General features: G+C 36.4%; 2 protein-coding genes and 1 long non-coding RNA gene across 3 annotated transcripts; all 3 read right to left on the minus strand.

Annotated features, from left to right (window-relative positions):
• Positions 1 to 25174: 25174 nt before the first annotated feature.
• Positions 25175 to 26584, minus strand: LOC113311343 (aspartic proteinase nepenthesin-2-like). The gene has a single exon (XM_026560181.1). It carries the CDS (start codon positions 26582 to 26584, stop codon positions 25175 to 25177), a length of 1410 nt encoding a protein of 469 aa, XP_026415966.1.
• Positions 26585 to 30420: 3836 nt separating this feature from the next.
• LOC113313797 lies at positions 30421 to 30970 on the minus strand. Its single transcript, XR_003342051.1, has 2 exons — positions 30913 to 30970; positions 30421 to 30457 (listed from the first exon to the last, which is right to left on the minus strand). It is a non-coding gene; the product is annotated as an uncharacterized LOC113313797 (long non-coding RNA).
• A 40-nt stretch (positions 30971 to 31010) lies between these two features.
• LOC113311344 (20 kDa chaperonin, chloroplastic-like) lies at positions 31011 to 56061 on the minus strand. The gene is made up of 7 exons (XM_026560184.1): positions 55929 to 56061; positions 55065 to 55317; positions 33234 to 33313; positions 31974 to 32155; positions 31729 to 31884; positions 31331 to 31408; positions 31011 to 31028 (listed from the first exon to the last, which is right to left on the minus strand). The coding sequence occupies exons 1-7, from the start codon at positions 56059 to 56061 to the stop codon at positions 31011 to 31013; spliced, it is 900 nt and encodes a 299-aa protein (XP_026415969.1).
• Between the last annotated feature and the right edge of the window lie 16028 nt (positions 56062 to 72089).

The raw sequence follows: 72089 nt of genomic DNA on the forward strand, positions 1-72089 counted from the left end.
GTCTAGATTATGTGGTAGATAATTGGGATAATTTTTCATAATGTAGGTTCTCGCAAGCCCGAGTTCTTGTTATAAGACTGTTTGGGCCAGTTACTTCCCCTTTTTCTTTGAACCCAGTTTTAGGGCATACCAAAAAATTTCAAGGCATATAAAATAGTTTCTCCATCCTAGGTCACTTTATAAGGGGCGTCTATTGGGTAGTTCAATTACCTATATACCTTTGAACCTAAAATTAAGATATGTTTCTATCCTAAACATCTCTCCTTCTTCCTCCATCCGAACCACCTCCCTTCTCTCTCAGAATTTTTTTTCATCGCCGTAATTAATTATCGATTCATGAAAATTTAATCGTCGATTAAATTGAACTATATAATTGAATCTGATATTCAACCATTTGAAGCTCCAACTCCTGAAATGAGGATAAGAAGGTATTTCCTACAAACCCAATCTCTTATTTGTTGTTTTTCATCGATTGAATGGGTTAAATTACTAAAAATTTAAGGTTTTTGACGGTTATAGTAGCGGGTTCGGCTGATAATTGAGTTGAGTTTTGAGCCGAACTGTTCTTGAAATTTCACCCTGAAAATATCTATGAACAGTTCGGCTAAACAATAAATATCAGTTTTTAGCCGAACCCCAAAATGTGTATTAGATTAACTTTTAAAAAAAAATCCAATAGGTGTTCGACTAATATTATATTCAATGTACAAGCCGAACCTAAAAGATGTATGGTTTGGCTGATTCGATATGAACTAAATGAGACGAACCACAACTTTATTTTTAACTATACATGTGTATTTGTAGCATTGGTTTCCTTATCGACGTATTCGTTATCGAGATTTGACTCACTTCCTAGGGCTTTGAATGTCTTCTTATATAAAGATCTCAAAGTTAGGATTTCTAATTCTTCTGAGATCGTATTTTCTTAAGATAAAAGTCAATTTAGTGTTCAAATATGTCCCATAACAGTGCCAGGTTCGTCTAATACCTTGCCAACCTTTCCCGGCCGAACATGAGAAGTGAAATTCACCCCAGGTGGTTGGCAGGTTCGGATGACTCGATTAGATCATTTTCAAGCCTAACATCTCTCTGTAAACACTTCGAAAATATTGATTTGCAGGCTCTAGGTTCTTCTAGCTCGTGCTGATGAGTTATCAGCCGAACCTTCTCTCTGCAGACTCAAGTCTTTCGATCTTGTTTTGGCCATAACTTTTTCGTCCGATGTCGGAATGACCTCATTCTTTTTGCGTAGTGTTTGTCTTTTCATTCTCTTGAAGTTGAAGATACGATGTCCTTGATTTTAATGAGTTAAATTTGGACCTTGATATTCTCTATCAGTAGAATTCACTTTCTTAACACTTTTAGTAATTTCCACTTTTTTTGTTTGATTCATCCTATGAAAAGGATGCACAATAGAAAACATATGTAAAAAAAAGCCTAACCCCTAAATGTGTATGAATTTAAGTGTTTTATGGAAAATCAGTAACATGTTCGTCTGATATGATTTTTTGAATATGAGCCGAAGTTGGAAAAATGTATGGTTCGGCTGATATGATATTTAGAGTGAAAACCGAACCTAACTATCAAGAGAAGGTTCGTCTTGTAATGAAAATTTCTTATTAGCCGAACATTTAGCTAGTAAGTAGGTCAGAAGCTACAAACTGTAAGTATGGACAATAACTATTGTATTTCGATTAAGCCGAAATGTTCATCTTCTGTAGTATACAAGTTAGGTTCGGCTGATAATTTCAAGCCGAACCTATCTCTGGTTCGTCGATCTTGGGTGAAAAAAATCAATTTTTTGATGATTTCAACCTACACAAATGATATTAAACATAATCTGGAAGTATACTTGTGTGATGTTAGCATTGGGTTTCTCATCGTTGTATTCATCTTCTGGATTTGGCTCATAAAAATACAAGTTTTTCCTCACTTCCCCTTCTTCTTCTTCTCCAAAAACCTAAAAAAAAATTCTTCCCAAAAAATTACCATCAACACAAACTTTTATAACTTATTTATATTAATCATTAATCATTTACAGTAAATACTAATCAAAAATATTCATTATTATTAACACTAATACATAAAGGGTAAATTTGCCATTACCAAAAATATTTGGTTAAGGGGCTATTGGATTTACTATTTCCAACCCATTTTTGTCTTTATGCAGTATGCGATGAAATTTTCTTGTATGCCCTAGAACATGATTTTTTTCTTTTCTTTGGGTTTGTTTTCTTGTATGAGCACTTTTCTGCTTACTTCTGGTAGGCTCTTTTCTAATATATTTTTACCTTTGCCGATCAAAAAGAAAAAAAAAAAAAAAACAAACCATGGTAAGAACAATTTTTTAGAGCAAAATAGATTTTAGACTACAAAGAATACCAGAGTCTTTAAAGGTAAATTTGAAGTCGGTTAGCACATTTGGAAATTTCTTTTCAGGGTAACGATGCAAATCTTAGATTACTTAATACTACCTCCGTTCATAGAAAAAACTTACTATCACTTTTTCATTTTAACCTAAAAATAGGCCAAACGGAAAAAACAATAGTAACTCTTTTCTAGGAAGGAAGAGAATATATTTGGACCACTACACATATATAAATATCAACACACAATGTCGTCAAAGTGTAGATTTTTGTAATTTAAAACTTAAGAGTTAGTTTTCAGACACGAAATAAATTTGCATCAATAAATAATTTTGGATCACATGACAGACTTTAAGGTGTGAAAGAAAATGAGTCATGAAGACATATTGCAATCACAAGATATGTTATGACAGATTTTGTGATAAATTTTAGACCGTGAAATACATTTCTTTCTCTCTTTCAATTGAAAACAAAATTACTGATATCTTGATTTTTATGATTTTTTAGCTGAACATTGTCCCCATATATGACGGGATGGAGTACAGGGATAACCCGAAGATAACTTTGCCGAAAACTACAAACTGCATCTTTCTTCCATCCAAAAGTACAACGAAAAGGACAAAGAGCTACACATAGAATGTGCATTAATGTATACACATAGGGGTCCCCAGCCTTATGCGTCGTCTATGCATTACATACAACTCAAAGACAATCGTTCATTTCCCTATCTCACATTGGAATGGCCAGTAGCCCGGCAGTCGGATAGAGTATGTAAGGAGCAAGCAAAACGAAGTAGCATACGACAATGCAAGCAAAACAAAACTTAAAACAGACAACGTATACAGCTAGCAAAAAACATCTTTTGCTGCTCAAATCTAAGCCCACAAAATCAAAAAATATGGAGCGAGGCATTGGAATTAGTCTTTTACAGTAATATGTCCACAAGATTTCTTATGATAAAGATCGAAATGTGTTACACGAGCATAGGGGATCTCTTTGGTGTGATTTTATGAGCCTGATACAGATGATGATTCAGTGGTGATTCTGTAACAAGGAAGTCAGCCATGACAAAGTAAATATTGAATCTTGTGGTGATTCTAGTGAAGAGTCGGACTATGAAACAAATAACGAAGGTATGGAAGTTAAGAAGATGAAAACTCTAGAAGAAATACCTAGAAGGAGACCTATGACTCAGGAGCAAAAGGTTGACAATCTTATGAATGTTAGTGCTTTGTTAGGTGTTGGAGGAAAGAAAGCCGACATGAAAAATGCTCAGTGGCATAGTAGAAAGGCAATCCAAGATAATCCTTGAAAAAAACTCGCTAAACTCAATTGGCCTGGGGTTTCAAATAATGATATGCTTGGTAGAGAGAAAAGAATCCCTGTTAGGAAGAAATAGACTGCCGCCTTTGTTTTTATGTCTTTTATTTTAAGCTCTTTGAAGCTGAGAGCGAGAGCCGTATGCTTTGTTAGTTGTTGTTAAGGCTTGTAGGCCTTACTTAGTTTAGCTCCTTTTTGCAGCACTTGATTAGTGCTTTCTTCTGAAATTCTCTTTTTTCTTTCCTTTTCAATAAAATTTAAACCTTTTAAGTCAAAAAAAAAAAAGAGAGAGCCTGATGCCAGCACAAGATGCGTTGTATGTTTTTCCTTTTGTTCTTCCTATCATAAGGCAGGGGACCAGAGATATACTACTGTGATTTGGGCATGAACAAGATATGGTACGTGGATGGACTGTAACTTACAGACCCGTAAGTCATTTTCCGAGCAAAGAAGATAAGAATATGCTCTCATACGAAAGATATTTTCCAGAATCACATCAACAAACTAAAGAGAAAACGGTCGATGAGACAAAGGAAGGAAAATAGCATTCTGCCTCCTCTAAGTTCGGCCAAACATATACAAGAAAAGTATCATCCCAGAAAACAAATAGGTCCATCCCCCACCACACCAGTATCGGCTACAGTTATTTCAATATAAGGCTGAAAAGGAAAAGAAGTCCCCAACCTACAAAGCTTAGGACTGCCGACATCTGATAACCACGCCAAAAAGGAGTGACCACCGGTCCATAACCTCCCGTTGTAGCTAAGAAACTGCAGCTAAAGTTAATATTACAGATTTACGTAAAAATATGGCGTAACTTTTTTTTGGAGCCTGGAAAGATGACATTTCTTTCTCTAAACGTGATGCATGTGTGGATTGATAATTCACCAGTGTCTGATCTGGTTTGTGATATAATTCCGGCATCTTATCTACAGTCAAAAACTCTGGACATATTTCTAATGATGATAGCCAACGAGTGTAAGAAAAATAATCTTTAAACAGTAATAATGGCAGGCCAAGTTTTGAATGTAATTGCTAGGTTTCCACTTTTGGGCCAGGTAAAATTTATGTGCTTGCTCTGAAATCACTAATAATACCATATTGGAACTATCATTAATTAGAAATAGGGAATTTGAAATATCACGGTAGGTAGACAGATCATTTATGAATATGCAACACATTACAAATAGATTTTCGAGATTACTAAGACTACACATTAATTACCGTACTGTCATGCAGTACAACTAGTGGATGGCATGATGAAATAATCTCTCAGCAGACTGACAGTGATGACATGGTGTGTTGTGGTGCCCTATACCTAGTCGTACTCTCCTCTATATAAACAATAAATGCAGCTCTTTCTTTTCCAAAACACACACCATTTCAGAACCAAGTTACCACATCTGATCAACATTGTGTGCAGAACCATGTCACTCATTCACTGGTCTGCCACACCCATTTCATCTCCAATTACTTTTAACAATCCTCTTCGATATTCAATTACTAATACCTGTCCATTGATTCATCTTCGAAAACGTAACCGCTGCATCTCTTGTGATCATAGCAAGAAAAGTAATAACCAAGCTGGTGACAAAAAAAACCATGGTCTCGTTGATAGAAGAAATATCCTCCTAGGTTTAGGAGGATTATATGGCACTGCTACTTCCGCTAACAACACCGCAATTGGTGACCCGCTGGCTCCTCCAGATTTAAGAAAACCTCATGACGCACAGGATTCAGAAATAGAAGGAGAAGGTCGATATGTAAAGTGCAATCCATCTCCATCTGTAATTAAAGCCTATGAAGACGACAAAATCATCGAATTTGAACCCCATCGGTATGACAAAGTTCGAATCCGAAAACCAGCCCACCAATATAAGGATATCAAGAATTTTGAAAATGCTGTCAAAAAGATGAAAGATCTACCAGATGAGCATCCATGGAGCTACAAGAGCCAAGCTACCATTCACTGTACCTACTGTAATGGCGCATATTATCAGCCGGGAACAAATGTCAATCTTCAAGTTCATGGAAGTTGGTTTTTCCTTTCATGGCATCGTTACTATCTCTACTTTTGGGAGAGAATTCTGGGGCGCCTCATCGGGGATGAAAATTTCACTGTCCCTTATTGGAACTGGGATGCGGAGGAAGGAATGTACGTACCCGAAATGTACTTGGAAGAAAGTTCACCTCTTTGGGATGAAAAACGTGACAAAAATCATTCCAACAAGAAGATAAAGGCATTGTTGGGTTACAAGTATGCTTGTGGGGATGTAAATCCCGAAGGCCCTGATAAGGTTCAAGAAGTGATAACTGATAATTGGAGTGTGTTGAAAGATGTTGTTTTTGGTAGCACGGCATTAACAGATCCAGGACGTTTTATGGGGGGGGGGGGGGGGGGGGGGGGGGAACTTAGGGCTCGGGAGGAGGCAAAAGGAGAAAAAGGAGAAGGTGAATGTGAGAAATTACATGACATTATGCATATGTGGGTTGGACCTACCAAAATACCTAACCATGATATGGGAAACTTCCACACTGCTGCCAACGATACTTTGTGCTTCGCTCACCATGCTAACGTGGATCGTATGTGGGATATATATAGAGATCTCATACCTAAAAGTAGGGGTGCACATACCCTATCCATATCCGCCAATCCTACCCTACCCGCCAGTGTTTTAACCGTATCCTATCCTACCCACTATTTGGCGGGTAGGGTAACGGGTAAAGATTTTCTTAACCGCCGTTAGATGGGTAGGGTGACGGGTAAAGCTCGAAATTATCCTATCCTACCCGCCTATCCGCCTATTTATCTAACAACCGTTAGTAGCCGTTGAAACTAGTAACTAGTAACCAGAAATCTGCCAGTTCCATGGCTATGTCGACGGCGACAAAATCCATAGCCGGCAGCAAGAGAAAAATGCTCTATTATGACTTGAGCTGAAAAACTCGACCTGTTATTCTGGTTGTAAGAAACCTAATTTCTGGCCGGACAGAAGATGGACGTTCAAACGAAGAGAACAGAAGCAGTGGTGATGAGAAAGTTCAGGGTACATGGTTGAATTCTAGTGGAGGTGTTTAGAGACTGAATTTGAAAGGAGTTGTGGCCGAAACTTAGACGGAAAGACGGAAGTGGAGATGGAGACTTCAAGCTAATGCTCTTCAGATGTTATGATGTTCCTGCGATTCAAGGCCGTGTAACAACGGAAGAAGATGGGTGTATCTCAACAGTATGTAGAAGGTGGTGGTCTTGGGACCTTGGTGCTGTAACGAGATGAGATCGAGCTTACTCAAACTGAAGATGATTGAACAGCTGGGTCTGCAGATATAAAGAGAAGAACAAGAAGGTTTTCTGCATTGAACACAAGCTGGGGATTTCTTGTTGTGATCGAATTAATGTACTGCAGCTGAACCGAAGCTGGGGATTTCTTGTTGGAAGGAGTTGAAGCTAGCCGGAGCAGAGGCTATGGTCGGGTTAGGCAGGAGTGGTCGGACTTCAGGAGAGCCTGAATTTGCAAACTAGAGTTGGTGTTCGGACTGGCCTGGCAACTTTGCTAGGTATTAATCGTTGGACTTCTTGTGATCGCAGGACTTGATATAAAAACTCGATAGAAGTTTCAGAAAGAGGAGGCCGGACGTGGATTCTTTGGAGGAGGATCGGCCAGAGAGCCGTGAGCAGAGACAGAGAACAAGAGGCCGGAGTTGAACTTGTTCAGAGTCTGAACTTCAGACTTCAGAAAGTCATGGAAAAAAAAAACTGTTATACCCGCCACCCTACCCTACCCGACCCGCCAGAGAATGAGTTGGGTAGGATCTTACCCGTTTAATGGCGGGTAGGGTGGCGGGTAAAATTTTTCTTAACCGCCAGTAAACGGGTAGGGTGGCGGGTATAGACCATATCCTACCCACCCTACCCGTTGTGCAGCCCTACCTAGAAGAGAATATGAATTTGATGATGAAGACTGGCTTAATTCATCTTTCATATTTGCTGATGTCGGCACTGATGGGAATCCTCAAATCGTTAAGGTGCGACTTTCTAAACGTTAATTTAGAGTGACAACAGTATTCTTTTATTTTAAGTTGTGCCGTTTTAAATCAATGTTGATTACAACATTATACATGTAACTATATGTGTACAGGTAAAGGATTGTGTAGAAACGACAAACCTAGGATATGATTACGAAGTCAATACTGAATGGACTTCCCCAACAAACATTAACAGAATCAAGAAGCAGGATAAAGAAGCAAAGACTAGAAGTGCAGCAGACTCGCTGAAACTCTTCCCGGTTGACGAATTTGGATCACAGCCACGAGCACTACAAAAGGAAAAAAATTCGGGCATTAGTAGCAAGGCCAGCTATATCAAAAGAAAAAGGTGCAGTTGAAGTATTAGTTATCAAAGGAATTCAAGCTCCTTATGATTCTACCGCAAGATTCGATGTTTATGTAGCGAAATCAATCGAAGGATTAATTAGTCCAAATCTCGTAAGTTCGCTGGCAGTTTTGTGCGGATTCCTCGAGGTCACCAGAGATCATCAGTTAATGGTGCTGAAAGTACCAGCACTAACTTGAATATAGGTATCAATACAGAATTAATAGAATTTATTGAAGCTGAAGGTTCAAAGGAGTTGGTTGTGAGTATAGTTCCTCGATTTGGTGATCAAATTGTTATTGGGGGTGTTTTCATTGAATCATACGTTGTCGGTGCTAAATAGATTGTGTAAGTTAACAGTTTATCATGAATTGTCCATGCTGTGCACGCATGTGGCGTGACCGGCTATTTGTGTTGTTTTAGTTAGAATACGAGCATCCAACTCAAAATTAATTGGCAATCAGTGGAGAGATTCGAAGGCAGGATTTTAGATTGCTCAAACAATGTGGGACTAATAATCTCAATACGCCTCCTCACGTGTAGTCTCGTTGGGTTAAATCGGATGACGCCGAGTAAAGGCGCGGTCAAATGACTCGTCGCAAATAGCCTGCTATGATACCAAATTAGAATACGGGCATCCAATTTAAAACCAATTGGCAATCAGTGGAGAGGCCCGAAGGATTATGAACCGCATGATCTTGGATTGCTCAAACAATGTGGGACTAATAACATCAACAATTTTTTAACATTTTTTGTATCCTTTTTGTGATTTCTACTGGAATTAATTTAACCCCTCTTCAAAATAGAAAATAAAAGATATGTTTATTTTGATTATCCGATAACTAATTGGTAGTTCTGATATATCATATAGGTTTACTTGGTTATTTATTGATGGTTTGGCAGCATGTTGATGCCTATTAAAGTTGATTAATGGCACCAACTTTGCAGTCCTTCTAACGGGTTATTGCAATACAAAATGAGTGGTCTCGCTGCTATGTGCATAACCTGTAGAGAATTTAAACAACATGCAACAACACTATATAAACGCTCCTTTGATGTGTAGGATGCAACACCAGAGTGAACGTGCACATAATTCGTGGGTTACAAACTTTTTTTGTTTTTTTGTTTTTTAACCCTTAAAAGGTTAAAATTTTATTGCAAAAGAAGAAGTACAGAATGAGAGGCGCCTAAGCGCAATAAGAGAATGCAAAAAGCCGTCTCAACACAAAAGTCGCGAAAAAACAAAAGTAGGAAATACAATATGGTCCTAGGAATAATATATTAGGAAGAGTCTGGTCCAGTTGACCTAGTCAACTGTCTGTTTGGTCCTTTTTTAAAATATAAATTATAGTTTGGTCCTAGGATGATGTCATGTATGATGTAATTGTCATCTTGTAGTGGAAGAAATACCATTTTGGGACCATTACATCATCCATGACGTCACCCTAGGACATATATAGTCAATTATCAAAAAGAAGATATTATTTTCAGATTCTCTTTCTCTCTCTTCTTTATTTCTAAATCTAGTTTTTTTCTTTCCCCCATTTTTCTCTCTGCTCATGATGAAAAAGATGAAGATGATAATGAACAACGGTGTTTTTGGGTTCTTTTTCTCTGCTAATGTTGTTGTTGATGATGATGATGATGAAGGCGATAAAGAAGATGATGATGAAGTTTTTGCGTTTCTTTTTCGTTTTTTGTTGACTTACTGCTGCTGCTGAAGATGATAAATACGATGAAGATGATGTTGTTGATGTCGTAGATGATGATGATGATGATGTTTTTTAGATGTAGTTTTGTGTTCTTTTTTCGTATTTGTTGTTTGATGTTGTTGTTGAAGATGATGAAGACGATGAAAATGATGAATACATTACTGCTGCTGTTTTGAAGACGATGATGTTTGCTGCTGCTGCTGTTAAAAACGTCGAAGAAGATGATGATGTTTTTATATGAAGTTCATTCCAGAAATGAAGTCTGTTTTTATATGGAGTTCATTTCTGGAATGAAGTCTGTTTTTTTTGTATTTTATATGAACTTCATTTCTGGAATGAAGTCTGTTTTTTTTTAGGTTTTTATGTGGACTTCATTTCTGGAATGAAGTCTGTTTTTTTAGGTTTTTTATATGGACTTCATTTCTGAAATGAAGTCTGTTTTTTTTTTTAGGTTTTTATATGGACTTCATTTCTGGAATGAAGTCTGTTTTTTCAGTTTTTATATGGACTTCATTTATGGATTGAAGTCTGTTTTTTTAGGTTTTTATATGGACTTCATTTCTGGAATGAAGTCTGTTTTTTTTTAGGTTTTTATATGGACTTCATTTCTGTTTTTTTAGGTTTTTATATGGACTTCATTTCTGTTTTTTTAGGTTTTTATATGGACTTCATTTCTGTTTTTTTAGGTTTTTATATGGACTTCATTTCTGGAATGAACTGCTACAAGAAAATAAGTAAAAATTAACACGGAAGTGTACTTTTGTCAGTCTAATATTTTTAAATAATTATGGACCAAACAAGGTGTTTTTCTAAAGGACCAAATAGACATGGGCCCACCTAAAAAAGGACCAAACGATATTTTTCCCAAAACAAAAGCATAACAAATGCTTACTAACATATATAAGTGCAAGTGTAACTGCAGACTAACTGAACCCTATACTTTCTTCTTGGGTATGAGGTTCTTTTCCCTTTACCCAAATCATCATTGCTATGACCTAAATCCTTGATTGGTTTAGAGGAATGGAAAGTATCTACAATGCCTCCAAGGATTTTTTTAACCGCAACTTCGTTACCTCCACGAGTAAGACCAAGCAATGAACTAAACATCTTAAGTTTCTCCATGTTTTGTTCTTTAGTCATTGGTTTCCACCGAGAGAGCTCTTCAACTGATTTTACCTTTGAGACATCTGCGACATCATTGTCTGTCTCGTATTCAAACTCTTCATTAGAGTCTTCGCATGTATCTACTTCAGGAGCTTTGAAAAAGTGGGGGTACAACAACCACACCCAATATTTCGCTTAGCAATCTGTATGGACAAACTCCAATATACTTTCTAGAGAATCAACTAGACAGTCAGACTCAATCTAGATTAAAAAGTATATCAAAGAGGTTATATCTCAATCTCTCGATTTGATATATACTCAAGCAAATAGAAATCTGTGAGTCTTTATCAAATACTAGAGAGATAACTTGGATGGTACCAAAGACCAATATCCAAGTGTCAATCAATTTAAATCAACAACCAAAAGGTCGGTTATTCTAATTGATTGAACAACGCACAACCTGTGATATTTCAATTATATAACAAAATATAATGCGGAAAAGAAATAACACAAACACCATAATTTTTTTAACGAGGAAATCGCAACTGCAGAAAAACCCCGGGACCTAGTCCAGATTGAACACACACTGTATTAAGCCGCTACAGACACTAGCCTACTCCAAATTAACTTCAGTCTGGACTGTAGTTGAACCCCAATCAATCTCACACTGATCCAAGGTAAAATTATGCTCCTACGTCTCTGATCCCAGTAGGATGCTACTTACTTGATTCCCTTAGTTGATCTCACCCACAACTAAGAGTTGCTACGACCCAAAGTCGAAGACTTTAATAAAAAAATCTGTATCACACAGAAAATTCTACGTTAATAGATAAAAACGTCTCCTACGAATATACCTACGAGTTTTGTTCCGTCTTTTTATAAATCAAGGTGAACATGAACCAATTAATAAACATGACTTATATTCCCGAAGAACAGCCTAGTATTATGAATCACCTCACAATAATCTTAATAGACGCAGCGAAAAAAGATATTGCGGAATCACAAACGATTAGACGAAGTGTTTGTGATTTCTTTTATATCTTGCCTATCGGAGATATCAATCTCAAGCCAATTATTACAATTGTACTCGTACAATAGAAGCAGGAAGATCAGATCATACAACTACAAGAAAGTAGTATCGATCTGGCTTTACAATCCCAATGAAGTCTTTAAATCGTTGATATATTTTCAATGGTTGTAGATATAGTGGTAAAAGTGGGTTCTTTTCAGATTTGTGGAGGTAACAAAATTTCTAGATTTAAATAGAATTTAGGAAAATAACAAAGTGATGTAAAATTTTAGGGAGAAATAGGGGTTAAGATTCCACCATTCAATCAAAACTTATGTGATCTAATATTTTTTTATTATGCAATTTAAATAATTGGGTTGATTCCAAATATTGCCAAAAGCATATTTTCCAAAATATCAACTATTAATCACAAGTATAATGCATCAAGAGTCTAAAAATAAGCATGCATTATCAAGGGAAAACACAGTTGATTAATAAAAACTATTTAAATCAATTTTTATCAATGCAATTAATCATATAAAAAATATTGCATAAATTAATAAAATAGAGATTACCACATAATTAGTGTGAGAATGGCTTCCTCTGTCACCCCTGGGATTGGGTTTAGCTACTCATGATGAAAAACCTCTCAAAAGATTTCGTTGATGCTCAAAAGTGTTTTACAATGAAGAGAAAGAGAAGTAAATAGTATAAAACAGGATTCTGCGACCCACAGAAGGCGTCCAGAATCAACGACACAGACATAGTGTTGTTGGTACAATGACTCAGCGCGGAAAGGAGTGGAAAAGTGTCGCATTAAAGCGACAGTTTTTAGCGACTTTCCTGCCTCGTCCAATGTTCTTCGTGTTCTTCAGTTCCAGCAGAAGTAGGAACTTCTTCTTCACAGCGCCTAGTTCTTCGATTTTACGTCTCTATTCTCTTCCAAACTCCCTCTAAACTTGCAAGCCCTTCCTTCTAGACACTAGGGACCTATTTATACACAACAGGTTACTCAAATCCTCGTAATAATTCCAAGAATATCCGGCCATTAAAGAAAATATTCCGAAATATTTTTTCTTTAATTCTTTGATTTCTTACGGATTGTTCCCTGTTTTATCTCTTCTCACGCGTCATCCCTGAGCTGTAGGGATTGTTTCCAGCCAATAGACTCAACCCATGCACGTCTCTTCCATCCAAGAATTCCAAAAATAGAATATTTTTCCTATTTTAGAATATTTTCCTTGATTTGATTCCCACCGGTTATCTAACCAATTTTGACCGAATCCAACACCTATACCAGCTCTATCTAGGCCCTAGGAACAAACTCATTTAATTTGGGCCATTGAATCTCACTGGAAGACCTTCAAATCCTCAACCCTAGTCACGGCAGTTCAAGAACAATTTTTCCCGCCAAAATTTGAAATTCAAAAAGGTTGAAGATGATATGCCCCCTATCCTGAACTGGGGTACGAATAGCAGATGTCTTGGGTGATCTGGGGGTGCCCCTTAGTAATTAGGTTACCCCTTATCCGAAAGTGAGAGTCCGAATAACACTTGTCCTCTGTGTGCCAAAATCAACTGCTGCGGTGAAATAGAATAGGGTAGTGGCAAGTGACGAGTGCATGACAATATATATATTCCCACATATCTGACCTAACGAAAACAATCCCTTTTGGCTACGAAGAAAATATGTAATTCGATAAGCTAATACTAGTTTCTATATATTTTTCAACTGAATCTAGAATGCAACCAGATACTTTCAAGAGTACTTTGGAATAATAATGGGAATGGCTATGACTAAAAATCAAAGGAATTATCAAGATACTCTAAAAAAATGTCAAGAATCAAAATTGAATTTTACATAAACAGATGACTAATTTGGGGGATTAAATTTCACAATTGATTGCTCATTCAACAATCTTTCGAGGAGATTTTGTCCATGTCTTTATTCGAATCAACCCTCTCAATTAACCAGGTCTTGACTTGGCTTTTCTTGGCTAGGCTTGTTCAAACTCTCCACCCCTTCAATTCAAATCGTTGATCCTTCTGAAGATCCTCCAATATACGGTTAAGTATTTGGACTTAAGTTGTATCTGTGGACTGTTGTATCCGCAGCTGAACAAAACACCAAGATGTCATCAGTTACAGTGAAAACCAAAAATGCACAGGTAATTAGTTGTGGCATTAACTGAAAATTAACTAGATACAAACATCCCTGAATCAGACATAAAAAACGTTGAGATAATTATTCCATCAAATTTTAGAAATTATCCATCATCATAACCACGATTCAAACAAAAGATGTTAATCGGTACTTGTAGTATAACATTAAAACTGGAAATAATTGTATCTAGAGTACGTAGTAGTGGTTTACCAAAATTGCTGCCCATATGAACTCCTCATTGAATTGTTGTTCCTCTAGCACCACCGCCACCAGATTCCCATATGAAACCAGCTATTACTAATCTACGAGACGCCATTTCTGTTGAGTTAAAAGAAGGAAAAGGAGACAGAAAGTGAGGTTCTGATTGATACTGGTTTGCTTTTCTGCGAGACTCGGATTTGATAGATTTTGTGATTTGCTAGGGTTTATGGCGGTGTTCTTGAAGGAGAGATTGGGAGAGGAAGGGGAAAGGAAGAAGAAGAATGAGATCTAGGGTTTTTGTTTGGTATCAAATAATAAGTGTGGTCAAAGCTAGTCAAAAAGTCAAGGTCATAGCCGGACTAGGTGTGCCCAAATGAATGAATAAGCTAAATCCCGAACGAGTACCTTGAAAGAGGCTTATAGAAAGAACCTTCATGCTGAGACTTCATTGCAAAACAAAAAGGTTACAAAGAATCAAATCTCGTGACTAGGGGTGAGATTTATATCCTTATGATTATCAGATGAGAACTTTTTAATTATGGTAGATGGTAGAACATAAGATTAGATAATATAAGTTGCACATTCGACATTAGATTTGTCTTGTTGTATAATGTGGTGGATAATGAGTGTTGTACCTCAATTAGGCGAACAAAACATAGTTGATTACAAATTTTTACCGCATATGTCTATGAGAAAGACCGGTGACATCTTACAAGTTTAGCATGTAACTTGTGTGATCGGGAATAATATTGTAAGTTGAATGTAGGGTTGTAGCTGATATAGCAAGGAACTAGTAAATTCATCATTGTTCTGTAAATGAAGGATGCATAGAATTTTTGATTTTTCTTACATTGAATATTCTGTAAAATCATTGGATCACCTTTTGTTAAAATGTTCTGTAGTATGTAAGTATTGGCATAAGGTCAGTACAGAATGAGGGTTTACTATCTCCTCAGCCTCATCTTAATTTTGACTGGCTCTTACTATTATTATCACTCAAAGCAACTGCATTTTACCTTTCATTAGGTAGTTTGAAATTGAGTCAGTTTTGCTTCAGGCATTTAGTAAAGCTACTGAATTTAGCTGTATCTCATATTCCACCTCCCATATTATTTAAACCAGTTGTTGAATACATTGGATGGACTTTTCCACCTGCAGGTTTATGTTAAATTGAATAAGACTGATGGAGCAGCCACGTCTAATCATCTTGCAGGTACAAGTGAAATACTTCTATCGCAAAACACATGTTCCACAAATGGCAGCAACATGGGAGAATTATGGGTGGTTAAAAAATGTTTGTTTTTTGCACATAATGTAGGAACTACAAAGTTTCATGTTGTCGGTGAATCTATGTATGTAATCAGTTTTGTAAATAGTATTTCCTTTGTTTATTATGGGTTCTGTGTGGTGCCCTTGTTTTTTTGTTCACATTCAGAAAGATATTGCCGATTTAGATCATATTTCCTAGTGGGCAATATTGAGGGGTGAATTCAGTTCTTGTCCTGCCTGCCCTAGCTACACCAACTGTCCCTACTCTCCTCCTCTTTTTTTGCTTTCTTGTTGTTTATATTTGCTAAGGCTTCATCGTTTGCGCCAGGATATATGTAAGAAGCGTGACGAGACTGCTAAGCCTGGTATGGACGGCGCGCGGCGCGTGGTCCTTATTGGAGACGGGTCCTTCAAACATTCTCGGATGGATGGTAGTGGTTCATCTTCTCCTTCAGAGCAACAAACTGATGTTCATGTTTCTGAAATACCAGCCGTCCATGTTGCGCCAGAAAACTCTGAGGACGTGCACCTTCATTTACCTTTGGTGGTGAGTGATGCCGAGGCTAGCCTAGATCATGCCACTCACATCCTCGTTCACGGCTTTTGGGTTCCAACCGTTTTGGTCACTACCTATAGAGATATTATGGAGCGTGGTGATGGTCATATGGGGAAAGAGGGTCTTCTGGACGTTCACATTTTATGCTACATGACTAAGAATCTCTTGGAAATCGCCGACCAACTCACGCGTGTCGGGGATGATCCTGTTGACGTGGCGACAATGCGTGGCTGGCAGATTGTCGTTCGGTCCGAAATCAAAGTTCAGTTCCCTATGACGTGGTTGGAAAATTCGTTGGCAAAGGTGAATAGTTGTAATGACCCTCGTGGTCGGCTTACAAGTCAAATTTCTAAGCTATAAGAGGAGCTGAAGAAGCGTTATGAGGATACTTCTAGTAAGAAGGAGGTGCTGGATCTATTGCTTGATGATGTGGGGATAGCTAACGACGAGGTACTACGAGCCGAGACCGCCGAGGCAACGGTTTGCACGGAGCTTGAGGAAAAGCGGCAGGAGTTGGCTAAGCGTTAGCCTGCTTAAAGCGCTTCCTCGTTGTGTTGTCTTTCCTTTGGTTATGTTGGACTTTTGTCTTCCGGATGATGTATTTTTTGTTGTTGTTGTTGTGTTGTTATTTATTTATTTTTTAATTATGGGATATTAGTATGGTGCTTGATTAGTTTGGTATTGGCGTTTTTGTTATTTTTGGTTTTATGAAGCATCAACCATTCATAATTATATTTTCGTCTTTCTATTTTTTGTGGGGTTAGGTGAACATCTTTGTGGCGCACTTACTACCCCTTTTATCTCTCCCTCCTCCTTAATTTTAGAAGTATGCGGTGGGATGGGAAAGCGTTGGTAGATCCCGCTTACTTTTATTTTTGTGAGAAGGGTACGGTGAGATATGCGTTGGTGGAGCGCGCCTACTTCCCCTTTTTATTTTATGAGAAGGGTGTGGTGAGATATGCATTGGTGGAACGCGCCTACTCCCCCCCTTTTTTTTGTGAGAAGGTTGCGGTGAGATATGCTTTGGTAGAACATGCCTACTCCGTCATCTTTATTTTTTGTGTGGGATTTGTCAGCCTATATATTGGGCGCTTTTGGCATTCCCTTGGTCTTTTGTAATTTTGTCAGCCGATTAGACGCCCTCGGGGTTCTTGAGACGTTTTGTAGATTCGTCAGTCAATTAGGCGCCTTTGGCATTCCTGAGACCTTTTGTAGATTCGTCAGTTAATCATACCCATTTGGCATTCCTGAGAGCTTTTGTAGATTTGTCAGTCGATCAGGTGCCTTTGGCATTCCTGGGACCTTTTGTAGATTCGTCAGTCGATCAGGCGCCTTTAGCATTCCTGATACTTTTTGTAGATTTGTGAGTCGATCAGGCGCCTTTGGCATTCCTGAGACGTTTTGTAGATTTTTCAGTCAATCAGGCGCCTTTGGCATTCCTAAGACCTTTTCCCACCGTATTGCCTGTAAATTTCAAAAGGAGAAATTGTTTTTACCATCAAAAGGGTTATTTACAATTCGTGGTCTCGTAATTCAAATTCTTCCTTTCCCCAACCCCTTCCTTTTATCTGATTTAGTGACGAAGGAAAGGGTCGTACTGAATTGTCTGCTTAGTCGCCTCGAGTTCCCCAGAAGGCGTGCTTGCGTTCGAAGATACTTCATTAGAAAAGAATTCTTTTATTGGGTGTATAAACCTTCCATAATAGTGACAGTATTTTGCGGAGTTCTTATCCATTTTGTTGGCATCTACAACCAGCTGGAACTCTTCTCCGCTGACCCACTGATTTAGTAATTCGACTACGCGGTCTTTGCTGCATTTTTTCCTTAGCTCCCGCCAATGGTTTGGAATTGGTCCCTCCTTTCCCCATTAATTTCGGGGCTTATGTTGCGTGGTGTCTCAGATACGGTACTAACTGTGTGGCACCAAACATGGTCTATAAGTGTCTCTTCTATGCAATTAACTATCCTTTCATCCACTTCTTCTCGCTCTACGAAGGTATGGAATATGAAATTGATTAAACTTCCCTTGAAAGATGGGATCATTCCTTGTACGGAAATCCCGACGAGCGTTCCCTCATTGATGTCCTCATGGTAGTCCAGTTCCCAGGGCTGAAACCGTAAGATGTACTTTCCTATTTCTTCTCTCATCCGCTGTCCACTCTTGTTCAAGTCTATTGTCGTTATTTTCCTCTTGGCTGAATATAATTTCCCAATAAAGAGTGTGGACATGGTTGTTCAGGAATCCACATTTTCAGCTTTTAGGTTGTCGTACTAGGTGAATGTCGTGCCCGTGAGTGATTTGGGGAATTATTTTAGGTACAATTTTCCATCGGTGGCTCTATCATTCATTGCTGATAGGAATCGGCTGAGATGCTCTCGCGCGTTTCCTTGTCCATCACATTTCTTGAATTTTGGATAAATATAGTCCTCGGGATATTGGTATTCTCAGATGTTCGCTGGGTATGGACTACTTACGTGGCAGTGATTATCCTGTTTTATCACATGATAGTTCTGCTCCAAGTATTTTTCAATTTCTTCACGTGACATCGCTATCGTCTTGTTGCTTTTGTGTTCCTCGCCTTTTGTCATCTTTTCGGGAATTTTTTGTCATGCTATTACTACTTGTGCTATCCAATCTTCAAGTTCGTTCCTTCTATGTAAGCACTCATCTAGTTCCTTTTGCATATTTGCAGAGTTGGTGGGGTTTTGGTAGTTTGATTACTCGCGTGCTTTTCTCTTTTGTTGTTGTTATCTCTCTATTTTGGGACCCATGTATCGCCGATTGTTTGATGACACCTTTGATTGGTGTTTCTTCCTCGCTGTCTCCATCTTCTATTGTTACTTCATCCAAGTTGATAAGTCGGTCGGTCTTTTGGTTTTCTACTGCACCAGAGCTAGCGCCTCCAAGGTGTGTCATGGTTAGCTAGGCACGAGCCTCCGGGTTTGGTCGCCAAATGTTGAGGGGTGAATTCAATTCTGGTCCTAACCGCCTAGCTACACCCAATGACATCACTTTTCTAAGAATAGTAAGAGAGATAGATGCATTTCCATTGTAGATTGTCCTTCTTTATATAGACTTTCCTAAAGTCCCTCTTTCTATGTCATCACGACACATGTCTTAAACCTTCTTAATTACCTTTAGTGACGTTTCTTACCATAACCTCCTCCTTATTCATTAATTCCTTCCTTTTCCTTCCTTCCTCATGGTTCTTTCCTTGTTGGACTTGGGCTTAGTCCCCAAATACCCATCTCTTATATTGGGCTTACCTCTCCTCCTAAAGGCAGCTATGCACCATTAAGGGGTATTATTTTTCATGTTTTAACATCCAACATCTCCATTTCCCCGTTGTGTAAAGCCCGACATAACGAGGAAGGCAGTATTACCTTTGTTTCTTGTTTTTATTGTTTTGAATATCATATGCTGAAGTGAACTTTTTGGTTGGATAAAAAGAATTTTATACATCTAATTGGTCTTGTCTTGTGAGATGTATGAGTTTCTCCGTTAACTGTAAGAAGGTTCTTTGCCGGATAAGATCTTCATAAAACATAATACCAAGCGAAGGAACCAAAGAAAATGTGGAGCAAGTTTGAATTGTATAGGTACAATAGTTGATTGCGCCGACTGCTTACATTGGGGAAGTTGTCGAACTTAGTTTTGAGCTAGTTGAATCTTGAGCCATTGTGTAACCATGGTAATGTGTTACCGTACAACCCCGTCTTTAAACAGAAATTTGATTATGAAAATGAAAAGAACACTAGCTAACTGATTACATTTGCATAGGATCAGACATCAGAGTTAATGATATAGCAACTATGTTTCATCCAGACTTATGAGAACTGTTGTAGTACTATCACTCAAACATGATTATTAGCCGTTTTGTTACATAAAATTGGTTAACAAGACCAAAATCAATAATTCCTAGGTGAAAAAGACATGTGAAATTTGATATTGTTTAAATGGACGAGAATGTAAAAATAGCCGGGATCTAAACAGTTTCATCCTGCCCAATTTCAAATACTTTTTCTTATTTTTAATTTACATCAGGATGCATCCAGTTTCATCCTCACTCTTTTGTAAGTTTAAGCCAAGATGGATCCAGTTTCATTCTTGTTAATTTTTTGGTGTCCATTTCACCCGTGTTAATTTTTATTCGTCTATTATATCCATGTTTTAAAAATATTTGGACATATGTATCATTTTCCAGTTGTGTTACTCAAGCGGCCCGGCCTAAAACTTTTAACAAGCTAGAAACACCTCTTTGTGCTCTATTCAACTTGCTAACCAAACACAGAAAACTCATAAAACTTATCAATGGGCATTGTAGCTCAAACTCAACACTTGTTTGCCCACTTCTCTCGTAGGATTTCTACTCAACACTTCAAATTCCACCATGGAATTTCTTCACTTCTCTAGCCAAATCCCCACTGGGATTGCTTCACTCAACTTGTAGACTTTACTCGCCTACAATCTTGTTTCGCGCTCACAGCCTTGTGACGTCTCAAACTCAACAACTCATAGGTATTAACCTCCTTTGTTGTCTTTTGACACATCACCCCCTGGTGATTACTTCTCTTACTTCACAACCTTACTATTGTATTTCTACTTCTCTACAACTTTACTTCTTTGTTTTTCAAGATTCTCTCACAATATTTCTCTTGTTACGCTTCTGCCACAAGCAATAACTAACACAAAGTTTGCCACACTTTGTAAAACTTCCAAGTTTCTGCCACAAACTCTTCAATCACCATTAAGCTTAACATGTTTGAGCTTAAACTCCTACCATCCTCCCTTAAGCTCAAACATCACCATCCAACATTCCTTGCCATTCTAAGTCTTTGAAGATGATGTTGCTTCCAATGATGGTGCGATGTTGCTGGAGATTTGGGGTTTCACAACCCTAATATCAGGTGAGTAACGGAATTATTTGCTGGGCGTCAAAAAAAAAAATAAAAGGAGGAAGTTACAGAAAGTTAGTAACAGTATGTGAGGTGTTGCAAAGAACAATCACAGTTGGAGGAGAATTGTTACAGAAGCGTAACAGAAGAAAGTGTCACAGTTGGTGACAGGAGGTGTGACAAAAGTTTTATAATAGTAAAAAGTGTGACAGTTTCTGTCAGAGGCGTTGCAGAAAACAAATTTGATGGTTGTTGAAGTAGTAAGCATGGGTTGCTGTGGCAGAGCATCAAATGTTGGTTGAGGTAAGAAGCTTAGGGTGTGTGGTTCATTCAAAGGGTTAAGTCATGGATTGAGTGTACGATCGAGTTACACTATAAATTCTTTGCCTTCGCGCCCACTTCAATAAAAAATGTATTCATGTCCTTCTCCTTTGCATATGTATTTCCTTGAGATGGTGGTGGTGGTAAATTCCTTGGATGTTTTAGTAAGAAATGGTCCAACTTTCCTTGCTCAATCATCCGCAATATAATCTTCCTCACATTTCTACAATTACTTGTTGTGTGATCATGAAATCTATGATAGACACAAAATTATTTACTCTTCCTCCTTGATGGTGGCTATTCGCCTACATTATGTGGTTCTGGAATAGCATCCATTAGGAGAGAAGCTTCCTATACTTTATCCACTGTAGTGTTCAACTTTGGCAAGTTTATCTGTTCCCACACTATTTTTCCAGCTTTTTTGTTATAATGTGTTTGCTGTCCCGCAGAGCTTCCTGGTTGAACCGTATCATTATCTCCATAATTTTGAAGTTGCTTGACTCCGTACTCTTTATCAAACTCTGCTTGGTCTGTACTTCCCATAGCCACTAATTTTTGTTTCATCTCTACATTATTCCTTCCTTGGGTTCCCTGCGATGTACTCACAACAACATTTTCCAGCCTCGGAAGTAAACTTGTATTTCCACCTTTCAAATCAGGTATCACAACTGGATATGATTCCATATCTCTTTGCTTTTCCTCAAGTGCTATGTATTTTTCTTGAAATTCGTGCAGCTCCGACATTGTTATTGTATCCTTTATTCTGAAGATTTGAGTATATAATAGATCTGTTGCAAAGAGAGCATTTATAAATGCAAGAATAAGATGTCGCTCGTCCACCCGTATTCCAATTTCACTACACATGGTTCTCCAACGTGTCGTTAGATGACGCAAACTCTCATTTGTTCTTCTGCGAAGTCCGAATGCAGTCTCAATCCCTGGTATTGATAGATTATTACTTATGTACTGCCCCAAAAAGATATTTTGTAAATGATGAAATGAATCAATGGATTCTAAAGGTAGTCCTTCAAACCATTTCAAAGCTTCACCTGCTAGGCTTGCAGCAAAATATTTGCACATCACCGCATCATAATTTTCCCACTACAATAAGGATCTTGCATAGGCTTTCACATGTTGTATCGCACATGTACTCCCATCAAATATAGTTGTAAATTCCGGTAAAATGCACTTAGATGGTATTGGTGCTCTCTGAATTTCCTTTGTAAATGGAGTTTTTCCCGCTTCCTCCACTGCTTCCTTCTAGTTGTCTTCTTCCATCATTTTTTTTTGCAGTCATCATTTCTCTTAATTCTTCCATCTCCTTAAGAATTTCTTTGTTGAATGATTGATCCAAATCTTCCCGCATGGGTCTTTTTAATCTTGCATGTCTCAATCTATTCTCATGATTGTTTTGGCGTATTGCCTCTTGTATTTGTTGTTGTTCAGCTTCTTCTCTTCTTCGCCTACGCCTTTCATTATATTCTTCAATTTGTACTCTATCATGTCTCTCTTCGTTACCTGTGCGATCATATCGATGTCTTGATATTTCTCTTTCTTGTGGAGTAACTCGACCTTGTTCTGTATCATCTATGCGATGATGTTCGCGTTTCCTAACTCGATTATCATAATCAAGTTGACGCAATCCACTTTGTAATTCTCTTTCTTCTAATGCTTCCCTTCTTCTCTGTCTATCTCTCGCACGTGTAGTCTCTCGTTCGCGCTCATATTCGTCTCTTAATGTTTCTCTACCATGTAATATTATCTTTCCTTGCCTTGGATCCTCTTCTTCTCTTTCAAAATTAGTATTTGCACGATGAAAAAGCTCGCGTGGGTGTTCATATCGATTAGTTGCTAAGTCAACTATACGTTTCATTTCCCTTTGATCCTCCAGATTTTCATTTTTTTGCGATTTTTCTTCAATGACTTCCATGTGTTCTCTTCGCCTATCGTTTCTTCGATTAGATTGACTCTATCGGGAAGAACACCTACTGGATCTTGATCTTAAACGTGTAACACTTCTTGACCTTTGTTCTTGCAATCTAATATTCTCTTCTCGTAAATCATCGTTTTGACGGATTAAATTCGCACGCTCTTCTTCTTATCTCTTTCTTTCAATTAGTAATCTTTGTCTAAGGTATGCAATCGTCATATTTTCTTCACTCGCTGTAATTGGTTCTTCGTTCCCAATTCTCTGTCCTCCGTATGTTGAATCTGTCATTGCAGTATGGACACTCACTCTATCATAATCTATATCATTATTCTGTCCTTGTCCTCGCTGAGATCCAATTGGAATTTCTATTCTTACATGTTCATCCACTCTTTCTTATTCTTGTTTAAGATTTGTTATTCGTCTTCGTTCAGCAAGTATGTTACTTCTTCTAGTCGCCATTACTTGTTCCACAACAGATTCAATCCTTACCGTTTCTAAATTTTTAAATCTCACTTTTTTCTTTAAAATCTATGATATACTATCAGGAATTATCATCCAGAGCTGTTTTCTAGCGCCAAAAATGTAGTTGTAAGAAATCTTACAACTACACTCCACTTAAACTGATCCAATTTCTAGGTGATCATTATGAATTCTTGTTTTATTAATTGAAGATTGGGAATTTTTACAAAATAGCTTTCTCTCTTAAATGTATTACAATAATTCTACTTGAAACCTAAACTCGCTTTCTCTCTCTCTCTTCCTGTTTCTTTACCAAGACATGGCCCCCTACAAACAATGACCTCTCTCCTTTATATAGGATTTTACATAGTGAATGACAGCTAAGAATCACATTATTTTCGGGATCACTATGCGACATATTCGCTCATATACAATCGCTCATATTCGGATAGCATACTTCTTCGCATGATTCTTCGCACTTTACTCGTGACTTTGCTGACATCATCTGGTGTGTCATCTCAACTTTGTTGTGTGCGATGCTCTTCGTTTAGGTTGTACACTTTACTTCGCGTAGTTGTTGACGTGTGCGATATTTAACTCCTACATCCACAATACTGTTGAAATTTAATCTCAAATATATTATTGATCTACTAAAACATGGTGTTGAGCAGGTTGGAAATTAGAAACTTCGCGAGTGCAACAAAGGAAAATTCGGCTGCAAACTAATTTTCGTATAGCTTCATTATAATTCTTTCATTCTTAGTTGCCGTTTGTGATTACATCTTTAAAAAAAGCTTCATTATAATTCTTTCATTCTTAGTTGTCGTTTGTGATTACATCTTTAAAAAGATAGAGAGTTTTAGAATGAAAATTTAGATTATGTTACAAAAACTACAACTTCCCCTCTTCTCATCCAACTTACTGCAAGTGAACTATATAACATACATATAAGTATAATGCATGTCCAAATAAAGCTCGAAATAGATAATGAAATAGGTTGATAAAGATTAGATGGAAAACATAATGAAATACTGAAATAAGTGGATAAAGATTAGATTTAATTATACTTCCTCCGTTCCGATTTACTTGACGTTATAGAGTTTTTCACGGAGATTAAGAAATTACATAGAGAATAAAATCTTTTCAATTCTACCCATATTAATTCTTTTTAAAAATCTTAATGACTAGTTTTTAGTTTCTAGATTTTAGAGAAAGTTATCAATTCCCTAGTAATTTACTTGGGATATAGTACTACCAAACTAGAGTAGATTTAAAATTAGAGTATTGATTACAATAAAAATTAATGATATTGTATGATTTCAAAGCAAGGACAAATCAGTGAGAATATGAGAAAAATACTAAAACTATCATCTATTTTGGAACACAAAAAAACCCCTAAAACATCAAGTAAAATGAAACCGAGGGAGTATATTATTAAGCTGAAAAAACTAACAATCGATAATCCTGAGCACAAGTTGTAGGTTTGGGTGAAGCGGCATTAATTAGGTGGTGATGCACAATCCCATGTCGTCCACGAGAGTGTCTTATTCTGTCCATTGAACAAGAACTTGGTATAAGTTTGTTGCTTGGCCCCCAAAATGTTTAACTTAGGATCTGTACCATTAGTAGGCATAATCCCAAGACATAAATGAGGATTTTCCTTCTCTTCAATATGGAAAAGACTTAATGGATTGATTATAAGCTGAGCTCCTACTTCATTTCCGCAATCAGCTGGTTCATCCGGATACTCATTATCTTGAAAATATAATGCCATGGATGGAAGATGAGATGGTATACCATTTGGCATACTCCAACACAAATCCAAGTGGTGTGATGATGCATCCATCTCTGGTAAGCCAAGTGTTTTCATATAATCAACAAGTACCTGTCTCACACGATCATAGACATCTTTCGCAAAGTAACTAATGGACGTTCCAGAATCGATAATAAAGCCACCATGCCCATTAATTGCACGGTCGAATTTACCCGGTTCAAAACCTAAACATTTGGTAGCTACTGAAATATCCGCTAACTTCAAGAAATAACTTCTGGTATCTGTCTCCACAATCGGAGTTATTTGAACATGGCCACTGATAGGGAGTAGTGCGTCATCACCAAACATCAATTTACTTGGAGAATCAGGGGGTTCAAAATGCCAATCTGCTAAACAATAACCGAAAACTCCCTGAGGAGCAAACTGAGAAGCGAATGAACGAGGACCCGGGCCCAAACCGAATACGCCATCGATATTGTTATCGGGATTGTCTTCGAAGCCAAACCCGACGGTTCCATATGCACAACCGAACACAACTTCGTCAAGAACAGTAGAATTTCTCTCAAAACCATAACGATCAAAATCAAAACGATCTATGGACATAAAACCTTCAACATGCACATCCGGACTATCCCATTCTTTGAATTTGCAATGATTATGATTACATTCATAAGGTTCACACAATGGGTGATCACAAGGAACCAATTTGTATGTAGAAGAGTCATCAGGATTATACAGACGTTGTTCTTGTTTAAAACAACCGATGCAACCATCGCACTGGAGCCAAGTAAGTTCGGCAGCGGTATCTAAAATCAGGTATGAATCTACGGTTGGAGGTGTACCAACAGAGATATGCACTACGTAACTCGACGATTTATATGAAAATGGAGGTTGGACCTCTGTGGGGTTTTCTTCAGAAGCTGCTGTTAAACTCATCAAACTATTAGCTCGAAGTTTTGACCGATCGACGATTTTTCGGAACTTTTCAATGCGGGAAAGGTCGTTTGATTCAATGGAGTCTCTGTGAATGAGTTTAAGAGTGAGACCGGATGGTTTCTTATCACCAGGCTTCGATAAAATGGAGTGACTCAATGAGATAATGAACAGAATGCAAAAGAGAGCTTTTATGCCCATTTTTGTTGATTTTGGGAGGAAGAAATCAAGAACAATATTCGAATGAAGAGCAAAGGGTTTATGAGCTCATTTTTATATTGGTTTCAAAAAGATAAAACTCAAGGTAAATTTTGACTGATATTAATGTGAATACATTCGCAAGATAATTATAAATGGAGCAAAAAATTTTTTCTTTAGAGTACAGGAAGAAAATGGTAAAGAAAGTATTTGAGAAAATATTTTGATTCCTTTTGCGGTTACATAATTGGCTGGGTAAAATATTTCCTGATTTGATGGTAATAAATCCGAAATCTCATCAACAAAATAAAGAAAGTTGAAATAATAAAGTAAGAAATTGTAAGTATATTTTAATTATAGAAGTTGAATAAAATTAATACCGTTTTGTATGAATATTAAATTCATTATCTAAAATTGTTAGGTTCTTGCAAATCCAAAATATTTTTTCCTTCCAAAACCGCATTTTTATTTACACCTAAAATATCTCCCACACCTGAATCCGTATTTGAATAGTTATTAACCAAATTCCCGGTCAGAATTACTTTCCAATACTCGGTATGAGATTGCTGGGAAATCTTGTAAAACTTGATCTAACTCCAAAATATTTTATCATTCCAAATCTTGGTTAATTACCCGGGATCTCGTTTGCATATTAATGACTTAGAGATTTTGTTCCACGCAAATCTTTATTATATTCATTACAGGAAAAGGGAGCTCCTTTATGTACCTCCTTTAAGCACTAACGATACCCTATAATCTACCTACCCTCTCAAGTAATCTTTCTACCCATCAACTTTTTTTTTTTTTTTTGCATACCGCCGACAAATTATCGATGTCTATTCATAAACTGTACTTTATATTCTATCTTCTACATAGATTTTTTGGAGAAGACTTGTGATATTAGTCTCATCGACCACACGAAATCTAACTTCACTAATACCCGTCAAAATCTGATACTTTTAAACCCTTTTTAGTTACCACCAACGAAACTCATTACAAAATTTATATATTTTTGATCGACTAAACCCGATCGACAAAATTTATATATTTTTGATTGCAATCTTAATGACAAGGAAGCTAGTCAATTTGGAGAACTGTTGCAGGTGGTTGGAGAGAATCCTCCTAATACTGATGATAGATGGGTTTGAACAACAATAACAAGGGTTAGTCAATTGGGATTAGTAGAGACATTCAGAGATTTTTTATGCAATAGGTTTTGGGTGACTCTCCGTGAGTTTAGAGATTTTAAGAGACTCTCTGAATGATTTTCAAGGAATTATGATGATTTATTGAGACAATAAAACATATATGAATTTCAGCTTACACACATGAGACAAACAATATACTTATTTATTTATCAAAATGAATATATGATTATTTCAATGAAAATGCATTATTCCACGCATGGTTAACAAAATTTATAACCATTTTGGCAGTAAAATAAAAACAAGACGAACATAAGGGATTTGAATCTCTAGTAAACTTATTGGGTTTTGGAAGACAACCATTTCTTTTTCAATTGTAGCTTATTTTGTTATTTTTTTTTATATATTTTGATATGTAATCCTTAAAGAAAAGAACAAAGTCTCTCAAAATATCACCTACCTAGGAGAGACTTTTTTTTAGCCTATTATGGTATGTTTTGTAGTAAAAGTCTCTACAAGTCTCTCACAACCATAAGTCATTGATTTCAAATTCCAAATCTAACAGAGAATTCTAAAGACTTTTAGAAAGTCATGATCCAATAACAGAGATTGTTTGAGATTTTGAAGACTTCTCTATTGACTAACAAGAGATTTTAGAAGTCTCTAAAATTATTTCAATATTTCTACAAACCTCAATTGGCTAATCCCCTGTAAGTTTATCATCGGGAGATGTTATATTACCCCAAGTTAGTCATTGCTGACTCCATTAAATAAGGACCACCTCCTCTGATCATTCTTCAGTCTCTATGTTCTTTCATATTAATAAAAAATGAATAAAGAATAAAATAACCAACAAGAAAGCAAGAATAATCAAAGAACAAAAACACGTATATATTGTTTTCCAAACTGATATCAGGGAGTGTTTAACTTCTTTAAAACAAAGAGAATCACAAATGTGTATAAATGAGAGCGACAACCTCCAATAATACTAGTATAATCTAAAAACAATAATACTAGTATAACCTACATATTGCTTCGTGTGTGATGATGATGGATGAAGTTGACCTTTGCATCCACCATCAACACTCAACCCGAACATTTCGACATATGCTCGAAACACAATTTTCGTCTTTTCCGCAGACTTAAAGCAATATGCAATAGTGAAGCTTTGTGTGGTATATCTCACACCCATGCAATGAAACAACGACATACCCCGTCGATTTGTCTTGTAAATACAATCCATTTTCCCTACTATTGTGATCTTGTAGTTCCTTCAGCTGTTTGCTACAACTTTTAACAGGTATTGTTTTTCTTAGCTGTGTGGTAATTTCAAGATTTTGTAGTAGTAATAAAGAACAAGGTCCCTATGGTGTGAGCACCAACAACAATGGGAACAAAGTTTTTTTCCTCGTACTCATCAACAGCAGAACCCAAGAAATATTGTTAATGCAAGATCTAACACCAACATTGCCCATCCTAATAAAAGTTCAGCTGATAAATATACTCACGGGGTTGGGAACTTCAATTACAAGCCGAGGAAAACAGTAACAATAGTACTAGTTCTATTGAATAAATCGTAGATTTATGCAATTCATTGGTGGCAATGCTAATAATCATCATGAAACATTACCATCGCTCCGTTATGATACTACTGAGTTGATTTCAACAATTCTTCAACCCCGAATATTTCACTATGTTTTACTAGTACGATCGGTAGGAACCATAATGCTAATGATGAACGGTTATCGTCCTTCGCAATCATCATATTTGAAGTGGAGTTATAAACTTATACCCCTTTTATAAAATTAAATCCCCTATTGTAATCCCGTTCATCGTTTATTCATTAATCTACTGAAATTAAATCTCCTTTTGATCTTCTTCCCGTTTCCTTTTCTTTACTGAAAGTGGCAGCTGAAATAGTGGCACTACAAGAAAACTTGGTTTGAGCAACCAAAATCTTAGCAAGAGCCCAAAATTTTGGTCGCTTTAATAGTCAAGCAACCAAAATTCCGACTACCATAAGTTTTAGCGGTTGCTAACCTGTTACCGCTACTTCTTAGCTACCAAATAATGTTTTTGGTTGTTCAAGTACTTTTTCCAAGTTCTGTATAGCGAGTGCCATAGTAGGTTAGTAGCTACTTACGTCAAGCGACCACAGACTAGCAAGTCAAAATAAATTTTGGTCGGTCAAACCTGTCTCAGCAACCAAGTTCAGAATCACCAAATCAGAAGAGATCACGAGCATGTAGCTAGCTTAGCTCATTGGTTGGACAGTTTACTAATCATCCTGCATAAGGGTTCGAAAAAAACAATGAATTTAATCCAATAGATATACACCCAATCGTAATTCAAATTCTCCCCTAAACAATTGTTTGTGTCAAGTTACACTTAATCCAACTTACAGCTGAATTCAATCGACACTTATGTTCAAAATCCGAGAAACACTGTTAAAAACTCAAAATTCACACTAGTACAAGTCATTTATTCTATCACTCAACACTGCCAGATTTGTGTAGATAATGACTTGCTTGCAAGCATTATTGCTTCTCCGCACTTTCTTCTCCTCCAACAGCTTTTTGTAGCTCCGTTTGAAACTGCTCATATTAATGCAAAACAGAACGACAGGGGTCATTACGCATACATCAAGTTAAAATATGAAAACACAACAGATAATAGAAGGCTTTTTTTAAGCTCTCGCTGCAATTGAATTACTTCTGATTCAGGTCCAGACCTTTAAGCAGAAATGAATACTAGTTATGCCTTGTGAGTATATACAGATTATGCAAGATGGTGACTATAGCAAGATTCGTAAAATGGGTATGCGCATATACTAGTGACAAGCAAGGTGTTGAGAAGAACGCAGGTTTTTCCAATCAAGAAAGAAAATAAAAATAAAAAGAAATGTCGGTCTGCAGAAATGATCTAGCAGAACCAATCTTCGAACTTTTGTAAAGACCCGACATTAGATTCATGGTTTACGGCAACTAGGTGAATACAGAACACTTATGATTGAACTCCTTGTCTTGTTAAATAGGTTGTATTTTAAAGATGAATCAATATGAGTATTTACCCTGAACTGAAGTTACACATGTTCTTATGAGTTTCCCGTTAGTCACCAAATTGATATTCCTGAATAACTAACCAAACAATCATTATGCAAGGTTAAAAGAGATATGCATGACTTACTTCTTTGATGGCTTGATTTGTTTTTCAGGTGTTGCATTCGTGTTTGTAAACTCTGAAATGAAGGACCTTTTATCTGCAGAATTATAAGAAAACAGTGACTACTCATGATGGACAAACTATGATAAAAAAAAAAAACATAGAGGGGAATTGCCTAAGTAAATGTCAAGATAGGTGTAAAATTATCATGGCTATTGCTTCGAATGGCACAGGTCACATCAGCTTACATAGTACATGTACAAAGAAAGGACAAACTGATATACTTATATAAGAATTTGTATAATTCAATTGTATACTCTGAAGCACGCTAAATGGACATTTGTACACAACTCAAAGGTAGGACTTACATGGATATTGACTGAGATGAACCTAGCAGGTAATGCATGTGTAACTCAAACCCGTAAAACAGAAGTTTTCTTACCGTTCCAATGGAGGGCTTCTCCTTGCTATCCTCTGTTAGAAGTAACCCACCAGCAGTTTCCTTCTCGGCCTCCTCAACCTGAACACGATCATGTGTAAGAACCACTATTAAATAGGCAATCACTCAAATATGTAATCACAAATTATACTACAACCAAAATAATGCAACGAGTAACAACCCCAATCTAAAATATTGCCTGCTTAGGTAAAAGAAACCATGTTCACATGAACCCAATACTACTATGGTGCCTCATAGTGCAAGGTCCAACCCTCCCCTGTAAAATTTACGTGCAATTGTTTTTCCAATTTATTACTCTCCCAAGCCATTCTTTACTTATATCGACACCTTAAATTTCTCTAGATTTATGAAGAATCTGACTACGTAAAGTGGGAACAGACGTTAATTAACACGCGTTCGCTCAGAGGCTTAAAATCCTTGACATCTTCGGTCTCGAGAATACCAACAATGACATCGTCATTCAATAAAAGATGGCTTACTCCATTCAAGTCCACTTCAGTTCCGGCATATTTGGAGTAAATGATTTGAGCACCAGTCTACCAACAAATAAGCTTACAATTGTTAATGTCAATTCAAAACCATAGACACACAAAAGATAAATACCCTTGGATGAGTTAATCATTACCTTCAAACTAACATCGACTTGGGCCTTTCCGACGGTCTTACCCTTCTCAATAGAAAGGATCTCACTTCCTTGTGGCTTAGTCTGAGCGGTAGAAGGCGACTGAATACCACCCGTGGTCTTCTGCTCTGCTGTCTTGGTTACAACAAGCACCCTGTCTCCCAAGGGCTTGTGTCTCCCAACGGCTTGAGGGCAGTGTACAGTAAAAAAAATAGAGCAAGGTCAATTATAATAAAAAGATTCCAACTAGTAACAAGTGAGTAAAGGTAGGATCCCTGAAAAAACAGTTGACAGTCATGGTACTTCATTATCACATACAAATGAAGATGAACCAGCAACTGAATCCAATGGATTCGCATAGAAATGATATAATTCACAAATGTTATCCCATACCTAAACAGGCTTCAAATAAACCCTCTAATATCTCAATTATGACTCAAACAACATAAAACGCTTGTCACTTGTCAGCATAATGGTAGGCATCAAAATCATCCTTTACTTTGACAAACTCTCTCGTATTGCAATAGAAATCAAATCAGACTAATGTTACCCACATGGCTGCCCGACTGGAACAACATAAATCACATATTTGTTAAATAAAAATATCTTCTAATCAGAACCCAAAGCAGCGATTCATAAGACAATGACTAAACAATCACAACCGAAAAAGCAATACCCAAACGATTAAAATTCACAGGGATTTTAATTTGGGTAGTAACAAATTTGTAATACACGGAAATCCCAATTTGTTAAGCTCAATTCCATCACTACCCACTTCTAAAAATCTCAAATTTCCCCTATTACATGAACAGACAATTCTAAAAACTCAACCCACATTTCAATTGAATGAAATCCCACTTTGAAGAAAATCAATTTTGTTCCTTAATTCAATGAAAGTCTATCTAAGAAAAGTAAAATAAACGAAGAAAACATCTAATAGAGAAAGATACAAGCCTGTATAAAAACTAAATAAAACGAGCACGCCCAAAGAGATTTAAGTAAACAGATGAAATATCTAGCTTACTAAATCTTGATAAATTCTTGGTAAAAGAAACAATTCTCACTGAAAAAAAATTGAATCAATCAATTGTCAACAGTACCCGGACAAAATCGAAGTAATAAATTGATTAAAACCCCAAAATTAAATGAACCGCTCAAGAAATCCAAAAATCAAACAAATCCCATACTGATAAAACCCTGGATCTGAACAATATATAGCATCAAAACTTTCTCAAGGGAATAAAAAGAGAAATCATAACAAACCTAAAACTGTAACGGCCGCGTCATTCCCTTTCAATTTCTGATAGAGAAACGAGGGATTCGAGTTCCTTTCAAACTGTGAACTAGAGATGTTACGGATTTGAGGTTTAATTCCGGAAACAAGTTTTACTTTTTGTTTTACTTCATAAGATATGTGATGGATTGGAGTTTTTTTACAGAAATTGAGACACAGAAAGAAAGAAAGAAAGGTGAGATAGAAGCTGTGAAAAGGTTCCAAATGAGAGAGAAGGAGAGAGTTTCTGCCTCAGGGTTTCAATTCTAGATTTACCAAACATGAATTTTAGATTCCACCCAAAAAAGCGCCAACATTCCCGCCAATTCGTTTACCCTAAGATGTTTTCGCGCCACATAAGAGCTGTAGTTTTGGCACCGTTGGATAAGGTAGTAATCCGAATCCATACTTGTGTTTTGCGTTTATAGCCATACGATTAAAGATCCTTGTTTCCTATTGGCTAATTATATATCATGCGGATCATATCTGGTAGCTTTGGTGTTTTCAATTGGCTAGATATGCATCATGAGGATCATAATTGGTATCTCTAGTGTGGGAAGCATCTTGTGTGATTTGCATCGGTAATTGATCTCTAAATTATAGTACTAAGTATCGAAAAATAACAAGAAATTGAGTAAAGTTAAGGTAAGTTGAGTAGCAAAATGTTGCTAATTGGAGAAACTAATAGAATTATGGAAAAATTGAGTGAGGCGGATTGGCAACAAGTGAGATTGATTCTAAAAAAAATTAAAAACAAGGTTGGCAGAAAATAAGTGAAACTAAGGGAAACCAATTGAAATTTAGTCAGAAACTTCGTAAGAATGATGATTAAACCCATTTACAAGTAAGATTCCATCGAAATATTCTCTGAAACCTTAAAAAAATCATATTCCGGCGACTTCGAGAACGAAAGTGGCTCCGAGTTCGAAACCTGGCCGGGAGTGGACTACTATAAGTCAGAGACTTTGTAAGAACGACGAATCCACCTATTTTACAAGTAAGATTCCATCGATAAATATAAAGCTCAGTGTCGATACTACAAATGTGGTATAACGACAAACAAATTAAGAACTAAGAAGCTCCGGGAGGGTTCTGACATCAAACTTAGCATGATACATCACGGAATCGATAAATATGAAGCTCAGTGTAGATTCTAACTTCAGATGTGGTATAACAACATACAAACTATGAACCAAAAAGCTCCGGGAGGGTTCTGACTTCAAATTTAGCAGGATACATCATCAAAATCGATGAATTCAACCATTCACGAGTAATATTCCTCAGGAATATTCTCAGTAACCTTAAACACACATATATTCGTCAACTTCGAGAAAGAAACTCGCTCCGAGATTGAAACCTGACCAGGAGCGGACTACTATAAATCTGACAGTTCCAAAAAAACGATGAATCGAACAATTTACGGGTAGTATTCCACGGTAATATTCTCAGAAACCTTAAACACACACAAAATTGTCAACTTCGAGAAAGAAACTCGCTCCGAGATCGACCTGACCAGGAGCAGACTACTATAAGTCTGAGAGTTCGCAAAATCAATGAATCCAACCATTTACGAGTAAGATTCCATGGGAATAATTTTAGAAACCTTAAAAAAACACAAACTCGTCAACTTCGAGAAAGAAACTAGCTCTCAGATCGAAACCTGGCCAGGAGCGAACTATTATAAGTCTGAGAGTTCGCAAAAACGATGAATCCATCCATTTACGGGTAAGATTCCATGGGACTATTCTCAGAAATTTTAAACACATACAAAATAGATAACTATGTAAACCCATGGAATCCAAGATAAGTTGAGTAAGGTAGAGCGATGTCCGAAAAGATTGATAGATAAGGGGTAAAATGGGGAAACCTATGAAATCTGAGAGAAACTAAGTGAGGTCGACCGATATTGGGTATTATTGACCGATAACAAGTGAAATTAAATGAATCCATGGAAATTCAGTTTAACTTGATAACATATAAATCCATGGAATCCATGATAAATTGAGTGAATTCGAGAGATATCTGGCATACTTTGTGGATAAAAGATAAAATGATTAATGTGGATGGACGTTAGATTAGACTGATGATAACTGGAGAAAACAATTGATGTGATTTCTTCCGGATGAAGTGGGTATACATACCTCTGACTAGTTCACAAATTCAAGGTCAAGGGGTATGCGTATCACTGCCAGCTCGTGAAAGTCATATCCAAAGGGTATGCGTACCTTCCCCTATTACCGAACTCAAACCCAAAGGGTATGCATGCCGTACTTTCCCCTATTAACTCAATATTTCTTGATGTCATACGATTTCGCTCAACATTCTCAGATTTTACTCGGAATGACTCAATATTCACCAGTGGATTTAGCTCTCTGATGAACTGGAGAGGTAAAATATCATAATTTATGGTTCCTCGGTGGAAGCTATCAAATACACAAACTCATGATACCAGGTTGCTAGAGACAAAATGTCTTATGTTTCTGATGTGGTCAGGGATACATAATTCTCGATGCGATTTTACGAACTTAACCGTTGTAAAAAAATTCACCATCAACAGTATGCATACCGGGCATGCATACCTCTGATTAGTTCACAAATTCAGGCTCAAGGGGCATGTGTATCACTTCCAGCTCGTGAAAGTCAGATTCAAGGGGTATGTGAACCTTCCTCTATTCCCGAACTCAAACCCAAGGAGTATGCATACCACTCCATCTAAAGACCGGAAAATATCATTGTTGACAATTAGTCCGACAAAAAATCAAAAATCACAAAAAAGATAAGATTATGAAATTATTCGAACAAATATCATTATGTATTTATTAATTATGAAATTCTGAAGTTAAAGTATTTACTAATAATTATGAAATTATCCCGAATTATTAAATATCATTTACAAAGAGTGTATCATGTATGAATAAAAACACAAATTTACTTTGAAAACAATGGTGATCCGTATGACATTAGTCCTACCAATAAAAAACTAAAATGTATAATCCGACGGATATTAACTTAAGTTGAAAAGTCATACGGATTCATCATCGGAATATTTAGGCATTACGAAACCTGACCTTGGTGGCAAGGTGGATTTATGTCCCGTGGACGCGTGGTATACTATCTACCTTTTCAACGTTTTTATATCAAAAAACTAAAAATAACTCAAGTGTAAATCACAAAAAAGAAGTACTAGGTATAACGCCAAGAGAAACCATTAGATTGTTTCACCATTACACGTGGTTACCAGCATGACTTTGTTAACCAATCAAATAGGGGCTAAAGCAAACATTCGTTTGGCTGTGTCTTAGTGGATAGTTGAGGTAAAACCCTAATAGTTCTGCTTATTAACCACAGATGTTTCCTTTTTTACGTTTAGTGCCATTCTATTTATTGATACACTAACCCTACGTTTCATCACTTCCCACTTCAGCGCCTCCTTCCTTTCCTCCCTCAGTACATAGATCTCTCTGGATCATCTGTTAGATTTTAGTCTCTTAGTGATTCAAAAGGTTCGATGATGACACAATTGGGGATTAGAGTTTGTAATTTTTGCTCTTCTCCCTAATCAATTTATGATGTCTGAGAACTATTAATCATGAAATCCGTTTTTAGTTTTCTAGTTTCTTTTGATTTAGTTAAAATTGGTCTGATATGATTATTTATCATTAGTTCCATTTCATGGATAAATGATGTGGGGTTTCTAAATTTAATTTGTGGTCGTTTCAGTTCATGGATTTTTCATTTCCGTGTTAATTAAGCGCGAAAAACCAAGACATTCTCGAATCATGGCCAATTTTTTTTTATAGATTTTGTTGTTTTTGTTTTGATATGGATCGCGAATTAAAATAAAATATAGATTTGCTTATGGTGATTAGTAAATTTTTATGATTCTTTAGAATTTTTAAATTAAATGTATTCTGATTACGGTGATTTTGATTTCGCTTTTCATTATTTTGTTAAATGTGTAAGCTAATAGATTTGCTGCCAATGTTTCTTTGAATTATTTAATCGGTTATGCTGAATTGATTTTATTTTATTTTGTTAATTTGAGAGTTTCAGATTTGATAGAGTTGTTTTCTTCTGAAAAGAATTTGTACCAGCAGTATGAATATGGTTTAAGATCAATTTGCACAACCATATTCATGCATATTCAAGTTCTTAAATCTCTTTCTTTTTCTCCAAATGAATCTGATTCTTTTCCTAGATTTATTTGTTGGAATGAATAAATCAGGTGAGATTTACTGCAAATGGATCTAATCTTGAAGGGTATGTTTAGAAAAAGTACAAAATTAATAGTTTTTATTATTTGGTCTTCTGATTCAGTTCTTGGTGTTGTATGTCCAGTTTAGCCTACAGATTAGCTTCCTTATTCTAATTAGATCTTATCTTCTTTGTATTTGTTTGTATATGCAGGACCAGTTTATTATTTGTTTGACGGGATGGACTTGATCTTGAATGAGTGCTCTATTTGGTCTCAAAATCAGAGCTAAAAAACAGATTGGTGATAGAAGGTCACAGCAGCATGAATCTATAAGTATTTTGCAGCCTGTCCATTGAGAGTCAAAGAACTTCAATGGGTGTTTCAAATTTGAAGTAGTGTTCTTCAGCTTTTGTTTCTAAAATTGTGGAGAGAGATTAGAATGTATTTTTGTTTTTTGTTTTTTTTGTAAGGAATGTTACTCTTTGAAGAAATGATGTAGATTGAATTATGTGGTATAATAAAATTATTTCTCTTTTTAATTTGGTTCATAATTTGTTCATTATTAATTTCATTTAATGACATTGTGGGATTATCTAAATCAAAACACTAAAGATGGATTATCTAAATCAGACACCAGAACAGTTAATGCAGAATCGGTGGAGCGAGCACAAAAATTTGGTAGCTTAAAAACTTGAGCAACCAATTGCAGGCCAGTTGTTCTATGTATCTATGAACTAGTATTTTACTTGCTCTAGGATCATCGGTCGAGCTTAAAAGCAATGGGTGTTTTACTTGCTCCAGGTTGGATGATCTAGCGATGAAGCAATGAATATTTTACTTGCTCAAAGTGGTTGGTCTAGCCTTAAAGCATTGGTTATTTTACTGGCTCCAAGTGGTTGGTCTAGCTTTAAAGCGTTGGCTATTTCACTTGCTGTAGGGTGGTTGGTCTAGTTTTGGAGCAATGACCAAAAAAGTCGCTTTATGATAATTGGTTGATACCTAGAGCGAGTGCCTAGCTGCTCAAGACTTTTACAAATCCCACCTTTTGCAACTCCAGAGCAAGTGCCACTTTTAATCGCTCTAAGGGTTAGAGCGTCTTAATATGGGCTTTGCCAACTAAATCTGCGTGGTCGGTCAATCCAGTTTTTCTTGTAGTGTGGAGATTGTTTTATCAACTAAATTTATTTGGAAAATTAAAAACTATCCACAAATAAAATCTGAATATGAACTTCTCAGTGATGTTTTCTATGTTGGTAGTTTTCTATGGTAATGCCTATAGTTTTTAGTAAATACTCTTTGTTCTTTAATCTATAGGCAAGTAAATGTTTATCCAAATGGGGAGGGAAAAGTGTATGATCACTTAGAGCAAGTCTTATGGTGGAATCCATCCATCTTCCATCTTCCACGCCATCTCAGCACTTGGAACTGTGGATGGAAGGGCAACTGTAATGGTGGAATAGTAGAAACGCTATTCTTAATGGCATTTTACGCTATTCTTAATAGCGCTAAAAAACGCTATTAAGAATGGAGCTTTTTTCTCGGTCGTTAGATTCTCAACAACTCAGTTTAAATCTTGTTTGTACCGTGTATAAATACATGGGAAGCCCGCAAATCAATACAAGGAGGCATGCAGGGAGATTAATGCCAGGATCCATGCAAGGAAACTTAATATAGATTAATACCAAGAGGCATGCAGGAGCCATGCGAGGAAGATTAATACAATTTATGGCCATGCAGAATTAATACAGCTTATGGCCATGCAGAATTAATAGAAATACAATTTATGGCTGGGAGGCATGCAAGGCATGGTGAGCAGGCATGCAGGGAAATTTAATTCAATTTATGTTATTTCTCATTTAAGAGAGGAGAGAATTCACAATTGTATAAATAAGGGTAATTATAACCCTTAGAAAGGGGGGTAGCCAATACATAGAAAAAAATCCATTGTAATTCCATAATCAATAAAATATCACTCCCTAAGGGAATTCATCCGTGGATGTAGGCAAACCATGTCGAACCACGTTAAACCGTGTTATTTGTTCTTCAATTCGCCTTCAAACCCAAAATACACACCACATAATCAATTACGTCGTGTTTAGTGCCTAATATTATTTTTGGGTACAAACATCGGGGCCGACTAATGGGATTAGTGTAAAATGATCGTGTTTTTCCATTGAGATGGGTGCGTCAAAAGCTCAGAAATCATGCCACGAATTTCCATCCAAAAATCAACAAAAATAAAATTAAGGTTGAAGAAACCGTTGCTATGTTGAAGAAATCATTACGGAGTTCAAAAAAATGTTGCGAAACAGTTGAAAAAACCGTTACGAAGATGAAGAAACTGTTGCGAAACAGTTGAAGAAAGCGTGGCTATAAATATAGCAGCAACAGTTAAAGAAACTGTAGTTTCATCCAACCTCATGTAAGCCTCAGATCCAACAAATCGGGTCCGTCCGATTCACACGATCTCATCCGTACAATCTGTCCAGTCTCAGATCCAGCTTCTGGTTCACCAACCGGTCCATTCATCCTGGTTCGGTTCGTCCAAACCTGGTTCACCCGAGCCGGTTCATATGTGGTTTAGTCTGGCCAACCGTCAGGTTCATTTTTGGTTCAACTGAACCAGACCAATCCGACCCAACCAATTACCTGGACCTGCCACGTTAGCATACAGTTGGCAGTAACACGCCAGCCTTTCGACCCACTCAACACTGCCATGTATGAAACAAGACGCACGTTTCGATCAAATCTTGTTTCGTCAATAACTCCTTCGTTCTATGTCCGAATTGTGTGATTTTCGGCTCGTTAAAATCATCTTTCAATTCACTTCAACATGAAAGCAAAAATTCCTGCGATCGAGGAACTTTTATATGCACTTGGGGCAGAAACATGATCGAGTTCGAGGTTCGTGGATAACGACATGATCGAGTTCGAGATGAGGATTGCATAGACCCTTCAATACTTAGCCTTGAATCACTTCGCAAGCACCTAAAGCCTCACCTTCCACGTGAGCACATAAGTATTGCTCTTATCGCAAGCATAAAATCTCGTCTTACACGCGAGTACAAAGACTTGCACCTTGGCAAGCATAAAGTCTCGTCTCAACCACGAGCCCAATGCCCGATATTGGTCCAAAGACTCGTACTCAACACAAGCAACAACCAGTAAGCGCTAGCCTTGTTACGTTGCGAGAAAAAAGCCTTGCCCAACCGCAAGCACACACTACATTATATTTAAGACTCGACTAGCTATCGAGCATCACAAGTCCACCACGTGGCAAAAAGTCTCGCCTAACACGTGAGCAAATTTTATTGTTGGTTATCACAGTTGGGGGCATCTTTGTAATGTCTTTACTCACGCTTGGGGGCGACTGGAAAGTTACGTCATCGACGATCGACGCGAAGGAAAATCAAAATTCTTAACCCCAACAAGTTGGAGGTTAAGCGGGGGCGATGTTTGTACCGTGTATAAATACATGGGAGGCCTGCAAATCAATACAAGGAGGCATGCAGGGAGATTAATGCCAGGAACCATGTGGGAAACTTAATACAGATTAATACCAAGAGGCATGAAGGAGCCATGCGAGGAAGATTAATAAAATTTATGGCCATGCAGAATTAATACAAATACAATTTATGGCCGGGAGGCATGCAAGGCATGGTGAGCAGGCATGCAGGGAAACTTAATTCAATTTATGTTATTTCTCATTTAAGAGAGGAGAGAATTCACAAAGGTATAAATAAGGGGAATTATAACCCTTAGAAAGGGGCTAGCCAATACAGAGAAAAAAATCCATTGTAATTCCATAATAAATAAAAATATCACTCCCCAAGGGGATTCATCCGTGGATGTAGGCAAACCATGCCGAACCACGTTAAGCCCGTGTTATTTGTTCTTGAATTCGTCTCCAAACCCAAAATACACACCACATAATCGATTATATCATGTTTAGTGCCAAATATTATTTTTGGGTACAAACAAATCTACGGATAAAAAAAAAGCTCAATTTTTAATGGAGCTAAGCTCTATTCTTAATAGCGTTTTACGCTATTTTTAATAGTGTTTTTTGTCTTTTAGCGCGAAATTTTAATAGCGTTTTACGCTATTCCTAATAGCATTTTCATGGATTCCACGAACCCTTCCACCAAATCATGGAACCCTACTTGGATTTTCTGTGAAAGATTCCAACTTAGAAGCCATTAGATTTGACATTCCATGGATTTTCCACACTTAGAATAGGTTGGATTCCACCATAAGACTTGCTCTTATATATCACAGTTCTTATGCCCTGTCGACTTGACGGAATCCGCGTATACAGAGATCCAAATCTTTCTTTATAATACGAGACCCCAAGAGTTCCGCATGTCATGCCTATAATAATTCTAATTTGTGGTTGAACCACATCAGCAGCCATTCCATGTCACTATAATGTACCTTGCCAACTCATCCGAACTAAAGAGTTGCAACCACTAATTGAATCAAAGGTCACCTTTTCGGATACTAATTGTCACGAAACACTACATATTTCCCAAATGACACATCCTGAACTCTTGAATAACTACAGAAGTATGCCACTGAGATTTGTGTTTTGTAAGAATCAGTTTTCGGTAAGTGGGAACACCAGAATAAGAATCTAAGATCATATCAATTTCTTGGTTCTTTGAAGTTTAAAATCCTGACAAATTATGCGTTCTCTATTTCAATGGAAAGTTAAAGATTTTATATTACGGAAAATGGGTCATTTGTCCAAATATTTTTAAATCACGGTTCAAATGGACGAGTAAAAAATAGTTTGGGTGACATAACAAAAAAAAATAGTAAGGATGAAACTGGTTTCATCCTAGCTTAAATTTAAAAAATAGCAAGGATGAAACTGGATACATCCTGTGTAAATTAAAAATAAGAAAAAATATTTGAAAATGGGCACGATGAAACTGGTTACATCCTGACTATTTTTACATTTTTGTCCATTTAAGCAGTATCAAAATCTAACTATCCATTTCACCCAGGAATTGTTGGTTTTGGTCTTTTTAACCAATTTTGTGTTTATATTAGAGAAGAAAAAGAAGAACTTACGATAGTCTTATTGAATTCGAGACGTTGATTTTGGTTGCACTATAATAAAATGAAGGAAGAAAGACTTGGATGCACAAGAGATGAAAAGAATTGATGCCTCTGAAATCTAAATTGTTGTACATAATATTGTAGTCGACTGACGATTCAGAAAAACTTCATGCATGTAGGAAATCATCACTGTGCGATCAATTAAAGATTGGATTATTTTCATAGCACATATCCTATTTGATAAAATTCTTAGTTGGTGGGTTAGCATTCACTAATCGCGATGGACACGGTATAATTTTTTAAGGTAGGCTTCACTGCGTTTTACGTGCCTGAAAGAGAAAAACAAAATTTACATAATTTTCTCTTTTTCACTGCAGTTTAACAATAAAAATGGGCAAGACCCCCCAAACTGTATTTTCAAATGTTCTCAAATCAAATTTTAAAATCAAGAACAGTTAAATTTCTTTGTTTATTGATAATTAGCCTCTAGCTTCACAACATTGTTTTCCACTTTGGCTAATAGTGATAACCGTGTTACTTTTGACTAACAGAAAATCTTGTGTCACGTTTGGCTCTTTCTCAACAGTGAGTTATATATATTATCTCCACTTTAACGAACTGATCACCAACACGGGCATTGTGAAGATAAGAACCGCAAAAGCATAATGGTTGTTGATATACCGATCATCAACACAAAAGTATCTAGTAGGAAATCTTCATACTGACTTACGTTGTTCAAAACAAATATTTTTCTTGTTCTAATCGCCACAATCCAAAGATACCAAACCTGTTGTTTTGCCTTATAAATGGGTACTAGATCTTGGTAATGGAAATCCTCTGGGAATGCTCTTCCCTGACGCGGAAGATCATCATGGTTCCAGAAGAAAAACACAATCAATCATAACAAATGGATTTTGTACGGTGCCAGCGAGATTACTTATTGATGTATGGTTTAATGGTTATGACATACCTCGATATGTGGAAGAATTGGGAGCAGAATGACATCTGACAGACTGTAAGTTGGTGCATCGTGCATGCATCTTTACAGGCGCTAATGTACAGATTGATTTTATTATATGAAGCCGGCAATTAGATTGTAAAATGATGCATTATGAAGCCGGCAATTGGATCGTAAAATGGTGCATTATGAAATTGGAGATGGCCAAAGAAGCAAATAACTTACAGATAATTGCTTCACTAATTGGATCTTCGTAGCAGATAATCCAAAGATACTAATTGAGTTCAAGTCAATTGTTTAACCAAGTTCCGAAGAGAGCTAATAATCTAGCTCATGATTTATCAAGCATTATGTACACCAATTACTAGACAACTTCTTGATAGACACATTTTTGTGTCTAATTTGTCCTCAATGTTCTGTATTGTTAGTACTCGATTTCGTACTTATTATGGTGTTTTATGTTTTTGTAGATGTTTTTGGAAAAATAAGCTCTTGCGGGGGAATTGGCTCGAAATGTGTTAAAGGCACCCCAGAAATGCGCTGAAGGAATCCTAGAAAAATTACTATTTACGCCCAAAAATACTATTTACACCCCAGGGCAAGTGCTAAAGGGACACCTGTACAGGATTAAGGGGAGGACATCTTCTTCCCAAAATTCAAAAATGAAAAAAGGCGGGAGAAATGGCAGAGTTTTCGATCGGATTTTGGAGGAGTTTTTGTGTGATTCAATAAAATACTAATAAATCCGTTACGGTTTTGTTTTATTCACAGAAATGATGTCCAACTTGTGCGAGAGTGTGATAATAAAAGTGTAAGGAAATACCTCCTCCATATATATATATATATGCACAGTAACACCCGAAGTTAGTAAAGAAAGAGGAGAAAGAGAGGCACCACACAGTGCCTATTCTCTTGTAAGAGGCACGACACCAGTGTCTATACAACAAGTCAAAGAGACATTGATTCCCCATAAGTGTTGACCATCTACCATACTCATATATAACTGATGATACGACGGGGGCGAATGGATCATGGTACCGACACGACCAATGGAGGCGGCGACTACAGAGTGAAGTTAGTTTCTTAACACCCAAGAAGTTGGAGGTTAAGATGGGGCGATGTTTGTACTGTCTATAAAGTTGACGGAAAACCCGTTAATCAACACGCATAGGAGATTCCAGAAGCTTCCACACGTCTTGCTTCTCAAATTGCTTGTATATCAAATTTATACCATAATTATGATATGCATAAACCATAAAAATACATGTATCCTAAACCTTAAAAAGAGAGGGCAATTTTAGGTTTGGTAACTCATTGAAGAATTATTGTAATCATCATATCAATACAATATTTCTCCGTACATGGATTTATTCGTGGAAGTAGGCATCACTCGCTGAATCACGTTAAATTCATCTCTCTTTTATGCATTTTTAATTCGCTTTCTAATCCTAATTTCTCATCATAATCACCAATCAATGGTGTCCAGTGCCTAATTGTAATTTTGGGTACAAACAATAAGTATGGGCAAAGTGCTTGCCAAGAGCCATGACAACCACAACTATTGAGATGCATACCACCAATGGGTAAGAAAATTTCCAGACACCAAATGACCAACACCCAGTGTAAAGAACCCTGATTTTGGGCATACCTAAATCTTTCTAGGCATACAAAACAATAGTCCCATCTTGGATGACCTTATAAGGGGTACCCTATGGGTAGTTCAATTACCTATATACCCTTAATACAAAAATCTAAAATCAGTTTTCTAAAAAATTAAAATCAGTTTCCCTTACCATCTCTTCTTCTTCCTCATCCTCTAGCAGAACTCTTCCCCCTCCTGCGAAAAAAATTCATCATCGTGATTAATTGTCGATTCGTTAAAATTTGATCGTCGATTAAACTCAACCACATAATGACTCGTACAAAGAAAAGCAGGGACTAGGCAAACCAAATCGTCTTCTAATCCATCAATTGAAGAAGAAGAACCAATTGAAGATGAAGGTGTAGAAACTGAAAATCAACCACCAATTGAACCAGAAATTGAACCAACTGCATTTCCAATTCCGGAAATGAGGATAAGAAAGCAAGTTTTACAAACGCAATCTCCTATTTGATGTTTTTCATCGATTAAATGACGGTTACAGTGTGGGGTTCGGCTCAAAATTGAGTTGCGTTTTTAGCCGAACTGTTCTTCACAAAAGCTTCCTGTAAGTGTATATGAACAGTTCGGCATGAAATTTCAAGCCGAACCTAGTCACAGATAGAGATGCATAGGGGTTCGGCGTATTTGATAATCATAATATGTGCCGAACATAGCACATTTACGAGGTTCGGCTATTACGATATTCTCAATATGTGCCGAACCAATAACAATATTTTAACCCAAAAAATAACAAATTGATGTTCGCTTATACGATTTTCGAAATATAAGCCGAACCAGTAATTATTTTTTTCCCGAGCTATTCAGGATGTTGTTCAGCTTACTATGAAACTTTCATATAAGCCGAACTAGTGTCTAGCAAAAGGGTTGGAATTGAAAATTATAGGTTCGGCGAATGCAGTAAACAGATTCAGTGAGCCGAACCGTTCATCAATTGGTAGATTCGACTCATAGATGCGAGCGGAACCTCAACCTGTTTCGCCGAACCATGATCCAAAAAATCATCTAAACAACCTTTATAATTCTGAAAATTATCTTAATCACTAAATAAAATATTTAATCACTAATCAATATTACTAACACTAATACGTAAAGGGAAGATTTGCCATTAAAAAAATCGGATTAAGGGGTAACATGATTTTGCTATTTCACAACCTTTTTTTATCTTTATGCAGCTATCCTAATAAGATTTTGTATGCCCAAAATCAGGGTTCGGTGTAAATGCAGTAGCCACTGCTTCCAAATAGTCGTGAAGATCTATGATTGAACTAATACCCACTAAGTTTGCATTGGAGACGATTTCAAGAAGATTTCAAGTTTCTAAAGAAATCAAATTGACTCTGTCAATAACGAAATCCAAGGGTAAATTACAATTCCTATAAGATTTTTAGTCTAACAAACTTCTAGCCAAGTAATATAAAGCCTTCTATTTTCGAATTTCTACATAATTAGGTTGTACATTCATGCAATCATTCGTTGAACATGCATGATTCTCAGCAACCCCAGACAACTAGAGCAGCTAATAATTGCGCGTTTCCTCTGTCTCTTGTTGTTGTAAATGATCCACCATAGTTTCCTCCGTCCTCTTAAGCTCTACTATATATTTTGTTTCCTATTCCTGAATTTTGAACGACTTCCAACATTAAAATCAAAAGCGTTAATTCTATGTCACCTAATTAAATTGGATTAACATAACAACCAAGGAACCATTATCTTTTTAGAAGTGAAACTTTTCTGTTCTATAACTGTGCCAAGATTTTAAGACGTAAATTTATAAGAAAAATATGATAACATAACAACCAAGATTTTATTTTATTGATGAAAATAAACATGGCTAGTTATCTTTTGGTATTGGATTTTCTAGTGATTTGTTAGTCGTGCATAGGCAAAATCAAGGTGGTCTTACATGCGTCGATGAAGGTAACTATGTAGAAGTTCTCTTATAAAAATCCAACCCTTTAAAAACCACTCACGTGTATTAAACATAATCAGAACTATCCATATGTATCAAATACGTCGGTCAGCATTCATGGTCAGACATTGGGTTACTGTTATCCATTAACTCAGGTAATCAAAACAGATCAACGATCTCAACTAAGACTAATCTAAAGGGGCATACCTCTTTGCCTTATAAGTAGTAAAGCTCGGGCCAATTTCTTTAGTCACCATCGTCTTTGTAGATTGTAGTTAAGGACAGAAAGAAACTCGGGAAATCAATAAAACTCTGGATCTCTTTATTTCATTATCATCGCAGCAGAGTCATGGCAGCCGATTTTATACATCTTTCAAGCAGGGACGGACCCAGGAAGTATAAATTTTTTTTAAGGCCCGGGCTAGAAGCTTGGTCGAGCAAAAAATAATAATTAGGCATGTGGACTAGTAAGATCACCCCAGGCTTTAGCCCTCTTTAGCCCAGAGGTAGGTCTGTCCCTGCTTTCAAAAACAACAATGTGAAGCATTATGATTTTTCTTCTCAAAAGAAATAGAAAGAGGCCGGACTGGTGATAAATTCTACTAATAGTACAAGCAATTAAAGTCAATAAACTTTAGAATAATATATGACCATGTGAGGCCATGAAGGCAAATGAGATAGAGGAAGTGTTTGCATATTGAACTGTTGTACTGTCTAATAATTGCATGTTTATTTCCCGTTGAATCTGTCCTTTAACTTCTCATCAAGCCTTGGCTGTATATAAAACTTTATCTTTTTGACTTGAAAGGGCACAATATACTGTTAAAGAAAATATTATAAATAAAAAAACATTCATTTGAGCTGACCGATAAACGTATAAATGCTACATTTTATACTCGTATTTATATTAGTTAGGATTCGATATTTTGGCTAACAACATTACTAAAATGTTTTTGCGAAATGTACAAATAAATTAGGTGAATACATAGCTAAATAAGAAATTAAATGGCGTTTGCAGGGGGGAAAACATCAAAAGTGATTCATGACATCAGGAACAAAGAGAGATAGTTTAACGAGTTTGAATTCGTTGTTTTAGCCGTGATTCTGCCCTCGTCAAGTTATTTCGGTAGAGTTGTTTCACATTAGTTGTTTACATATTATTTTTGATACATCTAACGTGTTGTTCATTGTTGCAAGATTCCAACACTTTCATCTGGTATGAAAATTACAGCAGCATCAGTGGTGTTTGATTGAGTTCTAGAAATGATTGAATTTGGGTTTTTGGCATTAATGGTGATGGAAGCAAAATTAAAGGGTTCGGTTTAAGAAGATCAGTGAACTGAGATTGGGTCGAATTGGGAGTGTAAATGCATGTTTGATGGATTTGTTAACTTGGGTTTTAGCTGGATACGAATTGCAGGTCATGGAGGAACTGAAATCAACCTCAAACATACCTCCTAGCACACTGAAACTGCACTGCAATTGTTGGAAGAATTTCCTGAAAGAAGAATTACCGAACAGAGAATGAAAGGAGCTTGAGTGCCGGGAAATTAGCTATGAAGAGATATGGTGTCGGTGAGCGGTGGTTATTAAGTCCGGGGTATCGGGTGAGCTGTTGGAATCGGTGGACAGTGGTGGTTCTCTGGTACTTCGAATGAGTTTTGCTGTCGCCGTACGTGAATGGAGATGGTTGAGTTGTCTGTCACGAGAAGGAGGTTGGCTGGATTAGTCGTGAAATGTGGTTGTTAATTATGGGCCTTGGTGTTATTCGTGGCCTGAATTTTGTACCGTGAATGCAGTCAGCTGTGGCTGATCTTGTGACGAGAATTTGTGAGGATAGTTGATGTGCTCGGCTATCAGTAGAAATGTTAAATGGCCGGATTAAATGGATGGTTCGTGTAATGAACTGTCGGTCTCGATTAAGAAGTTTTGGGGTGTATTTCAGCTTGGAGGATCAGCAAGAAGGCATGAGAACAGTTTCAAAGAAGAATGGTGTCGATTGTGCGCAGCTAAGAAGATGAAGTCAAGCTTCAGAGGGATCCAACTCGTAATGCTACAAAGGTACCCAGCTGTTGGTTCTATTTTTGTTAATAACAGTGGAGCACTTCTTAGCATCTTCCAACAAGTTATTGGATGTGATTGAAATTGGGTTTCTGTTTGAAAATCTGAGATGTTCGAGTACAGTGCATATATAAGCAAAATTCGTAGATATGGAGATTTCTGGGTGTTGGCTACGTAGTACAGACTTAACCGTGAATAAAGAAGAACCGGTGGTGGTGATGGCTAAATGGACTAACAGAAAATGGACTAACAGAAAGAAACTCTCAAACTCCCTGTTAGTCGTTAAAATTAGAATGATAGGGAGTTCGTGTTTTTGGGGGAGTTCTAGGGAGTTTATAGTGTATTTTTTCCTCACTCCAAATCTCTCAAAAAAGTAGAGATTTCTGGAGAGTCTCTCAAACTCACCACACTCAAAACACCAAACTCCCCACACTCTCTTACACTCACTCAAAATCCCCAAGATTCAAAATACATTAAACTCCCCCAAACTCACTCGTGGACTAACCCCTGTTACGATAATTTGGGATCTAGAGTAGATTATGATGCCCTCGGAAGCATTCAGTAAAGATGGAGACTCTCACGTTGTTGAATGGAATGAGAGTGAAGTCGCAGTGGCTGCAGCAACCGAGTTCGAGTGAGATCGACATAGCAACAACAGGCTTGGGAAACATTCAGCTCATTCCGGCAACTAGCATAACAAGCGTGGAAGAGATACGTTTCTATCCTTAAATATCTCTAAATTAATCTTAATTTAATTCCCTAAATTAAAGCATACGTTTATCTCCTTAAATCTCACCAAATTATTTTTGATGCATACGTTTTTATTTTTAGTGAAATCCATAAAGCATCATGATGTCATGGTTATTTGATTACTCATGGATGTCTCTGACCGCGGAACTTCGCTAATCAATGCTGATCATTACTGCACAGAATAAGCCTCATTCTAGCCGTGACCACATCAAAGCCGTGAAGTTTGTCACTTAACTGCATACCACCGACTTACAAACCGCAGCGTTTTTCAACGAAGGTTCACTATGAAATGCCACACAAAGATCCAATGAATCCGTATCGATTACAATAGTGTTGCAAAGTCGCCTTATATGGGAAGTGCTAGTGGAGACGAAAATTGATGGGCAACTCCAGTACAAGAAATATTGGGGATTATTAAGTTGCACAAAAAAGCTACTGGCTCAGGTTGCAATTTGAACCTTCATGGTTACCAGCATCAGCATATTGTTTATGTTGGATAAACGAAAGCGCAACCATTGAGGAAGAATAAGATTTATCAAATCCGTGAGTACAAAGGTCTCACCCTGATGCGAGCACCAAAAACAAGCTGCACCAACAATACACGCGGGCTTTAATTTCACTCTCCAACGGAAGCTCAATCCTACAGATCGAGTTCGATACGGCAGACAAATAATCTTGGAATAAAATCACAGTGGTACCGTGAAAGGATGGAACTTTATAAGCTTTTAAGGAACGGTTACACCTGTTTTGGTTAGTCGAGGCGATGACATCCCGTACCGCAGCTGGACGTCATCATTGCTGCTGTAGAAAAATAAAAGCTACATCCTCCATCAAGGAACTTTTGTGGCTGCCTTAAAGATTATTTCTCGTCTTTTGTTTAATATCTCTTAGTCAAAGTGAAGATCAGAACATCAACCGGAGTAAGATTTGATTAATTACTACACAATTCCATGGAGTCTCCAAAAGCATTGGTGTTCATGAAAACGTCCGTTGTCATATGATCAAATATGCAAAAGTTGGAGGACCGTGGCTCAAAGCACGCAACACAATACCAAAGTTCAATTACGGAAATAATTTTAAGCTGGAAAGAAAGCAGGCAGTTTTAGTTTTTCTCTCAGCCAGAGGCTTACATCAAAATCTAGCTAGCTGCACGATATGTCCTGCTCACGTGCTTTTCTTTTCTACCGCGGAAATACTGGTTTGCGCATCCTTTCCTTTTATCTATTTATCTTGATATGCATCTGGTACCAACAGTTTTTAGTTCATCTCTTTGGTCGGATATTTAAATGGTAAAGGTCAGTAATATGTCAACTTTGGGCCATAATTTCTAGCACTGGCCATTAATTGAAATTGAATTTTTCATTCAGTGGTCAACAAACAGCCATTTTCAACTTCCTACCCTACTTTGTCTTATGTCATTATTTCTGACAATTGGAAGATCACTCTTACCTATCATCTAGTGTAGATGTGGATGTCATAGCTCCTACTTGTAGCCATACAGAGACTAGCAATCTAGCAATGTGGATAGTGTCATGATTTGATTCTGGTCAATTTTGCAATGTTTCAATTTAGTTTAAATGGAACTGATATTTTTTGTGGTGTCAATCGTACTTGACAATATCAACTTGACATTTCTTTGAGAAGCAGGCTACACCAACAAGGATGACTACTTGTCACGGCAGTAACTCCACCTGCACTTTTAACACCGGCCCATCCTGGTTTCTAGCTCGATTACAGATGATTTCACTGTGATGTTAGACCGATTTACTACATAAGCTAAAAGAAAGTGGGGCGACAACATCCTGTGCTCTTGATCTGTGCGAAAGCCTCTCCGAGCCGCAAGTTCTATGTTCACACCTTGATTTCAGGAAAAGCCTAAACTTTCCGTGAACACCCAAACCGCAGACAACAGGCAAGGATGTAACCACAACGGCAGAGAGCCAAGTCTCACAAGAGTTTGAGGAGTACCAACACAAAGGGCACTGACTGTCACGGAATTAGTAAAAATGTCAAGCTAAGCTACCCTCAGTTCATCAAGGATACCATTATATCTAAAAAGCTACAAAAAGCCAACCCAAAGCCGAAGAGTAGGCATCCTAGATTCAAGCTTGATAACAACGATTTTGCTCGGTCTCCAATAAATAATATACCAAAGTACTTCCGTGGAGGTCCTGTAATTTGCAGTCCATCTCGGATGGATAAGCCCCAGTCACCTTTACTAAAACATAGTGAGGGACATCATGACACGAGAACAAGGAATGCTTCCTTGCTGCTGCTATGATATCGCAAAGGAATACAGCAAAATTGATACATCCAGATGCAGGTTCACTATGCAGAGAAGGACCCATTGCTATCCTCTCGACATACGAAGGGAATTTATTTTTCATAAATCTTCAGAGCTTCTGACATCCAGCATCCAAATGTTTGGGCGCATCTGCTCAGTCGAAAACCAATATTTGGGTAAGATGTTGATTATCTCTTAGCTACTTTTATGTACCTCTTATGCTTTTGTCTCGTTTCTGACGATTTTGGTTCTCAAACAATAATAATTTACATCTACTCATACAATAACTAATGATTACATTGAAAGAGCTTCCAGGTTTTGAGGCACAATTTGGTCAGCACTGGAATCTCGACTTATCTGGCGGTCCGTGCCTGGAAATCCATGTCGGACGGTCAGCGCCCGGAAACCCATGTGGCGAGCATTTTTGCATGCGATGGCATGTGAGAATGCACACATTTCAATTTTGTGCGCATCTTGAATAGTAAGATTGTCCCCCTACGCGAATTCAAGATAGCAGAAAACTTTATTCCTCTTTCCATGCGCAAGCATTAAGCAGCATGACACTCACGATTTGCTGGGGGCGAGTTACATATCACCTCAGCCGTAACCACCACTTGGGGGCGAGATATGTAACTTCGGCGTAAGAAAACAATCATATCGAAAGATTGTTTAAGTTTTCATATAGCTAAGTTCGTTAAGTTGTGTTGATTTTTTATCCACAACATGATCGAGTTCGATGTAGCTTTTATAGCTAAGTTCGTGGAAGTTGTGTTGATGTTTTATCCACAATATGATTGAGATCGACGTTCGTTTAAGCTTTTATGGCTAGGTTCGTGAAAAATGTTGCGTTGATTTTACATCCGCAACGTTTATGTCCGTAACATGATAGTTCGTGAGATAAGTTGCGATGATCGTGAAAGTTATCGCATTGAATTCTTGTCCACCATGTAGCCGAGTTCAAGATTCATTCATATTGGTGTTCGAGAAATTTTATTTTTGATCTCCAGCAACTTAATATATATTGCTGTTCGAGAACTTCTACAGCAACTTAATCTATTTCGGAGTTTGTAAAAATTGTTGGTCAAGACCGTCACTCATATTTAGCAGCAAGCCTAAATTATCACACCACAGTGAGCATCGACAACACGATCAAGGAAATTTACTAGCATAAACGTGTACTTCAGTTTCTTCGTATTCGTATATGCCAGTGGGGGCGACTACACTAAGTACATAGCGAAGGATTAAATGAGTTCTTTTCAATACCGACAAGTGATGTGAGTACTTGGTTGTGATTGCACAAGAAGACTAGCTGAATATACAAAGTGCTACATCTACAGTAATATGGGGGTCAAGAAGAATTATTAGCCAGATAAAGCCGGCTTGAAGTACATCTATTACCTACGGTATATTGCACAGAGCGTATTGGCATCGGTTAAGGCTGCTGATAAATCATTCCTTATTCGATCCGGGTTACTCTCTCGAGATTTTCAAACCTGCAATCCCTGATATACTCAGAGAGTTCGTTAGTCCTAGCTAGAAGAAGCGACCCAAGTTCAGAGATCTTTTGTCTAGACTCGCTGCACTCAAGAATGGTGGCTTTTAAATCTTTGTTACGAGATATCTCTTCTTTCTGGTGCATTCTTCAACTCATCGACCATGGTCCTGAGCACCAGAATGTCTTTCCCAATTTCAAGATCACGATCGATTCATGAAGTACAGTGAGAGCATGTGTTGTTCAAGAATGAGATGGAGCTCATTAATCTGCATTCAATAAATAAAAGGAAGGGAAAGACGAACGGGAAGGACAGAAGGGAAAAGATACATATATATATATATATATATATATATATATATATATATATATATATATATATATATATATATATATATATATATATATATATGCACAGTAACACCTGAATTTAGTAAGGCTCCCAAGATATCCCAACAGGAAGGTTCAGTTGATAAGTTATGCAGAAAAATCAGTCAGTATGTTATTCCATATAGCTCCTCCTGTTGGGTGCAATAATCAAAAACAAAGAAAATTCAAATAAGCAAAAGTTATTGATACTTAGCTCCTTTATAATGGAATTGATCGATTGACGAAACGAACGAGCTTCTCATATCTCCATAACAGCAACAAGGTAAAACTTTGGAAAAACAGAGTGAGTCACGTGTTCAACACGTTGCCCTTAAGACATTAGCGCCCGGCTACACTCAAGAGTGATGCTATAGCCCTCACAGGACGGATATCTCCAGGATAAAACACCCTACTACACCTACTACTAGCATATGTAGTAGATGCTCAACTTGAGCTTGGCAACTCCGAAAAAACCGTTAAGGAAAATCACGAACTCTTAAGAAACGCTATAAAATATTTTCCCTTAAGGGTCCCTCTAAAATATAGAGCAACCCCTTTCCCATAGATTTTACAAAAGTAGTGAATTTCTTTATATAATGGAATAAAACAATTTAAGAAGTGGAAACTCCACAATGTGGGACTAATAATAAGTTTATATAGTTTCTTAAAACTACTAAAAATTGGAAACTCCACAATGTGGGACTAAAAAGTTTCATTCACAAAAGAAAATAATAAATTATAATTTTTTATTAAAACTTTAAAAAATATTTTTTTATTAATCGTTTTCCAACACCTCCACCCGAGAAGTGTTTTTCAAGTATCCAGTACCCTTAGCATTTAGAATTTCAGACAGCAACGATGAAGGACAAGAGAATGTTGGATGTTTTTATCGCTGCACTCAAGTATTAATTTTCTAATGAGCAACCAAGGAGGAGTAAGATTTGGGATTTACCTTGTTGCAGTTCGAAAAACGGTGTAGGAAAAATTGCATGTAGGACCAGAGGCTAGAGGTGTTGGACGCGGAGACATGATTGGAGAAAGATCTATGAACAACGGTGTGCTCTTCCGCATGTCACCTCGTGTGAGAGCCACTACCTTTAAGTCCATGGCCCGAGCTTGTAAACAGACCTTCCTGCACACCGGTGCAGTATTGTCTTTCTGAGGGAGGTGCAGAAACAAAGTCGGTGGTTTTCCTCTTTATTGGCTGTCCTCTCATTGTTCGAGCATTTGTGAGCTCTGGATTTGGAGGAACTGGAACATTGTTGGTGGTGGACGACAGATCTGCGCCTTTCTGGTTTTCGTTAACTTGGGCAGCATTCAAACCATCATCTTGAGAAAACAATGAGATTTATCAAGCAATTCAGTTTCACCAAATGATTTAGACAGCACATTTCATCAAAGAAAAACATAAACATACCATCATCAGGGTGCGAAAATGGGAAGTTACGATCACTAACTCATCACCCATGGAGAAGGGAATCCCAGGCACTACAGTAGTAACCGCCCTTGGGGTTTCATCCTTAAGGGGGTTGTCTGAGCAATCACCGATTTTGGAGCCGTTCGGGCTCTCACTCTCAATTTTCTTCCGGAGAGGAACAAAAAAAGTCAATAGGAGAGTCAAAAAACCTGAGACTTTTCAGACGACGATGGGAGTGTGACGGACTTAGGCTGCATTCCTCGGCATGTTTCAGAACGACTGACGACTAAGGTCTTGTCCCCGATTGGACGTGTCTTGAATATATTCCGAGATATTCTCATTATGCTAGAAGAAGAAGTCTCTTGACTGCAATGGGTGTTCACTGGGTTGATAATTTTTTTGCCATAGGAAAGCTACATTCATTCATCGCTGTTAGAGTCTGAATCAGTGGTTGTGACCCCTGGTCTTCAACTAAGAGGAACAACATTTGTTGGGAGCAAGACTTCGTTTACATTCAACATACTCACTGGAAAGAGAAAATCCGAATAATCTGTCCCCCGTAAATTTGATCCGGAATCTTGAGTTCCTATTTTACCATTCACAAGAGAAGATTTTCCAAGGGTGACCTTGTACTTGCCAGCGCAAGCCAAAGCCATGGATGCAGTTGAGGTATTGTGATTCCCCATGCATCAAAAAGCTCACAAGTAAAAAATCAATCTGTCTGAAGACCACAAGCCAGTTGATGAAGACTAACTACCACCTTGTAGTTACCTACCGGATCAGTCATTCTCTTCACCGATAGCAGGCCAACCAGCATTTGAGATGCGCTTTAAAGTGCCACCAGATTGGACGAGTTCGCTATCAGTACCGGAAGATGAAAACTCATTTCTGCAAGTACAGTACACATACACATAAAATCAATTTGTACGCCTACAAATTGGTGTATGGCAAAATCAAGTGGCAACTGAAACTAAAAGAAAGTTATCTAACTTTACAAGGAAGTGGATTCACAGTTCTACGGGGTCAATTGTGAGCTAGTGGAAATGGTTAAACTTGATTGATTTTGGGGCGTCAAAATTTGGTGGCTTATTTAAGTTTTCCTCTTGTCAGCTTATACTGCGATAGTTCCGGTTCCTCTCGGTGGCTAATATCCTTTCTGACAACAGGAGATCCGGTGAAATCAGTGAATACCATTATTTTTCTGTAATTCCAGGGGAAATGATGAGACCTAAATTTTTAGGGATCTTTCTCGGGCACAGATCGAGCAGGACATAGGAATATATCTGTGGGAGTTAAATGGACCTGCGCTGGAAGGGCCCAATAAGCAAGACAGCCTTGCGCATCCCTGCGTTAGAGACACGGCACCAGGGTCTATACCACTGTCAAAACGGCGTTGTAGAAATTGACGTTTAATCCCAAATTAGTTGGGGTTTGGACAATCTAGTCCTGTCCTCTCAGGCCTAGTATTAGGAGGTCCAAATTTACCATTTTTAGAACGAGTTAATCCTTTTATAGACGATTCAGTCCAAAATAAGAAATATTGATGACAAACATACCGATGAGCTAAAAATGATATTCAAATGTCAATCGCTCCATTAGCTTCGTCGATATTGTTCTCTGCCTCTCCCTAATCTGTCTCTTTCGTTTCCAGTTGAAATCCATTTTCAATATTCCTTTGTAACACAAGGTAAGCATTCGATCGATCTCTGCTAATCACTAGTTGATCGATCTTTCGAACAAGAATTAGGCCTTTTTTGATTTGATTTGGGATTTAATTCATATTTGGGATAATCACTAGTTGATTGATCTTTCGAACAAAAATTATGGATTTTTTGTATTTGGTTTTGGAATTTAATTTAGATTTAGGCTAATCACTAGTTGATTGATCTCGCACTTCAACGAAGAAGAATTACTAGATAAAAACGTACACCCCTAGAAATTGCATCTGATCTCTTTAATATCCGTACCAATCACGAGTTTTTGGTATTTGGATAATTTGAATTCACTTGAATTCTTGCCTATCTTTAATGTCTTAGTTTATGCTTTTTTTTTAATTGAAAATTATTCCTCTTTAAAGAAAGTCTATACATTTTTATTATTGACTACTGAGAACTATACGTAGTCAGAAATTGCGTATGATGGTCTTGAGGAGATGTTCTAACACCATTAATTTGGTGCCAGTGAAGCAAGAGGCCGTTGAAATTGCCTTAGGGTATAAACTATATCATTTGTCTTGTTTACAATTGAGAATGAATTATATGCATTTAGGTCAAAAATCAGTCGTTATTTTACTTTTTGATCTCATACAGTTTTGTTATTAAATTGGCGAAATATTTCTTCATTTTGTGTAGAGAGAACAAAATTGAATTAGAGAGTGATCCCATGGAGTTAAATCAGTTTGCTTAATGATCAATTTCAGCTTAGTATTGAACTTTGTAAACCGATATTCGAATGACACATCAGCCATTTTTCTCTTCTTTTGTTAATATTGCTGCTGGAAAATCAGTTTCATATGTGAAGTTAGGTGATGAATGACTATGATTGATTATTTTCTGGAGTCCTAGTATGGGTACAAAAGTTGGGTTTGTTGTAAACACAAATTATAAATGATATTTGCATAGATTTGGCCATTTGGGTGCGGATTATACCAGAAAATGGTGAGGACTTATGGTGTTTGCCTTTAATGTGGACTTGCATTTCCAGGGATTAAATCCAAAGGCCCACAAAGAGAGTTTGATTTTTTTTTATAAAGTCATTTCTATTTTTGGTGCATTGTATCAATTTTCCAAGGAGGAGCGGCGTGCCGGTACTCGGAGGTACATTATTTATTTTGTGGATAGCAATTTAACTATTTTATTTTTGATGCAACAAATGAGAACTAGAAAAGATTAAAATGAATGGAAATGACCTTTAACTAGTAAACTAGTGCAGGGTATTCAGGTGGATAGTGAGATCCCACTACAGTTAACAGAAAAAGTTCATAATGATCACATTTGATGTGAAATATATGGATGGGTACCCTATGAACGTAAAACTACTAGCAATTGTATCTTCAAGGTAAGCCTATTTGGCTATTTGTACAACCAGTTGCAACAATATTTTTTCCTCTATGTTTTGAGTTCACATGGCTTGCTAATACCCGTGAAAGATCAATTTAATCAAGTTCAAGTTTGCACATGAACTCAGGTATTCAAGGTGAGTTTTGAGTTGGTAGCGTCGATAGTATCCCTTATGATCATGTGGAAAAAGGGGAACAAGTGGTCAATAAAGATAAAAGGTTTGTTATGGTCATGTCTAGCTTTTTTTCCTACACATTTGTTTTTGAATTAGTAATGTGTACATAGTTATACACCCATTGATTCTTGACTTGTACGTAGTCGTACACTTTATGAAATTGACCAGTAACACTATGATCCCAATTCCCAAACGCCAACCCCTTATTTACTTTTTTATTATTTTTAACTTCGATGCTTCGAATCAGGTTAGTGTAATCTCTATTTTCACCTAAAATGATTTTGTTTTCTTTCTCTTTGTTGCTTGAATCATTCCCATAGATTTGTTTTAGGAGCTGCATAAGAGGAGCTGTGTATTTAGGTTAGTACCAATGAATTAAAATGTGCAACTTCTTTCTTCAAGATTACCATACATTAATTTCTCTAGATTCTTAATGTGTACATGATTATACATAGTTCGAAAGATCATCTATAAAAATTTAGTATGTTATGTTAATATCAACGTATACACTTTATTATCAACATGGCCTTTCTTGTTCTGGTTCTTTGTAGTCTGCGTTATCATTACTTGCAGGACAATATTAATTGACAGGCTCAGGGCATTCGTTTTGATTGCCTTGTTTTCTAGAACACTTCTTTTGCCTCTGGGGAGACTTTAGTTTTGAATTATTAATGTGTACAACTATGTACACATGTTGATTTTTAATGTGCACATAATTGTACACATGTTGAATTTTACTGTGCACATAATTGTACACCTATCGATCGTGACTTTTCGCACTTTTACTTTTGAAGCTTAGGTCCTTTTAAATCCTTATTCAATAAAGACACCTATTGGAATGTTGTGGTTGTGATTGCTTGCTGTTTCTGTCGATACTCAGATCAGAATAGATCCGAGAAAGGAATTTGATTTCAGGAGTTTAATGTATGAGACCATACCTACGCTTACAGAGGAAGAAATGAGAAAACATGACGCAAAAAATATTTATCGTTATCGCTATAATGAAGGAGGGGCTTCTCAAGTTTGATTAAGTAGATGCACTGAATTGCGTTGCTTACATATGCTTTCTAATTTAAAGCATATCATGCAGTATTGGTCTTCTTTTATATAAATTACCGTGGAGATAGAATTGATTATTGGTATTCTTTTATATAAATTTTAAGAAAATGACGGTTAACTATATGCACTTGCTTGGATAATTATATTAGGTAATTAGTAGATGTGACTTGATTTTATATTACTAGTAACTGCCCTTGATTTTCTTGCCTGCAATGCAGAAAAATGATCAATGGGTACCTGGTACTTCCGGGAAATTAAACACTTTGAAAGATTAGTTATGCCGACCCCTTTTAGGAATACAAAAAGGTAATCCACTTTTTTTTTCTTCTCTTATGAATCGTTTTTCGTTTTTATGCTTAAATTGGACTATTGATGTCTGGATTGAAGAAATCTTTTCCTTCTCAACTTTCGTAAACCAATACGATGTTACCCTTGATGTTTTTATATCATTACTACTTTCTCAATCCTAAGTTATCAGCCTTAGAATCCACATTTGCATTTTCTACTGCTTTTTTACCTTTTAAAAAAGATCAGCGTGCGAGCTTGATCTTCTACGGTTTTCATGTGTACATAGTTGTACACCTGATTATTGTTAATGTGTACATGGTTCTACACATTAATATTATTGCATGTATTCCATTTTGCGTGGTTGTTGGTTGGATCATGATGCGCCCAATGGACCTAAATTTCCAAGTTTTTGAGACAGCTACCATTTTTGAAACATTGCTTAATAATTCTAGTTTATTTTATAAGAAATGAAACCTTATGATACCTTATTGGGTTTATTTGGCTATTTAATACTTTCAATAATCCTGATTACTTATTGTTAAGATTTTTATTCTCTTATCTACCCATGAATGTTTGATCTACTTGGTGGTAGTTTACCATATAGTAGTGGAAGCTTGGAGATTTCATATATATCTATTTGGCGGGTGAATTTTACCATAGTTAATGCTGGTGTACATAGTTGTACACCTGTTAGTTATTAATGTGTACATAGTCGTACACCAGTTGATTGTTAATTCCATGAGAAGAATACCATTCGTGGAGATATAGGTTTTGCACATAATGTGTAAAGTGTTAATTATTTTGGCATGTAAATATAGGTGTTGAGCGTTGTATTTATTTTGTAGTTGGAGCTGATGTTGATGATGACAAGATTAACTTCTTTTATCCCAAGTCAACCACGAGCTAATTGCAAGTGGAAGGGAGAAGATGGCTTCCATGATTTTTGGTGGAGGGGCACTAATAGTTGTTGCTGCAAGTCTGCAACAGGTGTTGTAGCTCTTACTTCCTCTGAGACTAAGGGAATCCATAGTAAGTCTGTTGTTTCTTTCTCCTTCTCTTTTTTACTAACCACGGGTTTGATAATTAATGAAAATCATGCCCAAGTTTGATGACAATAACATTTTTTTATGTTTTAGTTTCTATTGTCCTTGTTCAAATATTAGCTTTACAATACGAAATAGTTTATAAAGTATTTGGTTACTAGAATCCGAAATATCGCTTTGTGGTATTCGTCTTATTGTAAGCAAATGTTAGTAGATTTAGTAGAAGATGCAGTTTGGCAGCGGTCGCCTTTGCTTGTTCGGGGTTGTGTTTTGTAAATGTTTTTCCGCTACCCTAAACTTGTTTCCGGTGTACAAAGTAGGTGTTTGTAGGGGCGTACATATTGGTATACCTATGTAGTTCCCATGTAAAAAGTAGGTTTGTGTCAGGTTATCAATCAATAATTGATTTTATGCATGTTTTTAGGTGTGTATATGTTGGTGTGGTTGTGTAATAATTCCCATGAATAAAATAGGTTTGTATGTGGTTATAAATGATCGATTTTACGCATGTTTTGCAGGGGTGTACATATTGGTGTATCTGCGTAATTCCCATGATAACGAAGGCTTGTGGTCGGTTATCAATAGTTGATTTTATACATGTATTTTGGGGGTGTACATATTGGTGCACCTGTGTAATCTCTGGATAAATTCTTTGGAATTTATGGATTTTTGTGAATGTACATGGTTATATACACTAGTGTAAACTATGATTTTCTATAAATGAAAATTATATAGTCATATGGGTACTCTTTTCGTAGATATCGAAAAGAGCTTTCCGAATATATAAAATTTGTGAATTTTGGGCGAACGGTTCGAAACATAAATCATTTTTTAATTATTTTTATATTATTTAAAATTGCTGACATCATCATGTGTCACTTTGGATTAAACAGTAAATATGTGGACTAAATTATAAATCAGGAAGGTTATACGGGTATTTTCCATATTTTAAATATCTTTTGGACTAAATTGTACTTAGTTAATTTGGGACGGACTAATCTGTACTTTTTGACGCGGTTTTGGACTAAATCGTTTTTTTCCCTATAAATATTTGCTATCCACCATACTCCGAGTCAGATATTGTTGTTACTGACGAGGCGAATGGTTTATAGCATCACACAATCTATGGGCGCGGCCAGAGGATTTGAATTAATTTCTTAACCCCACAACATGTTGAAGGTTAAGAGGGGGCGATGTTTGTACCATAATATTTGGGTACCAATACGGGCTAAACATTTCACTATTGATGGAAAATATATGTCAGCCCAAGCCTGGAAGCCTATATATTGGTCCAGTTTACCGACCCATATTCAACGGCCCGTTTCCACCGGTCTATTCCTGAAACCCTAAAAGAACATTCTAGATTATTCCAAATTATTATATAAACAAGTCTCTAAAACTATAAAAAAGGCGGATAAAAATGAAAACCCTAGAGGGCAAGCAATTGTAATAGAATCAATAAAATAACTCTCCTTGGGGAGATTCATCGGTGGATTTAGGCACAATGCCGAACCACGTAAAATCCTGTGTGTTTGTTTGTTTTCTCCTTTTCATTCTTAACCTAATTTTACCCTAATATTCAATAATCATCATCGTGGTTGTGCCTAAAAGTAATTTTAGGCATAAACAATCAACTTGTTGATTACGTAATTTTTGGTATTAGTTGGTAGAGTATTTCACACTCCCTTTCGGAACGAACCCCATTTTCTATCTATATTACAGTTGACCTGTGCGCTTGTGGATATAACTAGGTTTCATTTAGTCATTAATTAAATCTACATCAGTGACTACATCAAAAGACCATAAATTGTCAAGGACAGTTCACAAAAGCATTTCAATTACAGATTAATATCGAAAGAGGGAAACCATCAAAAATATTTGAATGAAGCGATCAGTTAAACATAGTATACTTCACTTCCTTGATAAGTTTCTTACTATTCCTAGATTTATCGGCAAACCATCTATTGTTTATTTCTTGCCATATAATCCACCAAATCGCAAAAGTTAACAATGTCCAAATCTTATGCTCTCTGGATTTTGCTTTACTAGTTCTCCATTTCTAAATTGTTTCTTTGAATGATTCCAGGAAAGCCCAATTTAAATCGGGACTATCAAAGAAGTAATTCTAAACTATACTAGTAAGCTTGCAGTGAAGAAACAAATGCGAGTTTGTTTGGTGTTCAGTTGCACGAAATAAACAAAGTGGAGATTGCACCATTCCAACTCTGTAAAGAAAATCCCCATTTAGTGCACCTTTAAAACAAAGTGTCCAAAAAAAAAAACTTTTTGATGGAATAAGAGGTTTCTAAAACTTCTTGTATGAGAAATCAACCAAACCTTAGAAATAAAACGAATCATACGCCCGAGCAACAGAAAAGTCTTTCCGATTGATCCAAACCCTTTCATCTAAACCATTTCTGATATGATCACTAGGAGCTCCAATTAGATCTAGAAGTTGAACAATGAAACCAAGCTTGTATTTTTTTATTTATTTTTTTAAAGTTGAGATTCCAATCATTTGAGTCGGTAATTAAGTCTGTAAAAGCAACATTCCTATTGCTAGATAGATTGAACAAGCAAGGGAATAAAGTCTGCAAAGAAGTATTACCCACCCAAGTATCCTTTCAGAAAAGAATGTTAACACCATTTCCAAGTTTAGGTTGGTGCATTTGACAACTAGATCTTTAGATTTTAAAATGTCATCCCATTAGCTAGAGGCAATTGGTTTAGCTTTTATATTAGGGGGGAAAAATGTTTATCTTACCTCCAAAATTTTGGTGTATAATTTGTGTCCACAAAGAGGTCTTCTCATAACCATACCTCCATACCCATTGAGAGTGTAGAGCAGAATTGACAATCTTTGGCTTTTTAATATGCCAACACCACTTCTTTTATTAGACATTCCCACATTGGACCAAGCAACCGATCTCCTCTTCTTAGTAGCATTAATAAAATCCCAAAGAAAATTTCTCATAATTTCTCAAGTTCTTTGACTACCGAAATTGGAATCTAAAATATTGTGAGATAATAAATGGTGATACTGCACACTCTGAATCATGATTAACCCACCACCTTTTGAAATATAAGATCCCTTCTAAGAGGCAAGTTTTTGATGAAATATTTACACCACGCTATCCCAAACAGATTTGCAGTTGGATTTACTTCCCAAAATGATACCAACATAATTTTTAGGGAAAGTGGCAACAACACAACCAAAGTTTAAAACACAACTCACAGAATTATGAGTATCCCCAATACGAGCTATTGCACTCTTTCTGAAATTTATTTTAAGACAAGAAATAAACTCAAAGACAAAGAGAATAATCTTCAAATTATTTACATGGTCTTCGGAGTCTCTAAGAAAAACTATCAAGTCGTATGAAAATTGAAGATGACTAATGAAAGTACTCTCTTGAGCTATTTTAAAACCATAAATCAAATTTTTAGAAGCCTCCTTTTATAGCATAATAGAAAGAACTTCATCCACTAGAATAAACAAAAAAGGTGATAAAGGATCTATGTGTTTGATTCTTCTTTGACTTCTAAAAGGCTTGGTAGCTTCTCCTTTTAGCAAGATAGTAAATACTGCATTAGTAATGTACCATTTCATCCATGTTCTCCAGATGTGAGCAAAGACAAACCTAGCTAAAGCAATGTCAACACAATTCCAATTAACATTATCAAAAGCCTTTACAAAATCAACCTTAGACACAATTCGATTCTTCTTGTCTCTCTTTCTAGAATCAATAAGTTTAGCAACAATGAGGATGTTGAGTCTGAAGTTGTTAAGGGATACAGCCCAGTTACATTTTGGAATCAAAGTAAGGTTGGTGCAGTTTAGTCTCCAATCCAAGGAACTAAAAGATTTAAATTCTTCGAAGAAATCCATTAGATCACTTTAAACAATATCCCAATCAGACTTGAAAAAATCCTTAGTGAAATGACATTTCTCACTTCTTCCTCGGTAAATGGTTTTTCAAGAGCCACACTATCCATTACAGAGATAGATGGAATATCCAAATTATCAAAATAAGGCTTCATAGGGAATTGTTCTTTGAATAAAGAAGTATACAAATAAGTATTTTCTTCACTATTTTTGCTTTATTAAAAAAAAAAAAGAGTTACCAATTTCCAGACAATTGATGTTGTTCAATTTTTATTTAAAGGAAGCAATACGATGAAGATAAGAGGATTTTCTGTCACAATCCTTTACCCATATCTCTTTGGCTCCCTGCGTGAATCTTCTTGCCTGAAATAAATAGCTTTCAGCATGTTTGATCTTTGCAATCTCTCTGGCCACTATATGTCTTCACCGCTGAGAAGAGAAAACTCCTCCATAATGTTTATTACCTCCATAAGTTGTGTCGCTATTATAAAGATATTAACTCCTTAGAAAGGCAGTGCTCCAAATTAGTGAAGAATTCAGAGCCATAACTACAACATGTCAAAAATATACCACCAAATGTAAATGCAATTGATAGTGCTTCAATTTAGTAACAGTTGTTGTGTGGTGCATCAGAATTTAGTAATTACAACATGTCAAAAATATACAAAACACGGATCTATCTCTATGATTATCATGATCACTTTAAATATCATCAACAACAATAACATAAAGCATAATTATTTCTCCTCTAAGAATAACAAAATCTCTGTTCCTCATGGATGAATTAATCTGGTAAGACTATGATTTTCGTTATTCTGGAATCCCTTTTGTATACACAATTTTATGTTTAATGTAATGTTGTTTTATAAAATCATATATATATAGTTTGTAATGATTTAATATTTTGAACATTTTATAAGATATGTTTGTAAGGGGAGGGTAAAGGGGAAGGTATCGGGGAGAAAGGAGAGAAAGAAATCCTATAGAGAACTGGTCGGTAGGATACGGTAGAGATCTTGTCCCTCTCAATACAACGAACCCTACTACTTTATCATTGGTGATGATCAGTGCTACGATAGAATGAAGCTCGAGGTTGATGTCTTGGATCCACCCCAACCTCCGAGTAACAGTGGATCCACATCTGCCATTACTAATTTTTTGCTTCTGGACATCCTAGGAGCTTGCATCAACTTAACCCAAGATTATATGATGGCCGACCGCCTGGGGCCCTAAGAATAAAATAAATAAATATTGACCATACATATATATATACACGCACAAGAAGTATTATCTTTGTTCATCTTTATATAATTGACAAAATTTGAACTGTTAACATGAGAATGTGAAGAAACTAAACCTTTCTGTTGCTTTTATGTTGTAACCTTGTTTTTTGTATTTACTTGGAATTAGAAGTATCAGCTGCAGCAATTTTGATTTGGTATAAAGAAATTTTATATTTGGGTACATTTAAATGGTATGAAGAAATTTGATTTGGAATTAGCAGCATCAGCTGCAGCAACTGTTCATCATTTTAGGCATGTTTTCCGAGGCATTGCTTGCTTTTTCATTACTAAAAACAAACATCATGTATTTATAATATAAGAAATATACCTTACACAATATAAGTCTCCTAAAAGTTTTTTTTTTTTTTTTTCAAATGTGATTTATATATAATTTTATTCATATATGTGTGCATGTGAACTTTTATATTTCAAAATGTAAAAAATTAGATATATTTTGTAATTGTATTTGAATAACTTTTTGTTTCTTCTAGCTTTTGTTTTGTTGAGTTTATTATTTGGAATCAAGATTTAGTTTTTATTATTACTTATTTGTAAAAAAGTTATGAAATTTTTCATTTATAAGTTGTTAGTTTTTTATCCTTTCTTGATTTATACGCATATAAATAAAAAAAAAGAAAAGAAAAGAAAACCACTAATTTCATTTTTTTTTCTTCGTATTGGTAGTAGCACTCTTTCAAAACGTTCACCATTAATGAAGATATAAAATGTTCAGCGAATTTAAAGGAAACTTGAAAAGTACATACTCACTGTTTGTTCTTATCTTTTGTTTTAGTGTGCAAATTCTTTTATTGATGCTTACCAAAAAAGTTCACAATCAAAAAATTAATGCATTCAATCCCAAATGAACAATTCCCATCAACTAGCCCGCGTAATTAGATAATCACACATTCACATATAACATCAATGACTGAACTTCTAACATTAAAATTTTTAACTATACAAACTTAGCCAGTGATACTAACATAAAACTAGATTAAGAAAAAACCATGACTTTTTTCATGAAAGTAATTGAGTAAGTAGGTAGCAAATTCGTTTATAACGGATTTCTTTTTAACATCTCGCACTGCTAGATCAAAAAGTATCTAGCAGCATCTCAACTATCCATTTTGTTAGATGTGACATCAGCTAACCCGAGAAATTAACCATTCTTACAGTTGGAAATTCATCCTTCTGATTATATAGTTTGTTAGAGCATTGCTCGGTTGAACTCACCAAGTGTCAGTATGTCAAGTTGCGTTGTCATATTCTAGTATCAAAACTCATCTAAGTCGCTTGGTTAGATACTAGAGTCAACTTCTTTTAGGTATGTTAGACTGGAAAGTCTAGGAATGTTGAGACATACAAGTATTACTCTGAAGACCTGAAGAGTGTGAAGAACTAATGATCTACAACGACGACATCATCCTTCCACTTGAGGTTAGTAATATTGACTTGCAGCTGTATATACTATACATATTGTATATAATACTCTAGTAATGAAACATGATCATAATAATATGATTATAGTATTAAGGAATTAGACTACAAAATATAACGTTTATGGTTAGAACATGGCTCGGTCGAACTCGCATGCGTTGCTATCTCAAGCATGTTTGTTAATGTTAGTGATTAAACTATAAGTCTTGATTTCTATCCTATTTATAGATATCTCGTACTAGGACATAAATAGTGTATTTGAGATTAGATCTCTTGACATTCATCTCTTGAAGACGAAGAACTACTAAGGGGAGCTTGTGGAACTTCTTCGACAAAAGGTATGCGGAGACTTGAACTCATCTAAAACTTGGAAAGTATAGTTCTACTATCTCCTATATTGAGATATAAGTCATGCTACGATATAGTTTTCTCTATACATAATTGAGATTTCGAACTGAGTATATCTCGCTTACATATTTCTTGAATATGTGTTGATAAGCTTTCGCTTCGACCAAGTTCATCTTATATCATGGGAAAATTGTCGAGTAACATCTTACATGGTTTGTGTGATACAATTAATTGATGGAGTCTTGGAATGTTTCGATAATATGATTATTTCAATATCTTGAAAATTGGTTTGATGCTAATAGCATGTGAAAACGCCTATTGTAATTATAGAAGAATGTTTCAATGATTGAAATAAATATTTGATAATGTAACCATCTTTATATATAAGTATATATATATATATATATTGTGTTTGAAAATTAGTGTATAAATCCAAAAACTGAGAGCCAGGAGTATGCATATGTGTGTATACGAAATTGGTGAAGGATACAGGTTGGAGGAAGTTCTCGAACCGAGAAATCTGTTGAGTTTGGTATTTGGCAAAACTCATACTGGCGGAAGTACCCGTACGCATACTGGCGGAACTTTTCGAACCGAAAGTTTGTGATGAGTTTGGAAACCTAACAAACTCAAATCTAGTTGCTTAAGTACGCATACTTAAGATGGTTATTTTGTCAAATCGGTCAGTTCATGGACTTAAACATTTAAATCATAAGAAATGCAATCTTTGTAAACCGTATCTATAATGTCCATGATTGATTCAAGTGAATCAAACCGATTTGGTTTCAATTGTGTTTTATAAACAATTGAAGAACTCTTTAACTAGTTTCATTTTGAGTCATTTGGACTAGTTATGGTTAAGATGAATAAGGTTTATATGAGATTAATCATACGACTTTTGTCTCAAGATAGGAGATAGAGTAGATATACTTTTTTTTGATAGATAAGTTCAAGTCTCCACATAACTTTTATTCAATGAAGTTCCACTAGTTCCTTGAGTAGTTCTTCGTCTTTGTATGATGATCGCCATCGAGTCTAGAGCTCAACTACACTTTATATCGTAGTCCGAGACTTAGCTATGAGTAGACCAGAAATCAAGACTTATAGTTTTGGCGACTAAACTTGACAACAAGCTTGATATAACAATACTTTCGAGTTCGACTGACCAGTGCTCTAACAATCTCCCCCTTTGTCAATTTTGGTGAAAAAACTATTAATACATATGGAATACAAAAAACATAAATAAGCTTTTGTAGCTTCTCTTACACATGCATGATCTCCTTGGTTCTTCAACATTACTCGAAATCTTTGTCACTTCCAAGTACTCCAATGATTCCAAAGGTTATAAGTTTAGCATCATCGTTGTTGAAAATCCGTATCTATAACAATGAGAAAACAAGAGTTCTCAATCATTGTTACACAGTGTCATAGTATTATTACACAACATCAAAGTTCAATTGTATCACAACTTCGACAACAATACTATGGTGATATGTATCACTCCTCCTTAGTCAATACTCCCTCTCACATGGAAACCACTCCCCAACCACTCCCGCTTACATAATGATCCTAAAACCATATGTATTTGTAGTGTGAACTACACATTAATTCTCCCCCTTTTTGTCAATAAAATTGGCAAAGGTACGAAACCTAGTGGGATCCTAATGAAATTTGCACAGAGACATTTCGTGACCAAAAGAAAGCACATATCAACTTTTTAGATGCCATCATATAGCCGAAGCTAAATGCATTATCAAGGAGTTTATAAAGATACAAGATAACCACGATAATATTCCATAGCCGCACTCCCCACAAAGATTTGACAATTAAGCACAAGTTCAATTAAGAACTCCCTCCCGTAAAATGTCATTTCCGAAAGAACAACAAGAGCGACCTTACTTTCACAAGAAAAGAATGATTAATTCCTTTGGGAATAACAAATCACATACGAATATGAATTCGTATCCAAAATAATAAAATTAACCACAAGAAAATCCATGATTAATTCAATTAAAATATTGAACCAAATTAAGCACAAAAAGTGATCAATTTAATTGGTCATGCTCGACATAAGAGAACTTACGGAGCCGCACATTATATACATAAAAATATGGATTAGGGAAGATCAATACCATTGGTGGGAAACTAGATAATTGTAGTGTTATTAGATTTTGATTTGATTTGACTAACTGATGTGATTTTTGTAAGTTGTAGAAAGTGGTGGTAAAAGTTCGTTCAACTCGGATGTGTAAAGATAGATTTTAGGTCGAATTCTCAATTAATCAAGAAAATATGTAGAAGATGATATCAATAATTCGAGAGACTGAGATTCAGGATTCCACCAAACTTCACAGTCAATTTGTTCATATAATGATTCATAACAATTTTAGCTCTTTTGTAGACTCTATTTCTTTGCCAAAAGTAGATTTTATAAAGCATTAGATGTTAATCATAAGCATAGTGCATCAAGAGTTCTTAGACTAAGCATAGACTATCAAACAAAATCACAAATAATCAATGAAAATCATAAATCGATTAAAAATCAATGCAAAAAGTCATAAGAATCAAGTATAATTACCAAACAATTGTGAAACATGACTTCTTTCGTCATCCCAGTGTCAGGGTTTAGCTCCTCATGCTCAAAACGCACCCAAAAGATAGAAACATGGCTCAAAAGGTGTTTTTCTTGAGAAATAATATTATGCAGCGAGTTTATAACAAATATATTTTTTACAGAACTAACTGTTACAGAGCTTACTGTTACAGAGAAAACCCTAATTTAATTGTTGCAGAACTGATATAAAGGTATTGAATTTTAAAAGAATAGCCAACGGTTTCTGCGACTATCTTTATGTATTGTTCTCTGGTTCTTCTTCTTCCTTATCTGATGCGATGAATCACGCCTCTGCAACTACCCCAAACTATCCCAAAGTATCGATAACCCCTGTGAGACTTCAACCTATAATATATATATATACCCGAAAGATGATATCTAGGGTGAAAAATACTTTGTTCTCTTTTCTTGCAGGTTACGGGGTTTTCTTTCCCTCTTTATCTTATCTACGCCTGTGAATCTGTCCAACCCTCTCTGGATCATTCCAAACTCTCTATATTAGTTGATATGAATTTTGTCTGAGTTAATCTTCCCACGTGACTGTCTTATATAACTCGGAGAAAACCCGAGAATAATATTTCTTTCCTGTTTTCCCTAAGCTCAACAGAATCTCTATTTTCTCACGCACGTTAGCAAATTCAAACTTCCCTGAATAAGTCGAAACTTTACAAATATGATAAACTTGTAGAACATTAAACCCGATATATTCTTACGTCCCTGTTTTGTTGAAAGTCCGCTGAACTTCCCCTTTTTTATCTAATCCAACTTCAATACCTTCTCTGTTCCGATGTACTGGCTCATTCCCATTCCATATCCAAATAGAAAGTCCACAAAATTCTTGTCCAAACCTCTTCCCAAATCTTCCAACGAAGCTCCGAGTATATTTCCGACACTGTCTTGCTTCAAATCGATTATACAGTCGAAGTCGACCGATCCACTCACTCTTACCAACCCTGTTATTCTCTAAGAAGTCCAACCAAGAAGTTTTAGTGGTTGAGTCTCCATGAAACGTGTTTAATTCTCGAACCCTAGTTCTGCCAAGGAAGAAACAGATTTTCTCGCCAAAACTGAATATTCAAATGTTGAAGATGAGTACCCCTTATCCGGACTAGGGGCGCGAATAGTATGTGGTTACCCCTTATCAGCTAGGTGCACCATGTCCATTTTAGGGATGCCTTTAGTAATTTTCTCCCACGAGCGTAAAAACCAGTTTTCGAGCAAATTTCGCCGCAAAAGCTTATTTTTCCAGAAACACCTACAAAAACATTATATAATTACAAAATCGAGCGCTAACAATACATATAATTGAGACCAAAATAGACACATAAATAGCTTCTATCACTAACGGTTGTTGAAACTTTGATTGCACCTAGTTTGTTTATGCTTGAGACTATCTCTTATGTTGTAAGATTCTCTCAACTTTGATCAAAGTATCGACGAGATCTTTAGAATTGTTGTTAAATATAAAGAAATCTTGTGATAATACATTGTT

Source organism: Papaver somniferum, chromosome 9 (assembly GCF_003573695.1).
Source record: "Papaver somniferum cultivar HN1 chromosome 9, ASM357369v1, whole genome shotgun sequence".
NCBI classification, from domain to species: Eukaryota; Viridiplantae; Streptophyta; class Magnoliopsida; order Ranunculales; family Papaveraceae; genus Papaver; species Papaver somniferum.

Coding starts and splice junctions, on each gene's coding strand:
- LOC113311343 (XM_026560181.1), bottom strand. CDS start 26,584: ATGGGCATAAAAGCTCTCTTTTGCATTCTGTTCATTATCTCATTGAGT.
- LOC113311344 (XM_026560184.1), bottom strand. CDS start 56,061: ATGGCTTTGGCTTGCGCTGGCAAGTACAAGGTCACCCTTGGAAAATCT. Junction 33,314..55,064: donor GGTAGTGGCTCTCACACGAG/GTGACATGCGGA, acceptor TAACATCTCTAG/TTCACAGTTTGAAAGGAACT. Junction 31,409..31,728: donor GCGAACGCGTGTTAATTAAC/GTCTGTTCCCAC, acceptor GATCGTGTTCAG/GTTGAGGAGGCCGAGAAGGA.